The following is a 72089-nucleotide window of genomic DNA, read 5'->3' on the forward strand; positions in this document are numbered from 1 at the left end:
TCTCAAGTGTTAGGCTAAATACTCATCAGAGCGTGTGTTGTGAGGAAACTTGGGGCCAAGGAAAGAACCACACAAACAAACCAAGGGATCAACCCTAGGGCTCATACCGGGCTGAAAGGAAAACTTCATAATTCATGGGGCATTGGGTAGAATACTCAGGAGGATATTATCTCAACTGTGGGGCAAATTTAGCCCCACATTAAACACTTCTCTGGTCCCATCTAACAAAAGCAAGCCTCAAAAGGACCAAACTGTTTCCAAGTAACTTAATTGCACCCCAGAACAGAACTCAAGCATATTTATAGGAATACAGAAATATCCAGCACCCAACAATGTAAAATTTACAATGTCTGGCATCCAATAAAAAATTATCAGGCATGCAAAGAGGCAGGAAAATGCAACCCAAAATGAGAAGAAAAATAAATCAATAGAAACAACAGACGGAATAGCATATTGGAACCTTAAAACCACATTTCATATGTTCAAGATGATGGAGGAAGGCATTAATATGTTAAAGAGAGACATGAAAGATATAAAAAAAAGGACACAAATCAAACTTCAAGGTATGAAAAATACACTGAATTAGGATTGACAGGAGATTGGACACTGAAGAAGAAAAGATCAGTGAACTTGATGACATAGCAATAGAAACTATCCAAAATGATAGCCAGAGAGAAAAAAAAGATTGGAAAAAAAATGAAAAGAATATCAGTAAGCTATGGCCTAACTTCAAGCAACCAAATATATGTGTATTTGGAAAGAAAGGGAAGGAAAGAAAAAATATTTGAAGAAATAATGGTAAATAATTTTCCAAACTTGACGAAAATTATAAACACACACAGATCCAAGAAACTCAACAAACCCCATTTCCTTCAGCTGAAGAGAGACACACATTTCCAAATGGAAAGGGCCCACTGAATGATGTCAAGCAATCCAGGGTCCAGCTAGTCCATCAGGACAAGTACCAAACTAAAACTAACAAGCAAGCCTTCATCCATTTACTGCCACAGGGCAAGCAAAGGAGGCACCAGACCCCCAGGGCTCCCTGTTCCCCACAGAACTGCTCAGGAGAGTCAGGTAGATGCAGCATGGATGGAGAAAAATGTCTCACTGCCAAGGATTCCTGAATAAAAGGCACCTGAACAAAAGGAGGGTGAGGGAGAAGGACTAGAAGTGGAAAGGGATTGAATCAAAGTAGAGAAAAGTGTCTCCACTGAGGCCTCTGAATGGCGGTTCCTGGAACACAGACGTGCATCTTAGCATGGCTAGCCTGGGGGAGCCTGAGTCCTTGCCTACAACTCCCTTTGGAAAACTGTGGTGGCCTGCTGTGCACCACGTCTGGTGTGGGGAGGGAAGCTTTCCCCGCAGGAGGCCTGCCAGGCGAAGCTCTGTCATTGCCTGTGGTCTGGACTGGAAGATCACACGTAGTATTTTGGCCTGGAACTGGACTCCTCAAATAGGATAATTGGGGACTATTTCTAACATGCTGATGGGTTTTAAATCTGGATGTCTGGAGAGAGATCTAGGCTGAAGACAATTTTGGAAGCCACTAGCATAAATGACAGCCAGTGTAGTCATAGAGGGGAAGTGACCATGAGGGGAGATCACTTAAAATGAGAAGAAGGGGAGACTAGGACAAAGCAGTGAGGGACACCAATATTTAAGTGAGCAGCAGTGGAGTGGTTCGGAGTGGAGACTGAGAAGAATGGCCAGAGAGACAGAAGCTACAGCAAATCAGTGTGAAATCATGAGACCTTGAGAAGAAGGGAACAGAGAAAGATAGATACCAAATGCTATCGAGAATTCAAGTAAGATAAAGGCTGTAAAGAACTCAAGAAACCAGCTGGTGATCCTGGTAAGAACAGGGTAAGCACCATGGTAGGGACAGAAAGCCAGACTTAGTGGGCTGAGGAATATATAAGAAGTGAGAAAACAAAGATAGATATGGATAAATGTAGCTGAATTTGGCTATGAATAGTAGGAGAAAGGACAGATTCTGGATGAGTAAAGGATATGCCTTCTTGAGATGGGAGAGACTTGAGAATGTTTAATTATTGATGAGAAGGAGCCAAAGAGAGAAAATGAAGTCATGAGGGAAGGAAAAAATAATCAATGGAAAGCCATCTCTACAGAGGGTTTGCTCACAGAACCAGAGGAGAGATTATGGTTCAAGTGAAGAAAGGAAGTCTTTCCCAATAATGGAAGGAAAGAAAGAATGGCCGCAGGTTCAGGTGCATTTGAGGTTTTGTTTTGAGGTTCAGGTGCGCTGAGGTCTGATCTGTCGATTGCCTGAATTTTCCAAGAAAGTAAGAGTGGGGCAGGACAGCATCTGTTGAAAATGAGAAGTGGTGGGACAGAGATTTGCAGTGAGTGCAGAAGGTTTTAGATTTCAGCCCAGCTGAGTTTGGAGAATGAAGTTTTGATCTTTGGGCCACATGACCCTTTGGGTTTTCTCTAGCAGAACTAGATCTTCCCACTGAGCCTTTGAAGTAGAAAAAACAATAACCACAATGGTTGGGGGAAAAATAGCCAATATTTATTCAACACCACATGCCAGGTACTGGACTAAATTCTTTACATGCATTAATTAATTTAACCCTCATCACACTGAGACACGTAGCTAGGTAGACATGAGCGGGGGATCATAGCTGGAGACCTTGCTACACCAAAGACGCATCTTGCTGGCATAGCACCAGAGTCTGAGACCTTCAATCACGACGATAAAAACAGCGAGCGCGCAAACAGCACATGCAAAGCCTTCTGCTCTACACCTCTAGAGGACATTGACCTTTCTTTAATTTACATACAAATTCCATATGCATTAGCCTCCCTTCCGTGGGGGATGACTGCCATGACAGTTAGGGATATTCCCCTAGAAGGTCAAGAACTCCCCCTTCTGATGTGTGGGTGGAGGAAAAACCATTATTGGCGGATAACCAGATAATGCAAATTCCCTCTAAACAGCCCAAATAAAAATAAAACTAATCCAAGACACGGGCAGATGCGTTCTCTGGCACTGCCCACTCCTCACTTGGAGTGTATCTGACCTTTCCTCTAATAAATCTGTGCTTGCTTGCTGTTGCCGTCGTGTCGGTGTCTGAACTCCTCTCTTACACTGACCAAGAACCTGGGTGATTGGACTCTTCAGTCTGGTTACAACACCACTATGACATGGATACTCTGATAGCCTCATAAGGAAATAAGATTAAATAACTTGCCCAACGTCCCAGAGTGATGGACCTGGGATACCAGCCCAGGTCAAGTCAATTTCAGAACTCATACTCTTAACTGGCAGGCCCAGTATTCTGTTTCAGAGACACTTAGTTACCAGTTGGGAAGGGACGTGGCTGTCCTCCGTGGTGTCACATAAAACCAGGCATCTTTCTCTCCCCGAGTGCCTGTCTCACTCTTTCCTCCAGCTACACGGAACGAAGGCCTTCAAATATGACATTCTCTTTGCTTGGGACACTGTTCCCCCCTTCTTTTCCCGGCTATGTCCTACTTAGATTCTCTGTCTCCACTTAAACACCTTTTTCTCCAGGTTGCCTGCTGAAATCCAAACCTCTTGCCACCAAACTAGTTGAGTGTTCATACTATTTGCTTTATTGCCATTTTTTTACTTAATTATCTGCCTGCTGGGACCAGGAAAGGAGTAAGATGATAAAGCCTCAAGGAGAAAGGCAATTCCGAGATTCCAGAGCAGAGTTGCTCAGATTCCTCCCTGAGCATCCTGATCTGGTGTTTGTACACCCTAAAAGCTTGCTCCACTGGGCTGCTGCTCAGCTAGTGACTCTGAGCTTTCCTCTACCAACCTCTCTGCCACAAAAGAAGTAAATTAATTTTTCTGGAAAGTTCGAAAGCATGGTTTCTAAACTGGGTACATCTACTCTGGGGTTTGTGTTGAAATAAAGGTTCCATTAGGGTGCAATGAAATTCTATTTGCATGGTTAAATAAGAAATAAATTAAGCTTTACTAATATTTGATATATGGTCTAGCCTCAGAAGATCACATGTCACATTCAGTGATGTGCCACAGGGTGGAAATGTGCAAGGATCCTTCCACTTGCTCACTTTTGGAGTTTGTGACTATGTCTAGCTGTTTTCTTGGTCCGATTAAGTATATTTACAGATTATATAGCTGTCCTGAACTAAAATAATGCTCAGGAAATGGATGTAACAAGGTTCCTGCAAATAAACTGGGAATTAAAGATAATACTATGCACACAGAAGTGAATAAGACAATGTCAGAACGGACCCCGCTCCTGTTGCTGGTATGAACTCCACATTATGATATAAAAACAATGACAATCTGATTAGACACTTCAAGAAGTCAGTAAAAAGAGAAAATCACAAAGACTATTTGCAAAATGTTTTTACACTCATTAACCATTCGTCTTCCCCTAAATTATACTAAGCCTTGAGATATCAGCTAATGACAATATGAAGCCACCACCTTAAGAAGACCATAAAAACAAACCTTTACAAGAGTATTTCAAGAGTGTTTCAGTCGTGTGATACTTACTCCAGTTCTTTACAAAATTTCGCTACAATTGATGACAGTGTTTAGAAGCTGCTTTTGATGCTCTTAAACTTAATAGTAAAAAATAAAAAGCCACATGTCATGGGGAAACACTTCTTCTTCTTGCCACCATACGATGATAAACTAGAGCATATTCCTCTGCCAGCAAATAATAGCGGAAGATGTATATTGGCTGAAGATTTGAAGAAACAAGAGTTAAATTTCACAGTGTGGGAAGTCTGACATGTAACTACACAGCAACATGCCATAAAGGCAGCTGTCACTAACAAGTCCTTTCCAAAAGTGAAATACACACAGAACTTTGTTAGCCACCAAGGAACAGGCAAGATATACACACAACAGGGATTTATTCCTTAATTAAAAAGGTTTAGTGCCCAGGGCTGGCCCCGTGGCTTAGCAGTTAAGTGCGCGTGCTCCACTGCTGGCGGCCCGGGTTCGGATCCCGGGTGGGCACCGACGCACCGCTTCTGCGGCCACGATGAGGCCACGTCCCACATACAGCAACTAGAAGGCTGTGCAACTATGACATACAACTATCTACTGGGGCTTTGGGGGAAAAAAATAAAATAAATAAAAATTAAAAAAAAAAAAAAGTTTTAGTGCCCAGATCTTGGTTTCTAAATACCATTCCCCACTAAAAGAAACCAGAGCTGCTGGGAGAAATGGCCAATTTCAGAGCTGGGGCAGGAAAAGTATAAAATGAGCCTGGAACATCTTATGCCAGAAGGTAAAAGAAGAACTCAAAAAAAAAAAAATGATATAACATATCAAAAGGAACAGGAGCCAGCTTGAAATGGCTTCCACTGGCCAAAACTGGAACAAATTGGAGCATTAAAACAAATGAAGAGGATGAATAGGTGGATGTCTTGACATGAGTACAGCCATGTTTGGCCGCTCCATTGACCTACAGCCACCAGCACAAAAAGAAATATAAAAGCTGCTTTCTGCGTGGTGGGAACTGGCCTTTTCCCGGGAACTGGCCCTTCTCCCACCGAGAGAGTTGCAAGTTGTAACATTTCAAGGCTCTTGGAGCGTTGTAGCATGGGATGGACTGGCCATCTGTGCCGGGCTAAGACAATAACCAAAGAGAACAATGCACGTACACAACCACTGGGCTGGGACGTTAGCCAAGGGGCTCAATGTACGTATGCCACTGATAACCATTGGTGCATGGGAACACTAGATGCTTGCGCTGCAGACTCTGTAACTGCTTATATAAACTGCTGGAGACTGAGACCCGGTGAGAGTTCCACCTGTGGAAGGGACGCCTTGCCCAGGACGTGTGATCCTTGCCCAGCCGTGTCGATTGACAGGACTCTCCCGGCAGTGGGGGATGGATGTTGTGAGTAATTGATTCACTGTGAAGTAATTGATCTGATGTGCTCTCTTTTCGGTCAACCTGGTGTTTCTCTTTCCGGTTGATTTGTGTCATTTCCCTTCAGTCGATCTGATGTTTCCCTTTCCGATCAATCTGATGTTTTTCCCTCTTATTATATGACCTGTTCGAATCTGCTGCTATCTCAGCCGATGTGGATGTTTTCCCTTTCCAGTCGAGCTGGTGTTTTTTCCCTCTTATTATTTGACCTATTCGGATCTGTTTGCGGACTATCGCCTTTACTATCCTCTATATAATAAAATATACCTTCAGTCCATTTGTTTGGAGTGGAAAGTTTCTTTTACGTCTCCGATCGAATCCCCGAACCTCTCATAACAGTGGAGTACAGGGGATTTTTAGGACAGTAAAACTATTCTGTATGATATTTGTAATGGTAGATACATGACATTATGCTTTCAGCAAAACCCATAGAACGTAGAACACAAGGAGTGGTCCCTAATGTAAACTATGGACTTTAGTTAATAGTAATGTATCAATATGGGCCAGCCCCGTGGCTTAGCAGTTAAGTACACGTGCTCCGCTGCTGGCGCCCGGGTTCGGATCCCGGGCATGCACCAACGCACCGCTTCTCCGGCCATGCTGAGGCCACGTCCCACATACAGCAACTAGAAGGATGTGCCGCTATGACATGCAACTATCTACTGGGGCTTTGGGGGGAAAAAATAAATAAAATCTTAAAAAATAATAATAATAATAATGTATCAATAGAGGGTCATTAATTGTAATGAGTGTACCATACCAAGGCAAGATGTTAACAATGGGGGGAACTGGTGGGGAGGGTAAAGGGGGTATATGGGACTCTCTGTACTTTCTGCTCACTATTTCTGTACACCTGAAACTGCTCGTAAAAATAAAGTCTATCAACAAAAAAATCTTAATAAGTAAATAAGGATAGTAACGAACTATAACCAGTTGAATGAAATACAAATCTATGAGTCCATACTGATAATAAATAACGGAAAGAAGAGAAAGCTCTTTCCTACAACACGTTGACTAATATTTGTGGTGGGAGAGGCAGGGTTAAAAAATTACCATTTCAGGGGCCGGCCCAGTGGTGTAGCGGTTAAGTACGCGAGCTCCGCTGCCAGCGGCCTGGGTTCCGATCCCCGTTGTGCACCCAGGCACCGCTTGTCAGGCCATGCTGTGGCGGCGTCCCACATAAAGTGGAGGAAGATGAGCACGGATGTTAGCTCAGGGTCGGTCTTCCTCAGCAAAAAGAGGAGGACTGGCATGGATGTTAGCTCAGGGCTGATCTTCCTCACAAAATAGACTTATTTAAGTTACCATTTCACAACCATCAGAGTAGACTGGCTCAGACAGGCATCGTTAATGGATGTTAATTCTAGACAGAAACGTTTGATGAAGAGCAGGGTATTGCAAGATCTCAGGATATCTCTCCACAGATTAGTTGCAAGGGGAAAAACAGTAACTATACAGTGGAGAAACGGGGTAACACTTTGACCACATGATCAAAATTAACATCACCAAAGAGGGGCTAACGAACATAGCGTGCCTGCAGATGGGCTATCTGAGGACACCATGCAATTTATGCAGTATTGCAGCCAGGAATACATAATCTGAATCTAATCATGAGAAAATATTAGATAAACCCAAACTGAGAAGCATTCTATAAAATAATCAGCTTATATTAAAAAAAAAAGTCAGTGTTGTGAAAGACCAAAGCCAGGTAACTGCTCCAGATTAAAGAAAGCTAAACAAGTTGAGGGAAACTATATATATATGTGAGTTTGTATGTATATTTGTGTGTGTATATACACAGAGAGAGACAGAGCACAAATGTGGCAAAACATTAACAGTTTGGTGAATCTGGGCAAAGGATATGCAGGAGTTCCCTTCCTATTTTCGCAACTTTTCTGTAAATTGAAATTATTTAGAAATAAAAAGTTAAAAAGATGTTTTATGGAAAAACTGCAAGTGTAACCTCTGATGGATCATTTTGACTTGAATAAAGGGGGCGACAGTGGGGGGAGGTCTGGGGTAAGTTTACAGAGCTAGCACCACACAGGAAATTAATTCATGCTTCATCCACAGACAAACTATTACAGCAAATAAGTTGCAACTGAGGTGCATAAAATGTTGCCAGGTGTCACATCTACAGTAAATTTTACTACAACACAATCAAATTTTATTAAAATACAATCCAATCTTGGGGCCGGCCTGGTGGCACAAGTGATTAAGCGTGTGCGCTCCGCTGCCGTGGCCAGGGATTCGCCGTTTCAGATCCCCGGCCCGCACCGATGCACTGCTTGTCAAGCCATGCTGTGGCGGCGTCCCATATAAAGTGGAGGCAGAGGGCCGGCCCCCTGACTTAGCGGTTAAGTGCACGCCCTCCGCTGCTGGCGGCCCGGGTTCGGATCCCGGGCGCGCACCGACGCACCGCTTGTCCGGCCATGCTGAGGCCGCGTCCCACATACAGCAACTAGAAGGCCGTGCAACTATGACGTACAACTATCTACTGGGGCTTTGGGGAAAAAAAGGAGGTGGACTGGCAATAGACGTTAGCTCAGAGCCGGTCTTCCTCAGCGAAAAGAGGAGGATTAGCATGGATGTTAGCTCAGGGCTGATCTTCCTCACAAAAAAAATAAATAAAATAAAGTGGAGGCAGATGGGCATGGATGTTAGCCCAGGCCAGTCTTCTTCAGCAAAAAGAGGAGGATTGGCAGATGCTGGCTCAGGCCCTATCTTCCTCACACACACACAAAAAATACAATCCAATCTTTACAATATATTGTATTAAGATGGAGAAACACCATGAAAATCTTACAGGTATACACTGTATATAGCTTTTGCGTTGTGTGTGTGTGTGTGTGTGTGTGTGCGCGCGCGCAAGGAGGATCAGCCCTGAGCTAACATCCGTTGCCAATCCTCCTCTTTTTTTGCTGAAGATTGGCCCTGAGCTAACATCCGTACCTATCTTCCTCCACTTTATATGGGACGCCGCCACAGCATGGCCTGACAAGCGGTGCGTCAGTGTGTGCCCGGATCTGGGACTGTGAACTCCAGGCCACCAAAGCAAAGCACGTGCACTTAACCGCTTGTGCCACGGGGCCAGCCCCATAACTCTTGCATTTTTAAATATATTTGGGAATATACTCATTTGGATCTGATTTTTGTTGCCCAAAACGCTGTGCACATCTATAAAAACTCTAGTTGGCCACTAAAGAAAGTGGGGGAAAAATTGCCAACATACTAAAAAGTCTTTTAAATGAAACGTTTTAGTCGGTTTGGGGCCCATTGTTCCAAATATAAAAATGCAACCTATTCCAAGTAGTTTGCAAGAACAACTTTTAGACAGAAGGAAATGAAATTTTAATAAAAACTTTGAATCAATCATTGGAAAGGCTTTTTTTTTTTTTTTGTGAGGAAGATCAGCCCTGACCTAACATCCACGCTAATCCTCCTCTTTTTGCTGAGGAAGACCGGCTCTGAGCTAACATCTATTGCCAATCCTCCTCCTTTTTTTTGTCCCCCCTCAAAGCCCCAGTAGATAGTTGTATGTCATAGTTGCACATCCTTCTAGCTGCTGTATGTGGGACACTGCCGGAGAAGCGGTGCTGCGGGACCCTGAGCCAGCAGTAGCAGAGCGCACGCACATAACCGCTAAGCCAGGGGCCGGCCCGGAAAGCTTTTAACATGATTGCCACCAGGAATTTCCTTCTTCCATTTGGATCCACATACTCTCATCGGGTATTTTTCCATCTAACACGTCGTTAAAACAAAACACTGACAGAATCAAACCTAAAAATCGTCGCAAGGTGATAATCCAAGGTTTTTAAAAATGAGGCCTAACACAACAGATATTAGCTTACAGCAAATCTTCCTCAGCCAAAAAAAAAAAAGAGGCCTAACAACTGGATGGATTTACTGAAAATCACTGTTCACTTAAAATGGGTGAATTTCATAATATGTAAACTACACCTCAAAGTTGTTTATAAGGCATATCTAATCGCCTTGTTCTCTACAAATATTCATTTTACCATATAATTGATAACACTACCCTGTTTAGTTGTAATTAACAGCTAAGCATTTCATGGCTTATTCCTTCTCTCATCCGTCATATTTTTCACTTCGCTTATTTTCATAATGTACATAATCCATTATTAAGGTACTTAACCATTTGGATGGTGGGCTCAAGTTGTTTACTGATAAAGGCCGCCGATCAAAACTGCTTAAAGACTGCTGTTCTGGAGACCACCCCAAGCCCGGAGACCTAACGATTCTCTCCAAAGGGCCCGTGCGCCCCTGGGCCAGTCGCCCCGAAAACGAGCGCTCGACGTGTCTTGGTTTGACTCTGGACATTCCTGCCCTTCGCTCTCAGCCCTCTGCACGCACTACACGGCCTGGCCCGCTCGGCAGCTTCCTCATTCCAGCTCCCTTACTCCCCCCGCCGCCCCAACACCGCTGTCCCAGGCCTCCGTGGCCGCGACCCGGGCGGGAGAGGGCGAGGCCAAGAGCGCCAGACAGCGCCCAAGGCTGCAATCAGCAGCAAGGGTAAAGGGGCTCCAGGGCCGCGCGGCCTGCGCAGGCGCACTACCAATGCGCCGCGTTCCTGCAAGGGTCAAGGCCTCCACTAAGGCGCGGTCTTACGGGAACGAGAGGCTGGACCGCGAGCGGGCAGTCACAGGCCGGAAGGAGGGGGAACGAGGAGCAGGCGGGGCGGCCCACGGCTTGCCCAGGCACCCGCGACTGCGCCGCAGCGCCCACGCCGCGGGGCCCGCCCTCGCGCCAGACTCGCGGGGCGGTGCGTGCGCACACGAGGGGCGGGCGCGGAGGAGGAGGAGGGGCGGGCGCGGAGGAGGAGGAGGGGCGGGCGCGGAGGAGGAGGAGGGGCGGGCGCGGAGGAGGAGGAGGGGGAGGGCGGGCGCGGAGGAGGAGGAGGGGCGGGCGCGGAGGAGGAGGAGGAGGGGGAGGGCGGGCGCGGAGGCGGGGGTGAGGGGCGGAGGAGGAGGAGGGGGGCGGGCGCGGAGGCGGGGGTGAGGGGCGGAGGAGGAGGAGGAGGGGCGGGCGCGGAGGAGGAGGGGGGGGGGGCGGGCACGGAGGCGGGGGTGAGAGGAGGAGGAGGAGGAGGGGCGGGCGCGGAGGCGTGGGTGAGGGGCGGAGGAGGAGGAGGAGGAGGGGCGGGCGCGGAGGCGGGGGTGAGAGGCGGCGCTTGAGCCGAGCTGTCCTTAGCGCAGCGCTACTCGTGGCGGCCGAGGATGTGAGTGGCAGGGCCGGCGGCGGCCCGCGGACGATGCTCGCCTTCCTGGGCGCGATGGCCCTGGTGCTGGTCGCCGGGGCGCCGTGGGTGTTGCCCGCAGCCGCAGGTGAGAGACGAGGGATGCCGGCGCAGGCTGGGGGGCGCAGGCTGGGGGGCGGCGGCGGCGGACGCCCCGGCGCTGGGACGTGGGTGGGAGGGACAGGCGTCCTCTGTGGGAGACCGCTAGTCGTCCGTGGTCGCAGCGCTCAAGTTGAAACTCACCGGCTCGAAAATCAAACAAGAGGAGGGTGGTGTTCCAGATCCTCGTACGCCGCTTGCTCGGGGGCCACTGTAGCGGTCCCCGGGCGGGGGACGCCCTCCTCGCCGTCCCTCCCGCCCGCTGGCCGCGCCCCGGGCTCCCACCCCCGCGCTGGTGGGTGTGCGAAGGCCTTGGTGTGGAGTTTCTCGGCGAATAATCCGGCGTCTCGGCTGGGCACGATTGATAATGAACAAGGCTTGAGCCACGAACTATGCTGCTGTTTCTGAAACGCATTTCGTTAATTTAGTAAACAGCCCCCCGTGGGAAAGGGATGAGGATTGCAAGAATTGCTCCGCCTTGAGGGTTCCTACAGTCTAATAAAAAGTAATAATGAAAGAAAAATACACTGGCAAAATACAAAGGCTGGGAGCCATCAGGCTACTTTGCTGCCTTTTTTAATGCCTAGCCGGGATGCCTCGGGGGAATGGCAACTATTATAAGGCTGACTTTGTAGTGAGAAGGGGTACCCAAAGAGAAACGGGGCCTAGCAACCGAGGGCAGGAATCCGGGAGATCGCTGAGACCTCCTAGTGGGTTCAAAATACTTAACTGTTTGCTTAGAAGACCGTACCCCGATGTGGTACAATGTATCCTATTTCTCAAACGCGTCCGCAGATGTAGTGTAGTGTACGGTATGTGGGTTCTAGGGCCCTGGTGGAACCCGGGGTAATTTCTTTGAAGTCTTTTGTTCATGAAGATTCCGCATTAAACTCATGTTTGCTTTAATATAAAAAGAATTTCCCCAGGAGGAAAATTCCATTCCGCGAGGATGTACATTAACATCCCAATTTTAATCTAGATTAGAGGAGAGCAGCTAAAATAAAGTTTATGTGCAGCTAGCATTTATTGCTCTCATAGCTTTGTGCCAGGTACTACTCTAAGTGTTTTGACGGTATAAACTTATTTAACTTTCAGAACAAAGCTAATTATCCTCATAATACAGAGGAGCCAACTGAGGCCCCGTGAGGTTGAAGGCGGTACAGCTAGCCAGTGGCTGAGTGGGAAATCAAACCCTGGGAATCGGCCTCAGAGCTGTGGGGCTTTAGCCGTGGAGCTTGTCTTCCTAAAGGCCAAACAGTTTAAGTTCTTGATTATCCACTTTTATGTTAAGGGCCTAGTTATCTTCCAATTATCTAATTCACTTTTTTCTCAAAGGAATAGTAATGTTCAAAACTAAATGAAATGATAACCCCTAACTTGAGATCATAATGTTGTTCTGTCTTTCAAATTCATAAAAAATATTCATACTTTTAAACCTAATAAATGCACCTCTGGGACCCTTGCCTAAGAAAACTAGCCAAAGTATGTGAGGAAATTTATGTTCATATGGATGTAGGTGTTTGAATTTTTGTCAGACTTAAAAAGAGAGTAAACCATTTCTGGTCATCAATAGAAATGTGAAAGATTGAAAGCAACCAATTGTACAAATAGAAGGATTGGATTAAGTGCCCATTTGTATATTTTACATGCAAAATGGTGAAATGCACTATTATCAAAAGGATATTGCTAATAATACTGTAACCAAACTCAGTGGGTCCATCTCTTGGTAAGTGCGGAGCTGAAAAGCACAACCAAGGCTGAAGTGGGTGAAGAAAAAAGGTTTATTGCTTGCACAAGCAATGGAGAACACTGGGGATAGCTCCCAAAGCAGTGCGCCATACACAACCTCCCTCCCCCTAGCTTAGTGCAGTTGGAGATTTTATGCACCAGAGTGCAGAGGATATGTTACAACTGTGTAACAACTGGGTCTAATCAGGGCACATGTGCAGGCCATTACACATGTGGCCTCTGATTCCAGGATCTCCTTCCTTGAGCAGCAGGAGGATTGCATCCCCTAGCTCCACTCCATCAGATTTCCTCTTCCTAAATCAAGGCCCAGAATTACTAGAATTAGAATATTCTGGACTGGAGAGTACAGATGCCATCAGATCTTCTGTTAACCCCTATACACCCAATCACTGACCTTCAGCTGCATAGAATCTTATAAAATTCCAACAAATAGGATGAGAGTTAAGTTTAGAGGAGTGGGATAAGGGGAAGTATTCTATTCAGTGATGAAGTCTCAGAGAATATGAGTGTAGAACAGAAAATTGAGGGTGGGGAGACTCGATGAGTACCTCCCCAAATTAAAAAACAAATTTCGGGAAATGTTTTCTCCAGTGTCTCCCCTTTTGACTCCATACCATAATATCTCTAACTGGAAAGTAGAGGAAGCAGTCCCAATAAAAAAAGTTCTACACAAGGACCCTTGTGGTAGAAAGTCCACATGCTTGCCCTGAGGCAGAGTAAAGGCTAGAAATATTGTAGGAACAAGAAATAAATTGATAAGCTGGTCTTTTAAAAACTGTAGCTTATCATAGTGAACGATCAGCCGTTTATGATATTGAAGAAGTTACTGTGAACCCAACATTATGCTGAATACTCTGAAAAACGCAGATTAAGTATGAACCTGTTTAGACCCTGCCCTTCAGGAACTTGCAATCTGGTTGGAAATTTGCATTTAACACAAAGAAGCAATTTTTCAAAGCATCTTCATTCAGCAAGTTTTGAGAGCGTAGTAGATGTTAGTACGTGATGTTAGTCCTGAGGACGTCTGCTTGAGTGTGAAATTGAGCAATATAGATTCATGTGGCAACACGTGAAGAGCAAGGCCAGCAGTATTTGAGGAAGGTTTTCTATAAGGGATTGAACTTGAACTGGGTCTTGGAGGTTTCGGGTGGTCAGAGAAGAAGAGAAACGCAGATTGAAGCGACTACAAAGGAAAAATGAGAAGACACCTAAAGGGTGGAAGATTTTACTAGAAGTATAAGAGATAGAGTAGGTCTCTAGATGGAAGTCCTTAAAAATAAACAGAAGGGTTCAAAGACTTGGTATGTTTAGCAGTCAAGACCTTTTCAGGTTCCTGTAGGGCTTGGCTGACATGATAAACATTCATACTTTTACCTCTCTCTGAATGTAGAATGTAAAACCAAATTGAGGCTGTTAAACCATTGAACCGTGTATTCTTTGTGTCAGTATCACTTCCAAGACCAGAGAAAAATTCTGTTTTTATATAGACTTTTTTTTTCAGTTAAAAGACAATGCTTACCTTTTTTCTTTATTTTTTCCAGCTTTACTGAGATATATTTGACATATAACACTTGCTTTTTATAGATTAAAAAAACTCAGCCCTTTCCCAGCTCTCTCAAATGCAGAGATATAGTTAGCAGCCTCCTTGTGCTGAGAGCAATCATTAGGTATTTGGTTTTTGTTTGTTTGTTTTGCTGAGGAAGAATCACCCTGAGCTAACAGCTGTTGCCAATGTTCCTCTTTTTTTTTGCTTGATGAAGATTAGCCCTGAGATAACATCCGTGCCAGTCTTCCTCTATTTTGTATGTGTGTCACCGCCCTAGCATGGTTGATAGGTGTAGGTCCATGCCTGGGAACTGAACCCCGGGCCGCTGAAGCAGAGTGCACCGAACTTAACCACTAGGCCACAGGGCCGGCCCCAATCGTTAGGTTTTTTAAGATTTTTTTATATACTTAATTTTGTTATATTTAAATATCCATTCTTTGATCAGTGACGTGAAGGGACAAATATCATTTTTAAAAGTATCTGTAGTGTGTGTATAACTGTCTTCTTTCTTGTTGCCTACACAGGGGGAACAAATCTGGAATCTCCTCGGGATGTAGAGGTCTATATCGTGGATGACAGCTTTATCCTGAAGTGGAACAGGGGCAGTGAGTCTCTCAGCAATGTGACTTTTTCAGTAGATTATCAAATGTACGTTACTCTACTCATTGATTTGCCAGAATCATCTGAAAAATTTTTATAATTTTAACACCATAATTTTTTTTGACTTGTGAAACATTTGTTTTGTTTTTTAAAGAAATTTTATGTCTACTTTAAGTACTATTTATAACTTCATTTGTACAAATAGAGACTTAGTCAAATTCATCTTTGGGCATTGAAGCAAAAGAGATTTTGGGGATGAGGATGGCAGACAGCTTCTGTAGTCCACAGCCATGCCTTCTCTGTTCTGGATGCTCCAGCTTCTTTCAATATAAATTAGGGTCTGAACTAGAGCATATCTTGAGGATATGGGAGAGTGCCCCAAAAGGCCCGTCCATCTTGGAATAGGCCACCAGGTCTCCCATGGTGAGACTTTCCTATTATCTCCATCATACACAGTGTTTTAATTTAATTTTATTTTATTCTTTATTTATTTTTTTGTGTGTGAGGAAGGTTGGCCCTGAGCTAACATCTGCCAATCCTCGTCATTTTTGCTGAGGAAGACTGGCCCTGGGCTAATATCCGTGCCCATCTTCCTCTCCTTTATATGGGATGCCACCATAGCGTGGCTTAACAAGCGGTGCGTTGGTGCGCGCCCGGGATTAGAACTGGCGAACCCTGGGCCGCCGCAGCAGAGCGTGCACACTTAACCGCTTGTGCCACCAGGCCGGCCCCCACGGTGTTTTACTTTTAGATACAGTTTATAAACATCAATATGGTAGACTTTGCACTCCCACAGACTCAATATTCCTGGAGTTTCTACTTCATAGTTGCCAAGAGGATAGGCAGGCAGGGAATTGCAGAAGAAAGGATAACAGAAGGAAACACAGCTCAGGAAGTACAGTCCTTGGCTTTCGGTGTTGGGGCCCCGTCTGCTAACCGTGAGCAGGCAGGTAATCGGGCAGCAAAGAAACAGGCTGTAGCGCCTGCAGGACCAGGCTCCCACCCCTTCAACCACAGCCCCAGCGCTATTGTTCTGCAGGTGATTGCTAATAACACTATGGGATTAATCTAATCTCACAGCTTTAGTAATTTGAGTCTACACTAAACCATACATATATGGTTTTTCTCAGAATTGATCATTTAATAATTTTTATCTCCAGAGATTTTCTTTAAACTGAACTTTGAATTTTGTTACCAATTTTGTTCTCTGCCTTAGTTCAGAATTTTCTTATTAAACAACTGTTTTAGGTATAATGAAGATGATTTCAGATACCCTTATTGAAAGGTACCCTTCTAGTAAAGAGCAGAGTCATGGACAGCGCTCTCGTATTTTTGTTCCTTCACATGTTATGTTGCTTGCACTAAATTCTCCAGTCCGTAATAATCTGTCTTGTAACCCTTCCATTCTGACTTGAGCATCAAATGCATTGTTTCCATGTGTTCTTACTCTATCCTGTTCCGCTAGCTTTATAAACAATTGCCTTCTAAAAATAGGCCAGACTACAAGTTTGTGGAGACAATATGGTGTTAGTGTGGTATGAACTTGAGCCAGACTGCTTAGATTTAAATCCATCCTCAGCTACTTATTCTCTCTGTCACAGTTTCTTTATCTGTAAAGTAGAGATAAACACTGATGTGACCATATATAATTTATCATCCAAACCAGGATCCTTTTGAGAGTGAAAAGAGGCACTTAATTTTATTTTATTTTAATTTTTTTTTAATTTTTATTTATTTATTTTCCCCCCAAAGCCCCAGTAGATAGTTGTATGTCACAGCTGCACATCCTTCTAGTTGCTGTATGTGGGACGCGGCCTCAGCATGGCCGGAGAAGCGGTGCGTCGGTGCGCGCCCAGGATCCGAACCCGGGCCGCCGGCAGCGGAGCGCGCGCACTTAACCGCTAAGCCACGGGGCCGGCCCAAGAGGCACTTAATTTTAGATAAGCTGGAACAAGCTTAAACCAGGACTGCCACAAGAAAACTGGACTAGGACAGCCCAATAATAAAGTATCTAATTCAGAAGCTTGTTAGGAGTATGGAACAGTTGTATATAAAGTGCTCAGAATGGTGGCACAGAGTAAGTGATCAATTGCAGTGTAATTAGCAGCAGCAGACACTTATTTTTTAATATAGTGTTTCTCAGAATGTAGGACATATACCACTGGTGATAAATGATACACAGACACATAAATAAGCTATTAGGATTCCAGTGCCTGTAGAACGCAGGCTAAGACATCAATGTTTGTGACTTATATCTAAAATTTATTATGCTGTATGTAGTGTGTGGTATTCATTCTTTTGTTCAATAAATATTGAGTGCTTTTTATGCCAAACATTCTCCTGGGTGCTAAGAATCTATCAGTGAATAGGAGAGACAAAGATGGCATGTAGTTATATTATGAAACTGGTTTTATGAAATGAATTTTATGTTGGTTACATATTGGTTACATGTTCATTTTCAAGTTATACTCTGTTCTGATCTAAATATTCTATATGATAAAGTAGTTTTTTTTTTTTTCCTAAGAAAATATAAAAGTAGCCACCACTGCGGTAGCTCTTTTAGATGCAAAAGCAGTTGAAATATTGTGTGCAGCTGCATCTCCTGGAACAGGAAAGACAGATGTAAAGAGTGAGGGTGGGCTGAAACCATATCAAGGCTTAGTTTTAAATTTTTTATAAGGTTTTCTGTTTATAAGAGCCTCTGGATTTTTAAAAATAGATTCTCATGTGGAGAAGTTTTTCAGGAATGGTATCATTAAGTGCCAGCTTTAATCTCAGAGCTCAGATAGGTGTCAACTTAAAAAGCAAATTTGCCTGTTATCTCAAAATGAGTTTATTCGGGAATAGCCAAAAGAATTGCAATTCGGGATGTGTATGCTATGGCAGACCATAGACAAATCTGGAAAACAAAGGAGGGGAGCTGCTTCTATGGAGAAAAAGGGTAGGGAGGAGCTGTTCTAAAGGAGAGTCGATTGGGGGAAGGTAGCAGTTCAAGGTGGAAATGGTTTCTCATTGGCTGAGCTGCAGCGTTTCTCGTTGGCTGGCTGTTGCCGAATGGGAAAAGAAATCTCCCTTCAGAAGTAAAGTAGTTTCACTCTCTGTCCAAGATGCAAGAGTAGGTCTCTTTCTGTTTGGCGTAACTGACATGTATGATAGGGCATGAGAGCTCCCCCTACAGGCCTTCCCAACTCCAATTTAGTTAAGATTTCTTTTATTAATTTCCACATAGGTGATTTTATTAATTTCCATGTGGAAAGGGAAATTGGCCAGGAATGAAGTGTTCCATATGCTAGTGTACATTGATAATTTTTTTTAAATGTTTCCTTTTTGAAAAATAAGGTAGACTTGTATTTGGGTCAGCACAAAAATTATTTAGATATCCTCCCTGGTTTCTTTTATCTTAAAGCATCTTTAAAATGAAGTCTACAATATTACCAAAAAAAAAAAAAAAATGGTTAATGCTAGAACTATGAATCAGGCTTGACAAAAATGCCTTCTCAGAGAACAGTTTCTCTGCCTGGTTTCAGGGAGACGGGGCTTAACACAGGCAGAAGTTTTGAAACCTAATGTTTGTTTTCTGCCGCTCACCTTCACTTTAGCCTTCCCTTCCCCTTTGTAGTAACGCGTCTTTTCTGTTTCAGGCACTCGGTGCCAGCTGCATTTCTTTATATGTTTGAAGAATCTAACATCAATCACTTCACCTTTTTGATGGACTAAATTCACTCTGAGGAATTTGGTTTATGTTAACATTTTAAGTTCTTTGTTTCTAGTGATGTAATAGAAGGGATAATGGAGATCAGCAAGCAGAAGGGATGTTTGGTTTTGAGGAGGGCAGAGGAAATTGTCAAACCATACTGATTCTGAGGTCTTTCTTAGGGCTAGTGAATCTATTCATAGGAGGAGGTCAGAAATGAATCATCAAATCCAGTTCTCAAATTTTTAGTGAGGAAGAGAAGATCCAGAAATACAAAGTAGTTGGCCAGAAGTCACACAACTTTTTTTTTTTTTTTTTTTTGGTGAGGAAGATTGACCCTGAGCTAACCTCCGTTGTCAATCTTCCTCTTTTTTGATTGAGGAAGATTAGCCCTGAGCTAACATCTGTGCCAGTCTTCCTCTATTTTGTATGTGGGTCACCACCACAGCATGGCCGCCGAGGAGTGGTGTATGTCCATGCCTGGGATCCGAACCTGTGAACCCCGGCCACCAAAGCAGAGCACATGGAACTTAACTGCCTAACCACGGTGCCAGCCCCTCACACAACTATTTTTAAAGCTGACACTAAGTCCACTTTTACCTTATGGGTCATTTCTTTCTCAGCTTCTTTGAAATCCTAATGCAACCACCCACAAAATTCTAGAACTGTATTAAATTAACTGTCAGAATTATTCCATTTATAAACAGTAAATTTATGCATTGAAAAAGAGTGGAATGTTACTAAAATGTTAACAGGACATTAACTCAAATGGAAGAAATAGCTCCTTAAACTAGCTTTATAATGTTAGTAAACAGAAAGTGTGTTTGACGCTCTTTTGTATGTATACATTTGCTCATTCATTCATTTGCTTTTTAATTTTAAAGACCTGAGATGGATGACTGGACCGAATTGCCTGGGTGTCAATATATTACTAGTACCCAATGCGACTTTTCTTCACTCCAGCTAAATGTTTATGATGAACTTAAATTGCGTATAAGAGCAGAAAAAGGAAACAACACTTCTCCATGGTATGAGGTTGACTCATTTATACCATTTCATAAAGGTAAGAAAAAGTTGCGAGCTGAATTACGTTACATTCTTTATCAAATATTAGTCAGAACAGCTCAATTAACAAGCCTGTTCATTTGCATGATGTAAAATCTCCCATCTTAAAAAAGAAAAAAAAAAACACAGATTCTCTTAAACCTATATCTTCTTCCTGCTATGGCCTCATTTTTCTGCTTTCCCTACATTAGTTGTTCTCAAAGTGTGGTCCCAAAGACTCTTTCAGGAGGTCTGCAAAGTCAAAGCTATTTTTATAATAATTCTATGATTTGTTTGCCTTTTTCATTTTCATTCCCTCTCGGGTGTACAGTGGAGTTTTCCAGAGGCCGTTTGGTGTGTGATATGGTAACTGACTGAGTGCAGAGTAGGTGTGACATACATCTGTCTTCTTTATTAAGCCAGACATTAAAGAGATTTGAACAAAATGTGAAGCAGCACCCCTCTTCCCACTAAGTTTTTTTGTTTGTTTGTTTTGGGAAATATAATTATTTATTTATAACAAATATTTGTTACTATGTAAAGGGTTTGTCATTATTATTTTTTAATGAATTAATATTTTAAACTTTTTATCAGTTTTAATGTTTAATATGCTAAATATCAAAAGACATAATTCATATAAACAAAAGCTCTTTGTTACTCTCACTTTCTTTAAGAGTGTAAAGGGTTCCTGAGACCAAAAAGTTAGAGAACCACTGCCCTATACCAAAACTCAAAGAAGAATTATGCGTACCTCCCCTCTGTACTTCTTTTCTTCCCACTCTCTCTTCAGCACTCTCCATTCGGCCGTCGTTCCTCATCACTACACTAAAACTACTCTTGTCAAGGTCACAGTGACCCCCACAATGCCGGGTGAATTCCCAGGCCTCTTCTGGCTCAGTTCCTTTGTCGCATCGACATGAGTATCACTCTTTTTCTAGGAACCCTTCCGTCAAGGATCTCTAGGACAACGCCCTTTCCTGGCTCTTCTCCCGCTCATTGGCTTCTCCTTTGCCAGTTTGTCCTCGTCTCCTAAACCTTAAATGTGGGACCGCCGGGGGCTCGGTCGTTGAACTTCTCTCTCTCTTCCCTCACTTCACTGGTAATCTTATGGCTTCCAATGCCGTCCATATGCTCTTGGCTCCCCAAATTATATCTCCAGCCCCATTCCTTCCCCTTACCTTCAGTCTTGAATCACCAGCTCTCTGTTCAATGTCTCTACTTAGACGTCTCAAAGTCATCTCAGATTTAACATGGCCAAACAAAGCTCTTGATTTTCCCCCTCAAAACCTGCTTTTCTTGGGCCGGCCTGGTGGCGCAAGTGGTTAAGTGTGCGCGCTCCGCTGCGCTGGCCTGGGGTTCGCCGGTTCGGATCCCGGGCATGCACTGACTCACAGCTTGTCGAGCCATGCTGTGGCGGCGTCCCATATAAAGTGGAGGAAGATGGGCATGGATGTTAGCCCAGGGCCAGTCTTCCTCAGCAAAAAGAGGAGGATTGGCAGATGTTAGCTCAGGGCCGATCTTCCTCACAAAACAAAAAAAAACAACCCTGCTTTTCTTGTGATTTTTTCCATTTCTGTTAGTGACATTAACTGTTTATTTGCTCAGGCCAAGAGCCTTGGAGTCATCTTTGACATCTCTTTCCTCATATCCTTCATCTCATCCATCTACAGATTCTGAATGATCCACCTTCAGACTATATCCTGAATCCTATCCCCTCTTCCTTCCACCCCTGCTGCCCGCTTCCACCAAGCCACTTTCATTTGTCACTCCAACTGCTGCAGTAGCTTCTTACTGGTCTCCCTGCTTCCTCGTGCATTAACCAGGATGATCTTTCCAGGATGTAAATCAGATCAGGGCATCCTCTAATCTCAGCCCTCCTGTGACTTCACAGACTAGTTGACTACAAAGTTCTTCCTTTATTATGTGGCCGCTGGCTACCTCTCTGATCCCATTTTCAATCACTCAGCCGTTCAGACCCCCTTACGGTCTCTTGAAAATGTTAAGCACATTCCCATCTTAGGGGCTCTGCTCTTTTTTTGTGTGTGTGAGGAAGATCAGCCCTGAGCTAACATCCATGCTAATCCTCCTCTTTTTGCGGAGGAAGACCAGCTCTGAGCTAACATCTATTGCCAATCCTCCTCCTTTCCCCCCTTCAAAGCCGCAGTAGACAGTTGTACGTCATAGTTGCACATCCTTCTAGTTGCTGTATGTGGGACGCGGCCTCAGCGTGGCGAGAGAAGTGGTGTGTCGGTGCGCGCCCGGGATCCAAACCCGGGCTGCCAGTAGCGGAGTGCACGCACTTAACTGCTAAGCCACCGGGCTGGCCCCAGGGGCTCTGCTCTTGATGGACGCTCAGCCTGGAATACATTTCCCCTTGATATTCACATGACTCATTCCCTCACTTTATTCAGGTCTCAGCTCAAAGGTCTCAGACAGGCTTTTCCTGACCAGCTGATCTAAAACAGCTCTTCCTACCATTCTCTGTCCTTTTAGATTACTTCATTTTTCCTTAAAGCACACGGGACATTATATGTATTTGTTTATTTGGGGTTTTTTGCCATATCCCCCACTGGAGTGTAGGCTCCATGAGGAACTTTCTCTGTTGTACTCTGCCAGGCACATACTCAGTGCTCAGAATTACTTGTTGGATGAATGTTTTGGCATTGTGTTAATGAAGTTATATAGTAAATGTTTTTATTTTGACAGCTCAAATTGGTCCTCCAGAAGTGCATTTAGAAGCTGAAGATAAGGCAATAATAATCAACATCTCTCCTCCTGGAACAAAAGATGGTGTCATGTGGGCTATGGATAGTTCCAGCTTTATATATAACTTAGTTATCTGGAAAAACTCTTCACCTGCAGAAGTAAGCATTATTTTTACTTTTGTTGGAGGTGAGAGGAAAATGATGTGAAATTAGTTCTAAAATTTGACATACTTTTTTAAAGAACAGACTTCTATTTTTTTTTTATTCTAGGAAAGGACTGAAACTGTTTATCCCACAGATAAAATTTATAAACTCTCCCCAGAGACTACTTATTGTTTAAAAGTTAAAGCAAGACTACGTATGCAGAGAAAGGTTGGTTTGTATAGTCCGGTGTACTGTATAAATACCACAGGTAAGGACGAAGTTTTGCTTTGTATTCAGTAGCTATGTATACAGATTGGCCATCTGTTAATTTTGACATTTTCCCCATAGTTGCTGAAATTTATTTAATACATATTAAAAGAAAAGCATTATAACAGCATTTACATCAGCAAAAAAATGTTATTTACGGAGGCGGGCCCGGTGGCGCAGCGGTTAAGTGCGCGCGCCCCAGGTTCGCAGGTTCGGATCCCCGGCGCGCACCAACGCACAGCTTGTCAAGCCATGCTATGGCAGCGTCCCATACAAAGTGGCGGAAGATGTTAGCCCAGGGCCAATCTTCCTCAGCACAAAGAGGAGGATTGGCATTGGATATTATTAGCTCAGGGCTGGTCTTCCTCACACACACAAAAAATGTTATTTGGGTTTTCTTGTCTCAAGTAAATAGTAATGAAAATTAATTCTGCTTAAAAGTCAAAATATTTTCTAATGACAAAAACTGTTATTATTTGTTTAGAATCCACCTAAAAAGGGGGAGGTAGTTGCTAGAAGAACAGTTAGTCTTCAAAAGTATACCTTGATAAGTGAGATGTTAAAATAAGAAAGCCTCCTGATGTATTTAATCAGTGACGTTTTACCAACAATTAAAGTCAAGGGTAGGAAAATTTATAATTTTCATTATAAATTTAATATGCTTTGTTTTTAAAATCGAACAATACAGAAGGGTTTAAAGTTTACCTCACCTACCTCCTTACCCCCAAGTCCATTTAGCAGAGATACGCAGTGCTAGGAGTTTGTGTATACCCTTTCATACTTTTTCAGGGCTTACATAAGCATATACAAAGACATACAGTTTTTTGTTTTTTTTAATTAAAAAATAGGATTCTGCTAGATATATTTTACAACTTGCTTGTTTAATGTAATATTTTGAGGACCTCTTATATGTCAGTACATATAGATCAGTCACATTCTTTTATATGGCTGCATAGTATTACATTGTGTGAATGTTCACCATAACTTACATATCTCATAATGTTAAAATATAAGCCTTTTATCTTCCTGCCCATGCTGTTAAGAATTCTTACCATATGCTGTGTCCCTGGAGTTAAAATGTTTGCATTTTTGTGTATTCTTTGTCTTCTAGTTGAAAATAAGCTGCCTCCACCAGAAAACATACAAATCGATGGTAATAATCAGAACTATATTCTTAAATGGGATTACAAATATGAAAACCTGACTTTTCAAGCTCAATGGCTCCAGTAAGTTCTATTCCATAAATTTCCTTTTGCCCAATTTATTTTGCCCAGTTTATTATGCTTCTTTTCCCTCTAGTTCAGACACTTGCCACTCCTTCCACGTGTGCTGACCAATGAAGAGGTGGTTATGATAATATTGGAAACGCAATATTTAATTCTAGTCCCAGCTCTGCCAGTAACTAACTAGATGACATTGAGCTAATTACTTAACCTCTTTTGCCTCAGTTTCTTCATTTTTTGTAAAATGAGTGTATTCTAATAATATCTAGTGTGTTCTTACCTGCTCTTTTTTAAAACAGTGTGACTTAGTTGGATGGGTTTTTTCCCTAGTCTGGAATACTTGACGTGTGCCCCTGATCTTTCCTTCAGACTTCACTTCTTCCATGCGTTGTTGAGATGATCTCAGTCCAGTCGCTCTGACTTGTTCAATTCAAGTTACCCTTCTCATTTTCTTGATTATTTTAGTGCATTTGACAGATTTTTTAGTGATTGCTTTAGTGGGAAATTAAGAAAGTTGGAGAGAACTGTGTTGTATGTGATGGAGTAGAGACTAGCCAAATATGGATGGAGTCCGAGCACCAAGTACATGGAAGAGAACTGCAAATAGTTCATATTGATTGGAAATAAATAGAGATAAATTGTAGGGGATAAATAGAGAGGGAGCAGAGAAGAGGAAAATCAAGTGGAAGGAGAAGTGGATTATGGGGAGAAAAAGGATGGGAAAGACAGATCTATCAAGGGCAGAGGAATAGAGGGGCCAAAGACAAGTACAGCTAAGGCAGGAAAGGAAGAGTGAGAAGACAGAGACGAGAAAGAAACAGAAAAAGAAGGGAGAAGGGACGTCAGTACTGTTGTGATCCATTTCTCTCCATCCTTTAGTGTTAGTTTTGAACCAAGAACAGTTTGTACAGTGGAAACGCATTCATGTGCATGCATGCCCCTCAATATATGTATACAAACTCACAGACTGATCAGGAAACTGAGCAGTAATCTGTTGTGTATACTTCACTTTCCGGAGTCTGTTAAATAGGGCCAAAGGCTGGAGAGGGTTAGGGGTTTCTAATGGCTGGTCTGTAAGTTTCTTTCTTTCTTTCTTTCTTTTTTTTTTTTTTGCTGAGGAGGATTAGCACTGAGCTAACATCTGTTGCCAGTCTTCTCTTTTTTTGCTTGAGGAAGATTAGCCCTGAGCTAACATCTGTGCCAGTCTTCCTCTATTTTGTATGTGGGTTGCCCCCTAAGCATGGCTGCCAATAAGTGGCATAGGTCCACTCATGGGAACCAAACCTGGACCGCCAAAGCAGAGCGTGCTAAACTTAACCACTAGGCCACGGGGCCGGCCCCCTCTGAGTTTCTTTTGGGTACTTGGCACACTGTACAAAGCACTGAAGTAATTGTAAAGGTGCAGTAGAATAAAACCCGTGATTCTAGAAATCCGAAGCAGTTAGCTGACACTGCATAGCAAAGGGTGTTTTAGGGCTGAGGAGTGGTGTACAGGTTATAAGGGTTATGAAAGTCGAGAGCCCAGCCCGGTGGCGCAAGCAGTTAAGTGCACGTGCTCTGCTGAGGCGGCCCGGGGTTCACTGGTTCGGATCCCGGGCACTCACCGACGCACTACTTGGCAAGCCATGCTGTGGCAGCGTCCCATATAAAGTGGAGGAAGATGGACATGTATGTTAGCCCAGGGCCAGCCTTCCTCAGAAAAAAAAAAAAAGAGGAGGATTGGCAGATGTTAGCACAGGGCTGATCTCCTCACAAAAAAAAAAAATGGTTATAGAAGTCAAAAATGTAAAGGTAGATGGGGCTAGAGAGACCAGAGAAGCCATTTGGAAGGAGATGAGGTGTGAACAAGGCCTTAATTATTGAATCATATTTCAGGGTGGACAAGAGACGGCATCCTGGGCAGAGGCTTCAGCACAGGGCAAAACTCAGAATATGAAGAGACTTAACATTAGTTTGGGGCAAGGGGGAAGAATTCATTTTCTCTTGCCCTGGAACAAATTACCACAAACTTAGTGGCTTAAAAAACACCGTTATTATCTCTGAGTGAATTCTGGTCAAGAGTCCAGGCATGGCTTAGCGGGGTCTTCTGCTCAGGGTCTCACAAGTCTGCCATCAAGGTGTCAGGCGGGGCTGCAGCCTCACACAAGGCTCAGGGTCCTCTCCTAAGCTCCTGTGATTGTTGGCAGAGTTCATTTCTTGCAGCTGTAGTGCTTGTGGGGGCCTGCTTCATGGAGGCATCGAGAGACGGAATCTCTGACCTCTAGACTGTCTTTCAAAGGGCTCATCTGATTAGGTCAGGCCCACCCAGCATAGTCTCTCATTTGATTAACTCATAGTCAACTGACCTGGGACCCTAATTTCATTTGTAAAATCCCTTCACCTTTACCATACAATGTAACCTAGTCAAGAGTTCACGGGTCCTGCTCACGGTCAAGGGGAGGGGATTCTACAGGACGTGTGCACCAGAGGGTGGGAATCTTGGGGCTGTCTTGGAATTTTGCCTGCCACAGTCAGGAAGACCTGCTTTGAGAACAGCAGACATTTGGGCGTGGGAGAGCAATGAGGGAGAAAGTTGAATAAGTAGTATGGGATAAGATTAGGCTGAGTCTCGGACTATCCTATAGGCATTGGGGTGCCATTGGGAATCTTGTGTTGAGGGATGGGTAACATGAGGTCTGTATTTGAAGAGGGTGAAGATGGCCACGTTGTACGTGGTACAATGGACTAAGGAGACACTAAAGACAAGGGAGCCAGTTAGGAGACTGTTGTAGTCCCAGGCTTGAACTCTGTCCTTTGAGCTGTTGGTTTCTGAGCAATTGACTTAACCTCTCCAGGCTCAGTTGGCTGCCCATACTCTGTTTGGCTTGGTCTTACAACACTCTGGTATGTATCTCTGTTACAGCACTTACCCATTGGTGTGCTGGTACATGTTTAGCAACCGGCTTTCCAGAAGGGAAAAGCCTTATTTGTAGTATTTGCCAGTTCTCATGATACAAATACACCCACCATGGCCACTTTCAAGCTACCAACATGATGTCACTGAAGATGGAGTTGGGAGGAGAGGCACAGTAGCATCTCCATTATGTAGTATTTCCACCATAGAGATACAATAGACATAAGTAGCTTTGAGCGTAGATAATAAAATGTAGTCGAACAATTAGGGCAAGAGGAGTTTTGAGTATTTATTAGTTTTTAATACAATTTATTTATTTGTAAGTGTATATAATTTAATTTTTAATAATAGCTGTGTTTAACGACTGGGTCACAGCATTCCTGAAAATTTAACAGTTGTTTTTGTGCACGGGTACAAGCCAACTCTAGGACACCACTCCTTTATCACACTCTGGAACAAGATCTGTGGGGTTTTTTTGTGTTGTACATGTGTGTCTTCCACTGTATTGTGAGTTTCCTGAGGGTGGGGACTGTTTTTCTCTGTAGCCTTAGCCCCTAACAGCGTGTCTAATGTATTATAGGTACTCAATAAATATTTATTGAATTAATGTGTTTGGAATAAAAAAAATTTTTTTTGTCTTAAAAGTGCCTATTTAAAAAAGATTCCTGGGAAACATGCAGATAAATGGAAACAAATACCAAACTGTGAAAATGTCAAGACTACCCAGTGTGTCTTTCCTCAAAGTGTTTTCTCAAGAGGAATTTACTTTATCCGTGTGCAAGCATCTAATGGAAACAGCACATCTCTTTGGTCTGAAGAGAAAAAATTTGATACTGAAATACAAAGTAAGCCAGTAGTTTTTTCTTTAGATTGTAATTCTCTGATTTGGTGCAGACTCTTAAAATTGTTTTTCCTGTCCAAATTGAACATTGCATCTTTACAATTTTTTTTTAGCTATCATACTTCCTCCAGTTATTAACCTGAAACCTGTTAATGATTCACTGCGTGTCTATATCGGTGCTCCAAAAGAGTCTGAAAACAAGTCTGTGGACGAGGATTACCCGCTAATTTATGAAATTATCTTTTGGGAAAACACTTCCAATATTACGGTAAAAAGACTATGTAGTATAAGTTTGCAATTTAGAGTTATAGCTGTGATTTGGGTAAACTAAGCTTGAAGTTAAAATTTTAGGGAAATTTTTAAACTTTAAGACTATGTGATTAACTCACATATTTAAACTAGGAAGAATATTAGCATTTTCCCATGTTTTGCGTGGTAGAGTTATCACCTGCATCTGGCCCCAGTTGGTTTTTAAAATTCAGATCCCTGGGCCGGCCCCATGGCTTAACGGTTAAGTGCGCACACTCCGCTGCTGGCGGCCCGGGTTCGGATCCCGGGCGCTCACCGACGCACCGCTTCTCCGGCCATGCTGAGGCCGCGTCCCACATACAGCAACTAGAAGGACGTGCAGCTATGACATACAACTATCTACTGGGGCTTTGGGGGGAAAATAAATAAATAAATAAATAAATAAATTCAGATCCCTGAGCCCATTCCTGCCCAGTCAGAATCGCTGGGGGTACAACTTAGGAATTTGTGTTTTTAATGTGATTCCCAGGTATTCATCTAAGCCAGGGTTTCTCAACACTGTTGACATTTGGATTGGATAATTCGTCATTGTGGGAGCCGTCTTGCGCATTATAGAATGCTTAGCAACATCTCTGGCCTCTGCCCACTGGATGCCAATAGCACTCCCTCCCAGCTGTGACAACCAGAAGTACCTCCACACATTGCCAACTATCTGCTGGGGCAAAGCACCTCCAATGGGGCAGAAATTGGTTCTTAGGGGGCAAAAGAATCTTAGATATTACAGTGGCTTGTGGCCCCCCAGGAGGAAAGCATGCCTCCAAAGTTCAACTTTGCCCAACAAAATCTTGTTCCTTAGTATTCAACTTCTTAGTGAGGGAGAGATTAGAAAAAAATCATCTTAAAAGGCTCCTTAGGGAGTTAGATGTGAAGAAAGGGTTGAGAAACACTAAAAATCAAAAACCACTGACAAAGATGAGACACAACATCAGATAATCCATATTATTCCTATTTCCCTGTGGAATTGCAATCAAGAAATCAACCTTTAAAAATCTTGTGCAGTTGAGTTGGTAAATTCCTTCACTTTACTTCATTTTCTGTTGGAAATGTAAGGAAATTCCAATGACTTGGCTACTTTCATTTAACTATCGGAACACGCTGTAACCATAGCATAATTGAGCCCATTGAGAATTATGGTCAGTTATAAGTTGTCTCTAGATCAGGAAAACCTAAATTTGTGTCTCAAGCTACCATATTGTGTAACCTTGGGTAAGGTACTTTACCTCTTGGAGACTTTGTTCCTCTTCTCTAAAGTGGTGGTTGTCATAGTAACTAAGTGTTTTTGAAAGGATGTTTATAAGGTTTAAAATGAGTTAAGATATATGAAAATACCTAGCACATTGCTTGACAAATAGTAGAGATTCAGTAACTTTTATTGCCATCCTATCCTATGCTGGATAATACGTAAATAATTATAATGATAATAGCAACTCATATTTATTGAATATTTATTACTTATCAGGTACTGTGCTAAGTATTTTACATGCATTGTCTCAGTCATTCTTCAAAACAATCTTGCCAGACAGTATGACCGATTAAATTACCGTTCAGCAAATACTTGGGATACTTAAATGTGCCTGCATGGTTCGGCTGGGCTCTTGTGCTGTTTCTGTTTTGCCAGAAGGAAAGCATGCTCCACGTGGTCTCTGTTCAAGGAGGATGAGAGACTTGCGGAGCAGACCTAAACTTGATCCACAGCCGAAAAAATAAATATGTTTCGAGCCACGGAATGTTTTATTACACAACGTTCTTTTGTTGTAATAATTTATGATGTTGTGTTATATAACATTATTGTGGCAGTAGCTGACTAATACAGATAGAGCAGTAATTGTCCTCATTTTACAGATCTGGAAGTAGGGCCCAGAGAAATTAAATAACTTCCCGGGGGCCACAGAGCTGTAAGTGATACCTTAATACAGGCGGTTTGAGGCCAGAACCCCTGCTCTGAACCGTTCTGCTACTAAGCAGACGTAATACAATGGCAATTGAATGAAATCAGCATGTACTTATTATAAATTAGAGTTGTCTTAGGAATATATCAGATTCTTTTCGGGCAGCAGCGTTTTTCACTTTCTGATTGGGTTATGATGTGTTGTCCAAAACAAACTTATATTTCTTAAACATAATACCAACTAAGTGTTTGGGTGAGCCCAATCTTAGATTGAATATTTAAAGAATTCAGAAAATAGGTATTTGCTATCTGATTTTGTGAGGAGACTAAATTTTGTTAATGATTTACCTTTTATTTTTTAACAGAATAAAATTGTAGAGAAAAAAACTGATTTTACTTTTCGTAACTTGAAACCGCTGACTGTTTATTGTGTCAGAGCCAGAGCACTCATTCATTATGAAAAGTGGAATAAAAGCAGTGGTTTTAGTGACACTGTGTGCGAGAAAACAAAACCAGGTCAGAATCTTTCATTATGTCTTTTTAAAAAAATGTAACTAGACAGTAAAAATAACTCAATTCATTGAAAATTATAAAATATTTCCTTTTTACTGAAAAAATAGAGAATATTTTCTTCATGAACTACATGAATCAAAAGTAGACCTTCAGGGCCGGCCCCGTGGCTTAGTGGTTAAGTGTGTGTGATCTGCTACTGGCGGCCTGGGTTCGGATCCCAGGCGCGCACCGACACACTGCTTCTCCGGCCATGCTGAGGCCGCGCCCCACATACAGCAACTAGAAAGATGTGCAACTGTGACATACAACTATCTACTGGGGCTTTGGGGAAGAAGAAAAAAGAAAGTAGACCTTCAAGCTGTCTTCCAGTTTTAGAAAATACTGTTAATACTCAATTCAGTGTTTTTTGAATGCTTTATATTTTATCCAATATCTACGTCATTAATTTCCTTCAGTTATTTTTCTTTAGCATTTAATAAGACTTTGTAATTTTTTTACGTAATCCTTAGTAGAATTATCATGTGGAAATCACTTAATTAGTTCAATTGTGAATTTTTTTATGTGGGATTGGTTTAGTTCCATCTTGTATGTTACAGTCTGTAGTGCTGACTTGTACGTGCTTAGTCACAGGGTGTGTTTAATTGTGCTAGCTGTACAAGAAGGAGGGCTGGAGAAGACTTAGCATGTCTGGAGTTTTATGTCAATATTGTGTCCTTCACTAAGGATCTCTTGTTTCACTGCCTGGGCCTCTCCTTAAACATAAATGCCATTGCCTACACCTGTTGTGTGCACAGTGCTACCAGCAGTATTCCTTAAGGGTATTATTTAATAGATTTTATATTTCCTTTCACATGGCTAGTCTTTCACACAAACTGTCTGCGCTATTAACATATTTGTATGTCAAAACACGTATTAATGCTAAACAGCATTTATTTTGTTTTTAGGAAATACTTCCAAAACCTTACTTATTATAGCTGTGATTTGCGCTGTATTACTTAGTATCCCAGTGGTCGTTTATGTTGTGAAAGTCGTCTTGAGATGCGTCAAATATGTGTTCTTTCCATCAAGTAAACCTCCTTCCGCTGTAGATGAGGTACGTTCCTTTTCTTTGTCAACAGCTGGATTTTTCTTAAAATGGAAAATATATTTGATTTCAACAGAATATATATGTTTTCTTGATTTTCAGAAAATAATACAGACTGATTTGGGTATTTTCTTCCAAGTTTCAGTAAATGAACTTTAGAAACAGTCATTTAATAGAATATAGCGCAGAATAGTGAGATTTGTCCTTAATCTCGTATTTTTCTGGCACTTTGGCTACCATGGCGTCTGTTTTACCATTGAAAGTTTTTGTATTCACCAAAAGGCTAAAACATTAGCATCAGTGCGGAAACTGTATTCAGTGGAAGAAGTCACAGAAAATGAAATAACACGACATGAATTTTCTTCCATGACACTTCATGGTTTTTGTGTGACGCTCCTGTGAGATCAGCATATTTAGCGAAAGCACTGAATGATGAAGACCTAGGCAAAGAATCTGCCCTGGGGGTGTGTGTTCCTCGAGGGGTGTTGCAGGTTGCCTGCCTTGAGAGTGTGCTCAGGAGCTCAGGCGCTGGAGCTGGAGAGACCCGAAGGTGAATTGTTGATAAGCTGTGATATCTTTGCACTTGAGCTCTGTGAACTTGAGCAAATCACTTAAGTGTACTTGAGCAAGTACCCTTAGGCTGTGCAGTGGCACCAGTAATACTACCCCATGGAGTTTTGAGGAATGAAGGAAGTCAGCCAGAAAGGCTTAGCACTATAAAAATGCTCCGTGAATATTAACTATTTTACTCTCATATCCCTGAGTTTTTAAATATCATTCCTATATACTCTAATAGTCAGCTGTCATTTAAAGAACTGAAAACTAGCTGGTTACAACATCTGATTAATCTTAGTTGAACAGGGAAAAATTAATTTATCACTTTTGCTTCTTCTGGATATTTGTGGATTCGATACAAAAATTTTTATTCTTTCATAATAAAATTTCCACAATCCCAGTGCTCTCACCTCTCCTTCCTCTTCCGTGCTCTTCCCCGCCCTGCCCCTTTCTTGGGTCCTCTTCATATACTCACCAAAAATGACATTAAGATGTAAGTCACCTCACTAATGATGGTTTTATTCTAAATATTATAATGCAATTGATGTGCTCTTAGCTGACTTTTTAATATGCGTGCCAAAGGATAGGTTTTCTAGATAATAGACTTAAGAAACTAAAGCTGTAAGAACTAGAAAACTAATTTTTATCATTTTAAATAATCCGTTTCTATTTTTTGCCTTTTTTAAATTAGTGTTTCTCTGAACATTTACTAAAGAATCTACTCCTTTCCACTTCTGCGGAGCAAATTGAAAGATGTTTTATAATCGAAAATACAAACGCGATTGCTGCAGTAGAAGAAACTAATGATGTTGATGAAGATTACAAAAAATATAATTCCCAAACTAGTCAAGATTCAGGAAACTATTCTAATGAAGAGGATAATAGTGGAAGTGGCATAAGTGAAGAACTTCTGCTACAGGAAACTCTGTGACCAGAAATGAACACGCACACATTGGGGCATTTTGTGGGAGTTATACTCGGAGTCTGAGCTGCTTGTTTCTCTCAGTAACTATCAAGAGGATATGTGCTTTTTGGGGAAGAAAAAACATCTTCAGATCGTAGATCCTAAAAATACAGGCAAGAACTGTTTACAAATGGAATTACAGGAATTTGGAGAAAAGTGTTCTATATTCTTTTCCATGTGTAAAGTCTTGAAAGACATGTCACTGGACCTGTCTTGGATGAGATGAGTTAAATCCAGAAGATGCCGTTTGTCTTTCTAATGATATCTCAAGAACCACCGTGCCAACTGTTTTGTGGCTAGGGGCAGTATTTGTGTTCCAATCAGTTAATACTGTCGTGGTGCTGCTGGTTGCTGCGTATATCGTAGATTTGTTCTCCATTCCCAGTATTATAGTTCATTATTTTTCAAGAGATATTTAGAACATTTGGTCTTTCCATTTGACACCAAAGGAGGCCCTTTGGAAATTTCTGTAGAAAAGCTGAATACCACTACCGCTGGTTTTCTAAAAAATAGCTTACTTCAGAAAACATCCGCAGATGCCAGAAACATGATCCTTAAAATTTTTCAGCAGAATTCTGTCCACTAATCCCAAGAACATTGGCTCCTACATCTCAGTTACCTATCCCTTCCATGGTTTAGGATTAAAACCAGATAATCTTTTACTATACGTTAAGAGTTCCTGATTCATAACTTATTAGAACAATAGCTTCTGATTAGAATTTGCAATCACAAAAGTTACAGAGAAATGGAAAACTATCTAACTAGAGAAGTTATTATTGTTTTTTAAGATATGGGAGTATGTAGAGGTTAATCATGGTGCATGCAAGAAGCCTTGGGAATCAATCAATCAATCAATCAGTAGCAGATGCTACTGATGTAATAGACAGAGTAGGAAGTAGAATAATTAAGTAGGAAAGAAGCAGACGACTTTAGTGACGAATAGGAATAATGTGTATAATCAACTTTTAGTTATTAACATAGCATGGGGCTGTATAGCTCACCCTGGTGGTCTGCTGGTTAACATTCAGTGCTCTCACCGTCGTGGCCCGGGTTCATTTCCTGGACAGAGAACCAAACCACATGTCTGTTGGTTGTCATACTGTGGCAGCTGCGTGTTGCTGAAAGCTATGCTACTGGTATTTCAGATACCAGCAGGGTTACCCATGGTGGGTGGATTTCAGTGGAGCTTCTAGACTAGACAGACTAGGAAGAAGGACCTGCCACCCACTTCTGAAAAAATTGAAAACCCAATGAATAGCAGCAGCAAGTGGGGTGTTTGGGTTTATGGCTTCTCTGTGTCGTTTTTAACACCAGGCCAGCTTCTCTACACTGTCGGGCAGTATTCAGGCATCCCTTCTGCTCAGCCCGCGTGTAGTCAAGGAAATGCAAATTATTTATTATCCAAGCGAAGGAGAAAATGTAACTGGAAAGAAAACCTAATTTTAAAAATTGTATAATGCTTTTCAAAGGCACCTATAGCTTACTTTTAAATAATTTGATATTTGGGGTTCTTCATGGAGATCCTTTGTAGGAAAGGAGTCTAGGAATTCTGGTGGCTTCTGAGGAAGAATTCTCAACGTCAGTTTTGCAGCAGGAACCAGGGAGGGGAAAAGAGAGGAAGCCACACAGCGCCTGCTGGGAAGGGTCCATACTGTAGGCAGTCTTATTTACTTAGTAGTCTCTGCCGAGACAATAGCTTCATCTGGGTGGAAGGAAAGGTTGAGGCAGCCGCCCTGGGAGGGGCTGTGACACTCAGCAGCCCTCGGCACATCACAGCTCTGCAGAGCACACCGTGCGCTTTCCTGGGCCTGTAGTCCAAGCTTGGAGCAGAGTATAGCAGGGATCAGGGAGGCCCAGGAACCCCTCTGAGACAGGGCTCTGCTGGAGAATCCCTCAGGTGACCCGAACACACTCACCTTTTCATCCTTCTGACCAGGGACATTTGGTTTAGAGCAGGTCATCTGGGTTGGCCTCCATTTGTAAAGGCCCTGTCTGTGGAAATTTGCCTCTTTAAAGAGGAGGTTAGGAGCCTGTGGGGCCAGCTTGCCACCACTGGCTTTCATACTGTGCCAATCCAAGGGTCCCTTCCAGCACCCAGGCCCCAGATTTCCTAGGGGGCTGCTTCAGACCGGATGTGCTGAAAAGGAACAATGGCTTTGTGGGACATGGAGGAGGGAAAACTCAAGACACTAAAATGAGAAGACACGATGAAATGGTTAGGGCCCTAAGATGGGGGGAGTGCACGTCTTCATGTTTCAAGACCCTCTGTGGTTCTCAATGAACAAACATCTGAGAGGCAGCAGCAGCGAACGGGAACCCCCTCGTTTTTGCCTTGTCTTCTAGACCCAGAGGTGCACTTCCATTCCATCTCCATCGTGGTCCGTGTGTAGCTTAATCAGGCTGTGCGCACTTGTGAGGTGGTATCTTTTCTGAAGAATAGTTGACTTGGAAATACCGTGTACTTGGGAGCACCAGTAAACTGGCTCAAAATTGCAATATTGATAGTTCTTGGAGAGGCTGGATATAATCTAAGGATTTGTGCAAAAGATTTGTGTCATTACAGCCAGAAATAATAGTACATTAATATATATGTAGATAGTGACATGGGTCTGTTAACACGTACATGCATACTTACACCAGTACATGCCTACATGTATGATGCGGGCGCATTCCATTAGTAGGGCCATAAAGTACTTAGTGTAGATTCTAACTAGAAAATTAGAAATGCTACTCAGAACTAGAAACTTTTAGGGTCTGACCAGAAATGTGCAACCTATAAAAAAAGTTATTTTAAAAATACAATTTAGGGTTTGTATCTTTTCCCCAAGCTGTGACCTCTAAAGCAGCCTCAGATTGCTCTTCAGCATTTGGAGTTGGCAGGAACATTCCTACCTCCCCCCTCCTCCCTGTAACCCTGTGACTCCTTGACATGTTCTATTTTTGTTTCGTCTGGTGTGTGTCTGCCCCTAGGAGACCGGAACGTCTATGAGAATGGGGACTGACTTTTATGCATTACTGTATCCTCAGCATCTACAGCACTGCAGTGCTTTGCACATAGAGGATGCACAGAAAATACCTATCAAATGAATGAAATCTAAAATCTGAACCAAGTGGGTGTTTGTGACAATGTTTATATGTTTTATTGAGTTATGGAAGGATATAACCATGTTTTCAATATTTTTATACAGTAAGCTTTTGTGTCTTTTATTTCACGTATGTTTTTGTGTCAAAGCCTATTGCTGTAAATAATTGTATATAATAAACACTGAGGCCAAGTCTTTGATTTTATTGTTGTGCTTGAACTTAAACTTTTATGCACCAAAGGTGCTGCAAAAGATGCCTTCACAAGGTGTTCATAATCGAGGGGCTGATGCCCACACCGAATGTTCTGGTGTCCGGCGCTGGGTGTCCTGAAGGAGCCAGCACTACCGTCACTGTCCCACGGTGCTCCTGGACAGGTAGCTCATTTGCTTGCTCCCTTCTTTTCCACGATCTCAACTCAAGACGTGGCTGGAGCGCCTGATTAAATGAGTGCGTTGGTGTTCCCTGCTCTGCTTTCTTGAACTAAACTGTTTTCCTTTTACAAATATTTCTTCTCAGAATAAGTTCTTCCTAAGGAGACTCCCCTGTCCCACATGTAAATTGGCCTCTCCTGCCGTCTAGACACATTTGAATCCGAAGTTGAACACAATTGACATTCAAACTGGAAAATTCTATGTTTGTGTTTTTAATGCACTTCCTCAAATTTTTTTTCAAAATGGACGGGGAAGCAAAGATTAGTAGATTCGTCTCTGATGCCCAAGAGATGCCCTGTTACTCAACAGTAGTGACAAATACCGGTAACATCCGGTTTTTTCTCACTACCTTTTCTCTTGGGGTTCGGTCATCACAGAATTATAGGTCTTCTGGGCCGCATATATATGTGTGTTTGTGGTGGGATGTTGATGTTGCTGGAGGGAAAATAGGAGTATCATCTACCTCACCTGAGGGGAAAAAGGCAAGAAGAGAGAATTTGTATGTCTTTCCTGCTAAACATATAGCACTTTCCTATATTTCCTGTGATCTGTCCCCACTTGGAACTCATGTTACAGCAGAGGATGTCTTGTGGATGAAAAAGTCCTTGATGAGGATGAAGAAAAGAAAAAGTTGGCCAAGTAGACATTCTGGCTTGGGGAAAATAAAAGGTCTTGGGAAGAGGGAGGAGATAGAAAAATTACACCACTCAATCGCTGATTGAAATTAAACATTTCTTCTCCCAGTGACTCTCACCACCCTACTCCACCCCCAATCCTCCTTCCCAAGATTTCGTAGATCCATCAGAGAGGAAGGAGCTGACAGGAAAGTGAATGAATGAATAAGAAGGAAGACATTTTCCTATCTCTCTAGTAAAAAGATGGTTCATTTTTTCAAAAGATTGGAATTAGGCCTTAAATATATAGCAAATACCATAGTGTCTTTTTGTATACTCGACTCTATTGTTTATTCTCAAATTTTATAATGCTTTAATACTCTGGAATTTTACTTATAAAAAGAGATGATTAGGCCTGCCCTGTAGCATAGCGATTAAGTTGGCGTGCTCCGCTTCGGTGGCCCAGGGTTCGCACGTTCGGATCCTGGGCGTGGACCGACACACAGCTTATCAAGCCATGCTGTGGCAGCGTCCCATATAAAGTAGAGGAAGATGGGCACGGATGTTAGCCCAGGGCCAGTCTTCCTCAGCAGAAAAAAGAATGGAGGATTGGCAACAGATGTTAGCTCAGGGCCAATCTTCCTCAGGAAAAAAAAAAAAAGATGATTATGAATTTTATAGAATAAAGGTACCTCATCCACTCTGAAATCTTTGTAAAAGACCTCCCACCGTGCATACATGGAGGAGTCATCTTCGTGCCCATCTGTACCTGCACATTTGTCTCCCATGCTTCCTAGGAGAGATTTTACAGCATTTGCCAACGTATATCCCTTTCTGTTACATGGCAAGTCCCATGAAAGCAAGGACTATCTGCTTTTTTAACTTTGTATCTGACACTTGATAAGTGTTTAACAAGCCGTTACGTGGGGCCTTGAAGGCACATGCATTCACCGGATTCACCACTAGGGGCAGACAAGTCACCCTGTTCAGGTTCACAACTAGCTGGTCTTTTAGAAACAGATTCCTAAATGGCTGCATGGTAAGGAAGCGTGGAGAAGGCAGTGTGTAGCTGAAGACTGTGTATATCGTTTAGAGTTGCTAGATTTAGCAAACAAAAATACCAGACGCAGTTAAATTTGAGTTTCAGGTAAATAATAGTTTTTTTAGTATATGTGCCTTTAATATTGCATGGCACATATACTAAAATTTTTTTTATTGTATAGTGCTTTGGATACTCTGACATTTTACTTATAGAAAGAGATGATTATGAAATTTTTAGTATAAAAGTATATCATTTCCTCTTTGAAATCTTCTAAATGACCTCTACCACATACACATGAAGTCATCTTTGTGCCCCACCTGTAATTTCAGATGAACAACAAATAACCTTTTAATTTACATCCTATGCAATATTTGGGACATAGTTATATTAAAACATTCTTCATATGTTCATCTGAAATTCACATGTAACTGGATGTCCTGTATGTTAATCTGGCAACTCTAGTAATGTTAAGTTTCAAAAGTACTATTAGGCCCTCCCAAACCTCCAAACCAATGCAAATATGCTTTATACAGAAGTTTATACTAGCCACATTACATGTAACATATTTTATTTACCATTTAAAACAGTGGTTAAGAGAGTTAATATCGCAAACATTATATAGCCAGAAAAATAAATTCTAATCTAATTCTGCCCCAAAGAGAAAGCGTCGAGGGAGGCATCCCCATGCTCTGGGTGTGCAGGCGTTTGTGAGGGAGCTGACCTGCTCTCCACCTCTCATTTCTTACGTGGCTCTGATCACATGTTGTTTCATATCACAGTTACTTTTATGCTTGTTTTATCTTTTCCAATGAACTGTGAGCAACTTGAGGCTGGGGGCTGTGTTCATTCGTCTTGGATTCCTCAGGCCCAGTGGTGCCTGGCATACTGTGAGTAGTTGCTCCATCAAGGGTGTGTTGCACTGAAATAGATTCACTGTTTTCTTCAGAGTTATTTCCTTCAGCTCACTCTCCAGGAGTTGGATTACTTGGTCAAAAAGCAGGAGTATTTTTGACAGGTGAATCTACTGGATTGCATTTATTTGTGGACATTTCCTTTTGCCTACTAGACTGCCTGCCTCGGGGCAGGGACAGCCTTTTACTCATCCCTTAACTCTCCTCAGCACCTCTGCTTATTGATCTCTTACTAAGAAATCAATTAATGTAGATGAATAAATGAACCTCCAAACTCCCCTCCACTCCGCTCTCTGCCATCTCAGGAAGTGCATCCTTTTGCTCAGACCAGAAACCTACGTGGTGTCTTTGACCCTCCCTTCTTCCTCACTGCTTATCCAATCCTTCACCGAGTCCTGTTCATTCCACCTTCTAAATAACTCTTGAATCCTTCCATTTATCCCCATGGCCTCCACCCTAGTCTACTCCACCATGTGGTCTGCCGCACACCAGCCTCCTAACTGGCAGCCCTGCTCCTCGCTTGTCCCTCTCCAAGCCATTCTTGCAGGGTAGAGGCGCCCCTTAAAGGCAACATTCAGGACACATCAGATGCTTTTCCACTGCCCTCCGGTTAAGAACCCAAATCCTGGGTTCTTTCTCCAGCCCAGCTGTCCTGGCCTTGCTTCTGTTCCTTGAGTGTTTCATGCTCTTTCCCACCTCAGATCCGTGGCAAATTCTTTCTGCCTGGAAGACTCCCCCTCCCCAGCCCACCCCTGACCCCTTTCTGCCAGCTAAGTTCTTAGCCTAAATACTTTTCAGAGAAGCCTGTCTGACTCTTGTGATACCCTCTCCTCCCTCTGACTAGGCAGGGTCCTTCTGTTGTTCCCACAGAACTCCATACTTCCACATCACCCTCCAAACTACTCGTCTAATACCTTTCCCCGACTAGACTGTCAGCTCCAAGAAGGCAAGGATGGTGACAGTGACAGTCTTGCTCACCACAGTGATCCCAGTGCTCAGCATCGTGCCTGGCACATGTTTTTTTGTTTGTTTGTTTGTTTGTTTTGGTGAGGAAGATCAGCCCTGAGCTAACATCCGTGCCAATCCTTCTCTTTTTTTGCTGAGGAAGACTGGTTATGAGCTAACATCTATTGCCAATCCTCCTCCTTCTTTTTCCCCCCGAAGCCCCAGTAGATAGTTGTATGTCATAGTTGCACAGCCTTCTAGTTGCTGTATGTGGGACGCGGCCTCAGCATGGCTGGAGAAGCGGTGCGTCGGTGCGCACCCGGGATCTGAACCCAGGCCGCCAGTAGCAGAGCACGCACGCCCAATCACTAAGCCACAGGACCAGCCCTGGTACATGTTTTTAAATGAATGCATGAATTGCGTGCCTTACTTGTACCCATGAATTCACCCTGGCAAATGGCTCGGGGCCTGGAATGTGAGAAATTGGAAAATCAGGGACAAAGAGGTCTGGGCAAGAGGCAAGTTTTTGTGTCTTCTACCAGTGCTCACCAGAAAGCACCCACCACGGGGGAGGCGCTGGACCGCCAGGTGTACAGGCCCACTCATCTCATGGAGGTCAGCCAGCATCCATCTTCAGCTGCCTTGGTGTTTGCACAGTGGACCTGTGACCGGAGTAGCCATGAAGGAACCTATGTATGGACCCAACAGCATGGGTTCCCTGTCACTCAGGCTGACTGTCCAACACCACAGCAGCCTACACTGGTGCTGAGCCTGACACAGTAACATCCTTCACCCACCCTGAAACAAAATTCTTTTTGTATTTGTCTTGTATCCTGCAAATTTACTGAACTTGTTTATTAGCTCTTATAGGGTTGGTCGTGTGTATGTGTGGATTCCTTAGGGTTTTCTATATACAAGATTATATCATTTGTAAATAGAGAGAGTTTTACTTTTTCCTTTCCAATGTGGATGCCTTTTACTTGCTTTTCTTACCAAATTGCCCCAACTAGAATCTCCAATACAGTGTTGAGTAGAAGTGATTAGAGTGTCTTGTTCCCGATCTTAGGGAGAAAGCTTGCTGTCTTTCACCGTTAGCTCTGATGTTAGCTGTGGGGGTTTTTGTAGATGTCCTTTATCAGATTAAAAAAGTTCCCTTCTATTCCTAGTTTTAGTGGGTTTTTTTTTTCATGAAAGGATGTTGGATTTTTGTCAAATACTTTTTCTGTGTCTACTGAGATGATCTTTTTTTTTTTCTGTCTTTCATTCTGCTAAAATAGTGCATCGCAGTGACTGGTTTTTGTATGTTGAACCAACTTGCATTCCTGGGATAAATCTCACTTAATCGTGGTATGTAATCCTTTTTAAATGTTGCTGGATTCAGTTTGCTAGTATTTATTGAGGATTTTTGCATTTATATTCATAAAGGATATATGAGTTGGGAAAAGTTTCCTTCTCCTCTATTTTTTGGAAGAGTTTGTGAAGAATTAGTGTTAATTTTTCTTTAAATGTTTAGTAAAATTCACCAGTGAATTCATGCTGATTTGGGCTTTTCTTTGCGGGAAGTTGGATTGTAATTGGATTGGATTACTAGTTCAATCTCTTTACTTGCTATAAGTCTATTTAGATTTTCTATGTCTTTTTGAATCAATTTTTGTAGTTTGTGTCTTGCTAGAAATTTATGCATTTCATATAGATTATCTAATTTTTTTGGCATACAATTGTTTATAGCATTCCTTTATAGTCCTTTTATGTCTGTAAGGTTGATAGTAAGGTCTCCTCTTTCATTCCTGATTTTAGTAATTTCAGTCTTTCTTTTTTCTTGGCCAGTCTAGCTAAAGGTTTGTCAATTCTATTGATCGTTTCAAAGAACCCACTTTTAGTTTTGTTGAATTTCTCTATTATTGTTCTAATTTCTATTTCATTTATTTTTCACTCTAATATTTATTATTTACTTCTTTCTGCTTCTTTGGGTTTAGTTTGCTTTCCTTGTGCTAGTTTCTGAAGATAGAAGTTTGGGTTATTGATTTGAGATCTTTCTTCTTTCTTAATATAGGCATTTACACTATAAATTTCCCTCTGAGCACTGCTTTAGCTGCATCCCATAATTTTGGTATGTTGTGTTTTCCTTTTTATTCATCTCTAAGTAGTTCTAATTTCCCTTGTGATTTCTTCTTTGATCCATTGGTTGTTTATGAGTGTGTTGTGTAATTTCCACATATTTGTGAATGTCCCAATTTCCTTCTGTTATTGACTTCTAATTTCATTCCATTATGGTCAGAGACCATACTTTGCATCATTTCAACTCTTTAAAAATTATTGAGGGGCCAGCCTCGTGGCATAGTGGTTAAGCGCATGTGGTCTGCTGCTGGCGGCCTGGGTTCGGATCCTGGGCACGCACCCATGCGCCACATGTCAGGCCATGCTGTGGCGGCATCCCATATAAAGTGGAGGAGGATGGGCACAGATGTTGGCCTACGGCCAGTCTTCCTCAGCAAAAGAGAGGAGGATTGGCATGGATGTTAGCTCAGGGCTGATCTTCCTCACCAAAAAAAAAAAAAAAAAAATTATTGAGACTTTTTGCATGGCCTAACATATGATCTATCCTGGAAAATGTTCCATGTGCACTTGAGAAGAATGTGTATTCTGTTATTATTAGATGGAGTGTTCTATAAATGCCTGATAGGTCTAGTTGGTTTATAGCATTTTTCAAGTCTTCTGTTTCCTTGTTGATTTTCTACCTGATTGTTCTATCCATCATTGAAAGTGGGATATTGAAGTCTTCAACTAGTATTGTTGAATTGTCTATTTCTCCCTTCAATTCTGTCCATCTTGCTTCATGTATTTTGAGGTTCTGTTGGTACATGCATATATGTTTATAATTTTTATTTTTCCTGATGGATTCACCCTCTTATCATTATAATGTCATTCTTTGTCTGTAGTAACAATTTTTGTCTTAAAAATCTATTTGTTTGATATTAGCACAGCTACTCCAGGTCTCTTTTAGTTGCTCTTTGCATGGTCTATCTTTTCCCATCCTCTTAGGGTGAGTATTTTTTTTTTTTTTTGTGAGGAGATCAGCCCTGAGCTAACATCCGCCAATCCTCCTCTTTTTTTGCTGAGGAAGACGGCCCTGGGCTAACATCGGTGCCCATCTTCCTCCACTTTATATGGGACGCCGCCACAGCATGGCTTACCAAGCAGTACTTCGGTGCGCGCCCGGGATCCGAACCAGCGAACTAGGGTGAGTATTTTTTAAAACTCCTCAGTTGATACTGAAGTGTGGTCAGAGTTGTGAACCCCAAGAACAAATACCTTAGGCTGGGAGAGCAAGAGAGACAATCTTTCATCATCAGATCTGTTTATTTAGCAGACTGTTTCTCAAACTTGAGAAATGTTTGGAGTCCTTTAAAGGAAAAAGCTCTTTTGGCATGCCCCAATGTTGACAAATTTTTTTATTATAACATTCCCTAAATATATGTGAATTTAAAACTAAATATGATCTTCAGTTTTGTACCTCTCATAAAACCACAAAACCAAATCCAAATCATAAATGAATTATAATTGAAGCTACAAAATAAAATTAAAGCAAAAAACATTAATTCAATATTTAGAATAATGTTATTTTGTTGAAATTAAATTGCCACTGGCAAAATGAACCCAGTCAGAGTGAAGGTTCTTTTGAGTTCAGCATGGCTTGTCTACCATGCACCCTGCAATGAACCAATTTAGCCATTATGTTTTTTTGTTTTTCGTTTAGGTGAGGAAGATTGGCTCTGAGCTAACATCTGTGCCAATATTTCTCTATTTTGTATATGACATGCTGCCACACCGTGGTTTGATGGGTGGTATGCAGGTCCACACCCAGGATCCGGACCCGCGAACCTCGGGCCACCAAAGTGGAGCTTGCGAGCTTAACCACTACACCACTGGGCCAACCCCTAGCCATTACATTTTTTAATCAAACCATGATGAATTGCTGATTGTGCAGTACATGGTTAATATCATTTGATCACATTTGGCTGGAATAGATCATATGAAGTCTGTCTCTGTTTGTGTCCCATTACCTGGAAATGATCAAAATAGTGCTACCATGCCCCAAAGAGACCCTAAACACAAACACACAAAAGGTTCATTCTGATGATCCCAGAATGTGCTTATATTAGTTTTTTAAAGATTACCATCAAAGTGAAAGCAAATTTTTAAATTTTTGGAAGAGAGTTAGTGTACCCCACAAAATAAATCTGCAATTTGAAAAACACTGGCTTGGAATTTTTCTTTAATAGTGTGCCCCAATCCTTTCCAAAAGGCTCCGCATGAATCCTTAGGCATTGTTACCCTCAGAAGATACTTACTCAAAGTATGGTTACACAGGGAGTTTTTGGAAGTTCTATTTGTGACTATCTCATCTTGAGCAGTGAAGAAAGGAAAGCAAAAGTAAGAAGCCTGTGCTGGTCACCATGACCTGACCTAGAAATGGTTTGGTTGTTGGTTTTACTAAGCAAGATAAAGCAGTGGAGCAAACACTTATCCACCACCTCCTCTACTACAACCGCCTTTGTCTTTTAATGAGCACAGCTTTGTAGTAAATGAGCGTTGAGAAGGAAGCCCCACGTCCGTAGTAATAGGCTCGGAGAGGATGGGAAGAAGTAGACCCTGTTTCAGAGCCGAGTTTGACCTGAAAGGAGATAGCCCTGGGCTTGGGGAAGGCTCACAGCACTGCACACCCTGCTGGCTGAGATAACTCATTAACTCACCCCCTTACTCTCACCTGTTGAACAAGCAACTGAAAATGCAGGTACAGAACAGTCAGAGCCACAATCCAAGAAAGATAATGAACACTGTAGTGTGTCCTGACCCATCCTCCCCCAGGGAGAGGCCAAACCATTCGGGGTACCACCTTGAAGTTATGGCTACAGTGGAGTGGGAGGAGAGTGTTTGGTATCACTTCTTCCTTCTTTGTCCACTGAACCCAATAAATAGCCTATAAATGGCCTACGAGGTCGCCTCTTTCTACACAGCGTGGTGAGATGTGTTTAGTTGAATTGACATGTGGGGAAGCTTTGCAAGAACTTGAATAGAATGCTTTCCTTTCATCTTAATTCAACCAGTTAACTCAGCAGCTATGTGGAGCAATAGTTAAGCCCTTTTAGAAGATGAAAAAGAAAGTAACTTTTCCCAAAATAATAGACAAATTAGTGTGTTAGGTACACTCTAAAATTTTCTTAAAGATTTCTTCTCAACAAACCAAGGAACTGAGGATCTCCATACATTTTACTTGGAGGGTTCCTTTTAGGTCCAGTTTTTATGTTACTGTAAATTACTCTGCTTGTATCTCCTTGATAATCTGTTCAGAGTTATGTTAGGATTTTTTGCAGTGTTTACTGAAATTTCTGACTGCATGGCATGGTAAGAGGAACATGGAATTGTTTCCTAATAGAGGCACATGAGGGCCAGCCTCGTGGCTTAAGAGGTTAAGTGCGCGCGCTCCGCTGCTGGCGGCCCGGGTTCTGATCCCGGGCGCACACCGACGCACCTCTTCTCTGGCCACGCTGAGGCCGTGTCCCACATGCAGCAACTAGAAGGATGTGCGGCTGTGACATACAACTATCTACTGGGGCTTTGGGGGAAAAAATAAATAAATAAAATTAAAAAAAAAATAGAGGAACATGAGTCAGGTCCTTAATTTTCACCATCTGGCATCTCTTTCCTCTCAATCACACTGAACCTCTGCAGTTCAGGGTCTCCCAGAGAGCTCAACCTGAGAAGAATTGCTCCTACGTTGTCTAAGCATGGTTGAGAGCATGGCAAAGTATTGGAGACAGCTCATCTAACTATCCACTTTTCTGAACATAGACGGCAGTAGAGGGACTTCAAAAGACCCTGTGAATGTTCCTTTGCTAAACTACAATTCAACATGATCCCTTGGGCTTTTCAAGGGGCATGACCTCTTCCACATTCACCTCCTGCCTTTTTTCTCCTCACCTGCTACACTCAAGCTATATTGGCCTCGTTTTTGTTTCTCGAAGCTCTTTCCCTCCTCAGAGGCTTTACAAACAAGGTCCTCTCCCTCAATGGTGGGCCCACCATTCCTCCCCATCTATCCTCAGTGGTGGCCTCCTTCTCCCAGGTCTCAGCCTTCACGTCACCTCTCCAGAGACACCTCTCTGCAGTCCCTGACCTGACTCCTGGACCATTTTCTTCACAGTTCTTATCACAATTTGTCGTTGTTTTTATTTGTTTGGTTACTAGAATCTAGACTCAATGAGGCAAAGACCAATCCGTCAATATATACCCAGATCCATGTATGGTGCCTGGAATATTTAGGCACGCGATTCATATCTGGCAATGAAAGAGTATATAAAAGAAACGACTATAAAAATGCTTCTTTATTTTCTGCAGAATAATGGCTGAGGATGTCATCCATTATATTACCCAATAATGTTCCAGCAAAGATTAGTGAAATAAAATTCTCCATGAAAACGTTTGTATTTCCAGAGCACTAAATTTAGGGCAGACAAACAAATTCAGCAAAGTTGCAGGATACAAAATCAACACATGAAAATCGGTTGCATTTCTATATACTAACAACGAAATATCCCAAAAGTAATTTAAAGAAACTATCCCCATTGAGGATAGCATCAAAAGAATTAAATACTTAGGAATAAATTTAACCAAAGAGGTGAAAGATTTGTACAATGCAAACTACAAAACATTGCTGAAAGAAATTAAAGACATAAGTAAATGGAAAGATATCCCTTGTTCATGGATTGGAAGACTTAATATGTGGTTAAAATATCTCATACTACCCAAAGCAATCTATAGATTCAATGCAATCTCTATCAAAATCCCAATGGCATTTTTGCAGAAATAGGAAAAAAATCCTAAAATTCATATGGAATCTCATGGGACCCTGAATAGCCACAACAATCTTGAAAAAGAATAAAGTTGGAAGCCTCACATTTCCTGATTTCAAAACACGTTACAAAACTATGGTAATCAAAACAGTGTGGTATTGGCATAAAAACAGATACATAGATCAATGGAATGGAATAGAGAGCCCAGAAATAAATCTTCGAGTATATGGTCAAATGATCTTCCTCAAGGGTGCCAAGACGACACAATGGGGAAAGGACAGCCTCTTCAACAAATGGTGTTGGGAAAATTGAGTATCCACATGCAAAAAAATGAAGTTGAACACTTAATTTATACCATATACTAACTCAAAATGAACTAAAGACCTAATTGTAAGACCTAAAACCATAAAACTCCTAGGAGAAGACATAGGGGAAAAGCCACATGACATTGGATTTGGCAATGATTTTTTGGATATGACACCAAAAGCACAAGCAACAGAAACAAAAATAGACAACTTGGACTATATCAAACTTAAAAACATCTGCACATCAAAGGAAAAAGTCAACAGAGTGAAAAGGCAACCTACAGAAAGGAGAAAATGTTTGCAAATCATATAACTGTTAAAGGGTTAATTCCAGAACACATGAGAAACTCCTATAGCTCAACAACAGAAAACAAATAACCCAATTAAAAAATACACAAAGGACTTGAATATACATTTCTCCAATGAGTATATAGAAATGACCAACAAGCATATGAAAAGATGCACAACGCCACTAATCATTAGAGAAATACAAATCAAAACCGCAATGAGACATCACCTCACATCCATTAGGATGGCCATCATTGAAAAAACAGAAAATAACAAGTGTTGGTGAGAATGTAGAGAAATTGGAACCCTGTGCACTGTTGATGGGAATGTAAAATGGTGCAGCGGCTATGGAAAACAGTACGGAGTTTCCTTGAAAAATTAAAAATAGAACTACCAAATGATCCACTAATCCCATGTTGGCTATATATCCAAAAGAATTGAAAGCAGGATCTTGGAGAGAGATTAGCACATCCATGCTCATTGCAGCATTATTCACAATAGCTAAGAGATGGAAGAAACCCAAATGTCCATTGATGGGTGAATGGATAAAGAAAATGTACATACATGCAGTGGAATATTATTTAGCCTTAAAAAAGAAAGAAATCCTGTGACATGCTACAGCATGGATGAACCTTGAGAACATTACGCTAAGTGAAATAAGCCAGTCACAAAAAGACAAATACTCTATGATTCCACTCATATGAGGAATCTAAAGTAGTCCAACTCATAAAAACAAAAAGAATGGTGATTGCCAGTGGCTGGGGGGGAGGGGGAAATAGGGAGTTGTTCAATAGATATAGAGTTTCAGTTTTACAAGATGATAAAGTTCTAGAGATCTGTTGCACAACAATGTGAATATAGTTAACACTACTGAACTGTACACTTAAAAATGATTAAGATGGTAAATTTTATGCTGTGTGTTTTTTACAATATTTAAAAAAGGAAGTATCTATTTATGTTTTTAAGTCTGTAACTCATTGTTTTGGAAAACAAAATAATAATTTAGAATTTTGATTTGTGTGTTTATTTTTTATTTAAAAGATTTCAATCACAGTTTAGCAGTTCTGCAAGTCTGGATTTCTATATTTTGGCTTTTGCTGATGAAGAGCAAACCTTCATGTTATTACATGTTTTCCATGGGAGGTTCTTTGTATTTTATTTCTTTCTGACAATGAGATTGAAGAATCAGGTTTGGGTGTTTTTGATGATGTTATTGAAAAAACTGGGGAAAACATCTGAGTCATACACAAAGTGAAGTGAAATAGATTGAGAGGAAACAAACCTAGATAGTTCAAGTTTAAAGGCTAATAAATGAAAAAAATAGGTCATGATTTTAGTAAGAGAAGAAATTTAGGGCAGACTTAGAGTAACTGCTTTATCCTTGGTTCTGGAGGCATTATTTCCTCCTTTTTCTAAAAAGTGTCTGCTCTTTTACTTCCCATTATTTTAACTGCCAAGACTACAAGTAGAGAAATGTTTTGTTACCCGAGCAAGGGCTCTCTCCACCCATGCGCACAGAAGCCGATACCGCGGTACACTGGTCTTTGAGAGAAGAAGCAGTTTATTGTACAATCGATTGGTAAGGAGACAGAAGGAAAGGCTCTCCACTCTGTCTCTCCGATCCAGGGTATGGTGTAACGTTTAAGAGATCAGGGAGGACAGGCTGGTATGTGGAAGTGCTGGCAGGGTGAATTTTCATTGGCAAATCAAAATCTTCTCTTCTGCACATGCTCCTGGCTGGCTCACTGCCCCTGAAAAATAGTCCCTAACATTTTGTTGTTAAGATGAGGTCAGCATAGTAAAACAAGGGTAAAGTTGTTAGGTAGATTTAAGTCATTGCCTTCTCTGTTGATAAGAGTTTCTAGAGATTTAGTCGTCCTCTCCTTCTTGGCACAGATAGGAAGGCACCTTTACAAATGCAGATTTCTCTCATAAATGTAAATTTCCCCTACAAATGGGTAACTTCTACTAGGTTTTCAGAGCTTTTCCCCGTGTCTGCTGTTTCTTAAAAAGAATCAGCCTAAAATAATTCTTATGCCAAAGAGGCATATTTTGGGGTGACAAATTCTGTTCCTGGTCCTGTGGTTACAAATCCCCCCTTTTGTTGTTCATTCCTCAATCTTCAGGAATATGGGGTGGCCATTCTAGCTGCTTTCTGCTGGTAAGAGGTGTAGGCCTAACAAGGGATTGAGGAGTGAAATTCTTTAGCACTCATTTGGAAATATTCCCTTGTTCCTGGTTTGGGGTTGACATTTTACATTATCAGAATTTTTGCACCTTGTTACCCAGTCTCCATGACAAAGACAGTGCAGAGAAACAACTGACAGTGTCTAGTTCCTTAACTTGTGTTCCCACCAGGTCTCCTGGGTCAACAGGAAGGGTCTCCCAAAGTTAGATCTATACTGTATAAGCAAGTAACCAGATATTTAATAAAAAGCATTTCTAGAGAAACAAAAAGAAAAACAAGGTTGATGGGGCAAATTATAAACTGGTTTCTGAGCCCAGGGAGCAGCCAGTCAAGAAGATTTCTAGATGTCAGGGTCAATGCATCTTTTGCAGTTTGAAATGCCTCTGATGATGTCATTGGGTATTCATGTATCTTTCTGAGTGGCTTACACAGCAACAGACATGAATTTCTTTTAAGTTTCTGCCAAGTTGTCCACTGCCAGTTTGCAGGGCTTCAGGAAAAAGGGTGGTTTGAGTTCTCAACGATTCCAAATGAAAATGATGGAAAAAAAATTGAAAATGTTAGTTTGGAGATTTGTAGCCAGATACAAGGAAACTAGAAGAATTCAGGATCCAGTTCAGTTTATAGGTAGAAAACAAAAACCTCAAAGACAATTAACAGAACTATAATCTAGTATCCACAAATGTGTATTATAGTTTCCTACTGAAACATAATTTTTCTCTCTAAAATCACCCTCATTTTTACCAAAGGTAGCCAAATCAAGACTAATTGGTTGGTAAAGTAAGTCTAATTTCAATAAACTTGGCCCAATTATTTACATAAGTATGGCAAGAATAGTAATTGATCATATAGGTTCTATTAAATCTGCTTTGCTGGAACTTTCTATAAGGAATATCAAATTGAACTTTAAAGGCCTCTCAAGGACAGGCCGAGCTAAGGACTTGTCATCAGACTCCACCTGCAATACCTATAGATTTGAGTGAATTCCTCTCTTCTCTTGAAGTTCACCAAAATGTCCTAAGGTTCTTTGCACCCGCCAGGGAAGTGACCTTCTTTATTCACCTGGTAACATTGCTGGGAACCCTGTAAGCAAGATACCAGGCCAATATCCAAGTGATTTTATTTCATAAAGTCAGTCTTTGTTTCTTAGCTGTCTGGTCATATCTGAGTCTGCATGTTTCTCTCAAATATGACATTCCAGTCAAAGCTTTGGCAATATAACCAATGTTTCCAATTGTGTCCTGTTATAAAGAGATAAGACTCTTATTGAACTTATGTAAATAACTACACTGCCATGAAAATAAGAATATTTACTCACCAAGAGTTTCCAAATTCTGGAGGGATCAGGTAGGTAGAAAAAGATAAATGTTTCAATTCTGCTTACAAAAGAATAATTTACCAAATTGCTATAAGTCACAGTTAGCTTAAGAGAAGAGAGAAAAGGTTTCCTTAAATCTGAAAAAACAAAGCATTAAAAAATCAGCAATATTTCAAATGAAAAGTCATAAAAATTATAATCATCCTCATAAGTTCATTCAGTCCTGTGTAATCAATTCTTGATCTTAATCTTCTGTTAGCAGTTTTATGAGGCCATCAGTTTCTCGATTAGAGCTGTATAATTTCTTACCCAGCTCAGTTTTATAATCTGAAAGCTTATCAGAAACTTGTATTCTAGAGTAAGTGTCAGAGTCCTTTCCGTGAATCTCTCTGAAGATTAAATATTTGCAAAAGCATTAGAGTAAAACAATAACTATCTGTAAATGACAGAAGACTTAAAAATGGCAATTGACAAAGAAACTTGGATATTTTTGTGATATACAACACTTTAAGATACTAACTAGAATTATGATTGATAACCAGGACAGATCGGAATTTTAGAAATGTTATATAATTTTTAAAACACTTATATCAATAACATTCACCCACACAATATAACCTAAGAAGGTTTACCATCATTTATTTGACAATATTTCCCATGTAATTTTAGGAAACTGTTTTGACAAAACATAGAATTTCTGTCTTTTAAGTTGACTTACTTAAAGGTAAGTCTACTTATAATCTTTTTATCAAGAGTAGACTAAAAGCTTAAGAAAATTATCCTTTTAAGAGACAGAGGGAGCGAAGACCAAATTCTAACTTTGTACCAGCTTACATTTGATATTAAAACTTATTCACTTAATTAAATTCATTTTAATCTTAGGCAACTTGACTATGCACAAAACTTTTTTTTCAGGATTCTTCTTCCACAAACTTTCTATAACTTTCTTTTTACATTGAGAATTTGTCCCATGCCTCCTTCTTCCCTAGTACTTTAGGACAAATTTATCTTTCTTAACAAAACAAACAAATAAAAATTTCCATTTTTCATACCTTGTTTACTAAAAACATACATCTTACTTTCCCTGAATACAAAGATGTTTCCCTTATTAATTTTAGTAGCTTTAATAATATATATTAATTAGAATTTTAACTCTTACAGACTCCTTAATTTTTAGTGAAAACTAATAAGTAAGCAATTATGAACTGTCTTTTACATCAGGATTCTGTGGCTTGGCAAATTTATAAATACTTTTCATAATATCTAGAAACATGGTACTTCATAGTATAATTTTTAAATACAATAATATTTATAATAGACCCAAACATCTTTTTGTCTCTCTGTAATAAGAAGCCAAAAGTAGATAAACCTATATTTAGTAGTTAATGTCTAATATTTTGTCTTGTTTAGAAATGATCTAGATATTCAATGAATTTTCCATCATTTAACTTAACTTTGCAAAACTTCAAAGTTTCAAGTTACCAAGAGATTTGGAAGTTATTTTAAACACACATGCTATAATACATAATTACTGTTTTAAAAAGTTTACCCAAAAACTTTTACCTTACTTACATCTATTTTAGTTTACTTGTTTCCAATAATTACGCTTAGATTTCCTACAAGAACTTCATGAGACATTAGACAACATCAGCTATCATTCTAAGATATTATTTTGTTAATAAAGATAACATGAGCTTCTTTGACTAGTAAATCCAGGCTGCGTGTCTGCATCATATCCAACGTTGATAACTCTGAGCACATGCCTATTTCAACCAAAACAACAAACTTAGCTAAGCTCTTATTTACCAAAGATTAATTTATATCGTGTTAGCTTGAAAAACATTTGAGTTAGTTTCTATTACATTTAGGAATAATTTACATAAGTGCCTACTTTAAGCCAATTAAATAGAGCTCTTAATTTTGGTCATACCATCCAGAGGTAGAAAAATTTCTCACATTGATAACATATACATGTAGACACACATGAGCACACAGGTAGACACAGACAGAGACCTTATAGCTTCTGTTAAATTTTCGCTATGAATCAGGTGCAACACAAAACTCACTAGTATATGAGAAACATTTGCATTTCAAAGAATGGCTCTCAGGTCCTAGAGAAGATGGGAGCAGAAAATCTACATGACAAAGGCACAGAGAAAACATTCAAGTTTTCTCTAAGATGGAGTTTCTGGGGCATATTTGCCTTATCAGTTTCTAATGTCCCAATATCTAGGAGTATTTTGAGAGGAATAGGCGAGTCTTTGGGATTGGCAAAAGAGTAAGTGAACTTTGAACCACGTTCTAGAGCCACACCTCTGGCCTTGCAGGGATTTGCAAGATATAGATGGTTGTTTCCAGTTCCCCAAAGAACTGGATGACAGTCTGAATGATAAAAGAAGTTGACCCACCCTTTCGGCTACATTTTTCCAATTGCTCCTTCATATCAGGGAGATTTCTAACTTAAAAGGTTGCAACTGAGCAAGAAGAGGTTAAAAAATCTTCCCTGGGCTAGAAGAAGAGAGCAAAAACTTTGAGATAAGCTTTGCTAACTGCAGCTGTGCATATCCAGCATAATCAACTGTTGTTTAAAACTAACCAGGTCTTCCTGTCCCTCCTTAGTATATGAGTGAGCTATCTTTCCCAGGAAATCAAGGTCCAGACATCAAGATTCAGCCTCACAAGGCCAAATGTAGGCTGAAGATGAAAACTAACCAGAAAAATCCAGCAGTCAAGGGAAAGAAATTCGGTCTTCGAGGCCCAGTGCAAGCTGGTGGGAAGGTGCTAGCCAGCACGTCCACATGCTCCCCCTCCCCTACCCAAAACCCCAACACACGCTCTTCCTCACAACCTTTAAAACCCCTTGCCTCCCATCTTTCGGGGAGACAGGACAAATTTGAGAGCTTTCGTCTCCCGGCTGACGTCACCCAAAATAAGAACTCTTTCCTTGCCATAAGCCTGGCGTTCTAGTTTTATTTGGCCCCTCTTGTGTGGCGGGTCAAGAACCTGGGTATGTATCCGGTAACAAGGTGAATCAAAAGATTTTTCTGTTCTAAAACTTAAGGACAATGTATCACACCTTTTAAAAAGTGCACAAAGTGTTTAATAAAGGCCCTCTTTCTAAGCACGCAATTCAACTCTAGACCAATTTACCCTGGGGAGGAGGGGGAGTGGAGCTTTCATTAGCATCTGTAAGACCATGAGAGGCAGCTGAGACCCCAAATCTGATTAAGTTCTTAAAACTAGTCATTACAAGAGCTCTCTAAAAATTTTTCCAGTTTAGAAGTTTTTCCAATTTAAGGATCCATCATCTGGCCATTTTCTCCAGCGTCTAAAGAATACTGTGGCCATGTGGTGTTATAAAAGAATATCATCTTTTTCCTTTTTCATGGAAAAAAAAAAGTCGCCCAGTTTTGGAGAATGTAGCCCAGGGGGCTATAGGTGAGGATTGAATTAGCATTTCCCATTGTTACAGAATTTAGATACAGCCTGTCAAAAGTATATTTGTGCTGCAGCTAGAACCAGATCTCAAAAATATTGGGTGTCCCTGAAACCAAGACCCTTACAATGAAGGCCAAACCAAGGCTTCCTTCTAATGGCCAATGTAACTCCCCTGAGGCTGACAGCAGTTTAGTATGATCCTTAGCTGCAAAAGAGATTGCAACCTGCACGTCTGCCCAGCCATATCTGACCACAAAATGGGGTGTAACCGCATTTTTGTCCAACCATATTTTTGGGACTTCCAACCTGGCGATTATTAAGCCAAGCCCTCAGGACACAAAACCAGCTTAGTAAAATCTTACACTTCTTTGTAAATATTTACTGCTTCTGGAAGCTTCAGGTTTTAAGCAATTGTGGTGCACTCAGTATTAAAGATTTTCCTTGTTCCTCAGTTTGGAGGTTCAAAAGGAGCCCAAAGTGGCCACTGAAATTTAAAATTATCCCAGGTTATCTTGCAAGGTGTTTACAATTATTCCCATTTTAGAGGGCTTTTTCCAAGATGGCTGCAACAAACAAGGTCTTTCCAGGGGATAGTGTTTAAAATCTGACAGTGTGCTTGCAGGAACAACTTCCTCAAGAATAACCAAGGGGTCGGCGTTTTCCCTTATGTATTTTGAAACCCACAGAGTTCAGGCGATTTGAGCCCTGGATGAGCTGCCACTGCCGATTGCCTCACCTCAAACAATGAGGGCTCAACAAGATATGTTCTTCAGGTGGGGTCCCTATGAGGCCGTTGCATGTCATGGGCAGACGCCCCAACACCTCCATAAAGTCCCCAGTCACCTGGGAACGTCCCAAAGGACGGGAGGGAACAGTGCTTCTTTTCCTCAGAGTCAGAAGACCCTAGTAAGGTTAATTTCTAAAGGGAGAAATTGTTACAGTCACTGAGAAACTCAGTTCCCAAACAGCTAATTCAATTCAGACGAAGCATTAACCTACAATACAATTCTACACATAACATAGACCAGAATTCTAGCTAGTTTGCCAGGAGTAGCTCAGAACTAGTGCCAGGAGCTACCTGAAACCAGATTGCCAAGGGCAGGTCAGAACCAGTGCTGAGAGTTGCCCACGTCCAGAAGCAACTTCACGAGTGAATCTTTTATCCTGCCTCTAATCACCTTGGGTGCTTCAGGCCCAAGGTTCGGGACCCAGCTCGCCAGGATTCCCCAGAATACAAGCTAAACCTATATTTCCAGGAAATCAAGACAGAGAGACGAGGTAAGGACAGCCGCTTTCTTAAAGTTACTCATCCAGAACCCAAAAACATCTAGATCGAGAAACTGTTTCTTCTCTCAAACTGAAAAATCACCATGGGGCATGGAGGGCCACAGCGTGGAAATGGGAATCCAGTTAGCTGAGCCTCTAGACAAAATTGTCTAGCCAGCCGCTTAGGGTCAACAAAAAGGCCCCATGTCTCGCCAGGGGCTCCAGAGCCTTGAGCGGGCAGTCACAGGACCTAGCGCCTTTGTGGTCACCAGACGTGTTACCCAGCAAGGGCTCTTCTGTGCACACAGAAGCTGATACTGTGGTACACTGGTCTTGTTACCGAACCAAGTGGGCTCGCCTCCTGCTGAGTTAAGTAAGACTCTACACCAGTGGAAGTTGTCTCACAAAGTAAAGTGTATTTGCAGCAAATAGGAGGCCATGAGGAATCATTTCCAAAGTCATGGCGTCCCAGATCAAAGGGAAGCAGGAACTTTTATTTGGTTGGGGAATGAATATTCAAAAGGGAGAGGCCAGTATTTGCTTGCACAGGCTCAGTTGGAGAACATGCTTCCACATAATGAGGCCTAAGCTCCTCCTGGAGAGATCTTTGCATTAAAAATAAGGCAAAGGTCATGGGTGTAGCTCTCATGGTGAGGCTTGGTCAGTTTCAGGATGACTGGTGGTTCCATCTCCTTAATAGACAAAAGGAAAAGAAACAACTTGGAAAAACAGTTAATTGCTTCCAAACCCACCTTTGAGTTTCTTGAGGTATCTAGTCGGTGACAGTCTTTAAGGGAAGTGTCGTCGCAAAATAACCAATAACCGTTCTGTAGATAGGAGAAATAAGGTGAGTTTACTTGAGCCAGAGTGAAGATTATAACCCGGGAAGGCCTTAGAAAGCGTTCTGGGGGCCGGCCCAGTGGCGAAAGCAGTTGGGTGCGCGCACTCCTCTTCAGCGGCCCGGGGTTCACCAGTTCGGATCCTGGGTGCACACCAACACACTGCTTGTTGAGCCACGCTGTGGCGGCGTCCCACATAAAGTAGAGGAAGATGGGCACGGATGTTAGCCCAGGGCCAGTCTTCCTCAGCAAAAAAAAAAAAAAAAAAAAAGCATTCCAGAGAAGCATGGTTTACAGCCCAGTCTTATATCTTTTTAGAACAAAGAATATACATTAAACACACCCAGGATACATTTTCATCACAGTTTCAAAGAGGTATTCAATCGCAAATTAACAGGTCAATATGACCGTGAGGTCAGGAAAGGGACTAATTCAGGCGTTACCAATAGGGCATTGGGTGTTACCAACAGGGCATAGGAGAGGAAGTATGCATTCTTATCTTAAGAGAGTGTATTCTTTACTTTAACGGGTAAGCAGATGTACAATGTACAATGTATGTTTGATAGGCCCTAAGTCAGGCTTTTTAGTTCAAGCCAAATCAGTTTTGAACCCGGATAGTAACCCCATATACCTCAATATGTGAAAATCTCGTCAGAAGAAAGTTTATTACGAAATCAATTGGTAAGGAGACAGAAGGAAAGGCTCTCCCCTCTGTCTCCCTGACCCAGGGTATGTGGTAAGGTTTAAGGGATCAGTGATGGCAGGTTGGTATGTGGGAGTGCTGGCAGAATGAGTTTCCATTGGCAGATCAAAATTTTCTCTTCTGCACACACTCCTGGCTGGCTCACTGCCCCTGGAAAACAGCCTTAACATTCTGTTGTTAGGATGAGGTAAATTTGTTACATAGATTTAAGTCATTGCTTCTCTAGTGATAAGAGTTTCTAGAGACTTAGTCATCCTCTTCTTCCTGGCACAGAGAGGAAGGCACCCTTACCAGTGGAGATTTCTCTTGTAAATGTAAATTTCCCTTACAAATGTGTAACAACTTCTACTAGGTTTTCAGAGCTTCTCCCTGTGTCTGCTCTTTCTTAAAAAGAATCAGCCTAAAATAATTCTTATGCCAAAGAGGTGTATTTCGAGGTGACAAATTCTGTTCCTGGTCCTGCGGTTACAGGTTTATTATAAACTTTTATCACATGCAAATCTCTTTTGAAAGCCAGCGTGCAGTTAGTCACGCAGGCTTTTGTTGATGTTAATGTAAAGCAAGTACTTCCTCATTGCTCTTACATAGTGAAAAAACGTGAATGCCAATGTCGAGACTGAGAAGGAGGGCAGATAAATTGGATCCTGGAAGATGGTGGTTTTTAAACATTTTGCGTATGTACCAACTAAAAGAATTTTGTAAGTCCGTATATTAGCACCACCAAATTAGCTGAGATAGGCGTAGTCAAAAGTTAGCATACGGGAAGCCATGTTGGAACTAGAAGTGACCCTGACTCACCAGACCCCCCTCTCCACCTTATTCTCCCAGTGTGCTTTGGAGAAACACTTAGAACTGCAGGACGGCAAGCTAATTAGTCAGTAACTAGTAGAGAGAATGACTTGTGAGCAAAAGATTTAAGTCCTCTGCCCAAAGTACTCCTTCTCTCCTTGATATGAAAATAAGTAATGTTTTCTTAGATTCCTCAGGAATATTGTGTTCAGCAGATCCAAAACTTCTGTCTGTGGAGAGGCGGCCAAGGGTCTGCAGTCTTCTGACACCTGGCACTCCTGAGCCCCATCCCTTTTCCTGCTTCTTTGGTTACATTCATAGGTAAATATACATTTCTTTAACCTTTAGCTTCACATGTGCGTGAAGCTAATGTTGAGATTATGGCACTAACCTCCCTCCCACCTCCCCCACCCCCAACAAGGCAAATAGAAGGTGCAAATTGTTAAAAGCCCAAGTGGCCTCGTGCTGGGCTCTCGCTGGAGTCCTGGCTAATTACGGGTCCTTAAAGTTTTGTTACAGGGAAACTGATGTCCAGAGGATATCAAGAGGCTGAAGCTTCCCAGACCCCAACTCCTGGGCTTCCTGGTGCCAGAATCCACCCTCCAGCACAGAGGCAGGCAACCGAGGACACCCACCTACCGATTCCCTTATCTTGCCACCCCTCTCCCTGCAAGCAGCCTCACAAGGCCAAACACAGGCTGGTGGGAAGGCACCAACCTGCAAGGCCACATACTCCTCCTCCCCTACCTAACACCTCAAATAAAAACCCCTACCTTTTTTCCTTCCAGGAGGTGGATCTGAGTTCTAACTCCTGTCTCCTCAACTGGCTGACTTTCAATAGTAAATCTCTTTCCTTGCCACAAGCCTGACGTTTCAGTTATTGGTCCTACCGTGCAGCAGGTAAAAGAACCTGTGTTTGCATTTGGTAACATATATGCTCCCTTACACATTGTAATTGACATCTAAAATATTTCCTGATAGGTTTAAATGGTTGCAAAGGATGTACTTTCCAGTAGGTTGTAAATATTAACATCTAAAAATCAACTTGCTTTATCACTCTTATAAATGTATCCAATGGAATCTAATGCCAAAGCAATTGATCCCCACCATCACCTACTTTGAAATTAGCAAAACTCTTCTTTATTGGTTCTGAAATTTTGCATCATTCCTTTTTCTCCTTGAACTTGTATTCTTCTTCCCAGGGATGTTTATCTTAATGTAATATATATATTGATCAGCCAACATACATCTTTGCAACAAAAAAGTATATAAATTGGTATAACTGTTTTTAGATTTTCTAGGACCATGGTCTCTAAATGTTACAAAAAACAAAAAAAATTTCTTCTGGATTGAATTATCATTGTGATTATTAGTAGCATATACTTGATCCAAACATAAATATTATTTATAAATAAATATTATCTAAATTTATACATAAATATTATTTAAACAAATATTTTATGACTTTTGATAAATAATTTTTAAGCATAAGAAGTAAAATTTCATTAAAAATGCATCTCTTAATGAAATGAATGGAGTCTCTTCCTCCAATTAGTGCAGATATCTGCAAATAAATTTTACTTTTTGCTGGATTGTGACAAGGTCCAACACCTCCACTGGTCCTGTTTTCTGTATTTTGGGGTGAAACTTTATAATGGGCCGGGAAGGAATTTTGATGTGTCACTGCCACTTGAGTCTTTGAATTCTTTCTGAGATGTAGGTCAAAAGCTACTTAGTGAACTTGCATCAAAAATTATTTCTGTTTAGGGGCCGGCCCTGTGGCTTAGCGGTTAAGTGCTTGCGCTCCGCTGCTGGCAGCCTGGGTTTGGATCCCGGGCACGCACCGACGCACCGCTTCTCCGGCCACGCTAAGGCCAAGTCCCACATACAGCAACTAGAAGGATGTGCAACTATGACATACAACTATCTACTGGGGCTTTGGGGGAAATAAATAAATAAATAAAATTATAAAAAAGCAATTTAAAAAAAAAATTATTTCTGTTTAGATGTTAAGCGTCAACGGATCCTAACAACACAAAAAGAGACACTGCCCAATGTTATGCACCTCCTGATGGAGGAGCACGTCACCATCTGTGGAGTAATCTTGACAAAAAATCAATCCTGGTGTGGTCAAGCCTTAGATCCAATTACCAACTTATAGGAAATACAGGGGACAAAGAAATATGCTACATGACACTGTACAGACACAATTAACCAACTCCAGACTGTGAGCAGTCTCCAAGACAGATAATCTTGTTTCATTAACAAATCAAATGCAAGGAAAAAGAGACAGAATTCATCTATCTTCAATTTTGATTTAAACAAGCAAACCTCAGAGAAATAGAGAGAAAGTTACGACGTTTGTGAGACAATTAAAAATTTTAGCACTAATTGCATTTTCATTTTTTTTCAATTTCAGGTGTACATCATATTTTGATTTCTGTGCAGACCACATCATGTTCACCACCCAAAATCGAATTGCCATCTGTAACTGCATTTTTATAATATGAATTATTGATTTAATTTGGGTGAGATAATGATACCACAGTTCTTTGTATTTTGAAGGCACATACTGAAATGTTTATAGATGAAGTAATATGATATCTGAGATTTAATTCAAACTATCACTGGATGAGTGGAAGTGAGAGACGTGTAGAAATGCAGTGCAATGCAATCACTGTCATGCACCCATTAGAAACAAAAAGTTTATTCCCTCACCTGCTGAAGTGTGGCCAAGAGACACCCTGTCTCTGTCAGGATCTTCAGAGAGTGCCTCGCCCTCAGTGAACCCCTGCTGGGGCAGCCCACATCCAGGGTCTTGTCGGTGCAGGGTTTCCCCACCTTGGGACACCTTTGAAGGACCATCACAGCTTCAGAGCTCCCTCTTCCCAGTCCTACTTCCTTCTCTTCCCTTGCCCAAAGTTGATTCTGAGGGCACTCCCACTAAACTTCCTGCAAGCTAACCTTCACCTCGGAGCCTGTTTCCCAGGGAACCCATTCTGCAACAAGATGAAACGAGATTGGCCATGAATTCATAATCCTTTTTTTTTTTTTTTTCGCTGAGGAAGATTTGCCCTGGGCTAACATCTTGCCAATCTTCCTCTATTTTGTGTGTGGATCATGGCCACAGCATGGCCACTGATAGACAAGTGGTATAGGTCTGAGCTCAGGAACCAAACCCAGGCCGCTGAAATGGAGCACACCAAACTTAACCACTAGGCCATGGGGCCGGCCCCATGGATTGATAATTCTTGAAGCTGAGTGTGGTAGGCAGAATTCAAAGATGTTCCCCAAGATCCCTATGACTAACATAAACCCCCTGTATAATCCCCAGGACTGTGAATATGATGGATTGTACTCCCATGATTTGGTTATATTATATAGCATAGTTGACCTTCAGATAAGGAGATTATCCTGGTGGGCCTGACCTAATCATCTGAGCCCTTTAAAAGCAGAGAGTTTTCTCTGGCTCATCAAAGAAGAGGAAGTCAGAAATTTGAAGCATGAAGATTCAACACACTGTTGCTGGAAGTTGGAGGGAGCCACATGGCAAGGAATTTGGGTGGCCTGTAGCCACTGGCTGACAGCCTGTAAAGAAGGTTCATGTCCTCAGTCCTACAGCTTCAAGGAACTGAATTCTGCCAACAATAACAACAAGCTTCAAGGAGGATTTTTTTCCCCAGAGCCTCCAGATGAGAACTCAGTTGAGCCAACACCTTGATTTCAACCTTGTGATGTACTAAGAATAACCTAGCCATGCCTACATGCTGTGCAAAACAAATCTGTAGGCTTAGAAATTGAAATAATTTATCCTAAATGACCAATTACTTATGGGTTTCAAGTACATATTTACTCTGAGCAACAAGTTCTCATTTGATTTCATTAAAATAATAACTGCATGGAAAATAATAAACAAGTTTTGATTTTTTTTAAAGAGAGAAATTGGTCAAATAAAGCCTTTGTCTGTGGAATTTGTTTTCCTCTAAAATTAAACTAGAGTTGTACCCTAAAGCTTCCTTCTGTAACTGGCCCTATACCAGCTGTAACTGGTGTCCACTTCCTGTAACTCACATCTTTATGACGATAATCATCAAAAATAAATATGTGAACTGAAGCCTCGGTCTTCCTAGTTCTGTTGCTGTTTGTCATTTCAGGGGAAGGAAGTTGAAAATGAAGAAGAAGGCTGAGAACAAGTCATTTATCCTACAAACCTTGCAGATGTTCTGTGTGCCCCAGACCACACAGGTCTCTTCATTACCACGTTCAAGGATCATCAACTTAGACGATACAAACTTAGGATATGTACTGCTTTTGTATTGTTCCTTTGGTTTTAAACAATTATTATGGAGAAGTGTAAAATTTCTCTGATTCCTTGTTGGCCTGATGGCCCACTGGCCTGTTAACCCACTTCCTCAAATGTATACTGTCTTTTGTTTTGAAAATTTCCCCTTAACTAAGCATGTAGTATCTAGTTATACTTCCTCTGACGCAGCGAAACTGATTTTTTCATATGTGGAACTTAAAAAGCAAAAATTCAACTGCCAGAAGAACAAATAAATTAGTGAGTTCGCCCTTTTAGAGCGTGGGAATGGATAATTCAGAATTATTATCAACATTCTGATGTGGCACAACATTTAACTTCACAATTAGGCACCAAACAGTATGTCAAGAGATTAGGGCTTCAGGGTGCAGCAAACTGGTTCAGATCCCAGCTCTTCTACTACTGGCTGTGTGAGCTTGAGCATACACCTTCACTTCTCTGCCTAAAGGCTAAGAAGTATTGTCTACCCTTAATTACACTGTAGGTGTAATACAATACATCACATAGCAATAAATATAAAATCGGCATGCTCACACCATGTCACAAGGATGTTGCTAAGATAAGCAGTGATGGACCTACTGTTTCTAGAACAAGTCTTGGTTGCAAGATTATCTAGAAGATTCTAGAATTGTGTGCTTCAGACACATTATCTTAAAAAAAAATGTCTTCCGGGGCAGGCCCAGTGGTGTAGTGGTTAAGTTCACGCACTCTGCTTTGGTAGCCCAGGGTTCCCAGGTTCAGATCCCGGGCTCGGATCTACACACCGCTCAACAAGCCATGCTGTGGCGGTGTCTCACATATAAAATAGAGGAAGACGGGCACAGATGTTAGCCCAGGGCCAATCTTCCTCAGCAAAAAGAGGAGGATTGGCAATGGATGATAGCTCAGAGCTGATCTTCCTCACAAAAAAAAAAAAAAGAGTCTTCCATTACAAAGTGAGAGATGCTGATGCTGATTTGAAACCAAATCAACATTTCCCACCCTCAGTCTCCCCATCACAATAAGTAGCAACTCCTTTCTTCCGGTTGTGGAGGCCAAAACCCTTGTGCCACTCTGACTCTTCCTTCTCTCTCATGTCTCACATTCTATCTGTTGGGAAGTCCCGTCGGTGCCACCACTAAAATATCTCAAATCTGACTTTTACCACCCCCATGGCTACTGCCCTGGTCCAAGCCACCATCGTCTCTTGGCAGATGATTGCAATCACTTGGTAGCTGATCTTCCTCCCTCCTTCAGCCCTTTCCCCTCTTCAGTTGTTTTAGATGATCCTTCAGCAATGTAAGCCAGAATATGCTACTGTTTGACCCCAAACACTGCCATGGCTCTCTTCTCAAAGTAAAATCCCAAATCCTTCCAGTGATCTATGAGGAGCCTCATCACCTCTCTGACTTCATCTCCCCCTTGCTCCCTCCTTTCCAGCCTCATTGGCCTCCTTGCTGTTCCTCAAGCACACCAGACATGTTCCTGCCTCAGGGCCTTTGCACTTGCCAATTTCTCTGCCTAGAATGCACTTCTCCCATGCTTGTCCTCACAGCTCACACATTCACTTCCTTCAGGTTTTTACTCAAATTTTATCTTCTCTGGGAGGCCTGTCCTGCTCACTCTGTCTTAAATTGCACCCCCCCCCCCACTTACACACATTTCCTACCACTCTTCCCTGATTTATTTTTCTCTTTAGAAAAAAATTTTTCTTCACTTTTGAACCTTGTATATTTTCTGTCTCCCCCATTAGAACATAAGTCCTACAAGCACAGGAATTTTTTCTTTTTCTTTTAATCTCTTTCAGTCACTGCAGTATCCCCAGTGCTTAGCAAGTACCTGGCACAGAGTAGGTGCCCAATAACAATTTATGGTTAAATGAATGAATGAATGAACAAATGAATGATTTATTCACTAAATTACAAAGTGTTAAGAAAAGCTGAAAGTATTAAGCCCTGTTTGCTGACTTGGCGTGATTTGACGTGCAGTGACATCTCGGAGGAGGATATGTCAGATTGGGAAAGCTAAACCTTCGTTACAGAGATTTCGATTTATAACATGCTCTAGAACGCTTGAGCAAATGTTGGCAGCCATGGCCACTGTCACTCTCCAGACACCGTCACTTAGACAAGGATGTTAAGTTAAACCCTTAATAAGATACATTATTAAAAATTAAATCTTGAGCTTCCAATCTGGATGTTGTGGTCTGAATGTTTCTGTCTCCCCAAAATTCATATGTTGAAACCCTACCCGCCATGTGATGGTTTTAGGACATGGGATTTGTAGGAGGTCATTAGGGTTAGATGAGGTCATGAGGGGTGGAGCTCTCGTAAATGGGATTTGTGTCTTTCTCAGAGTCACCAGAGAGCTTGCTTTCCCGCATTGCTCTCTGCCACATGAGGATACGATAAGTTGTCAGTCTGCGAGCCAGAAGAAGGCCTTCACCAGAACTCCACAGTGCTGACGCCCTGATCTGGGACTTCCAGCCTCCAGAACTGTGAGAAATAAATTCTGTCATTTATAAGCCACCCAGTATTTTTGCTGTATCAGCTCAAACTGACTAAGACACTAAGGGAAAGTTTTTCTTTTTTTTCCCCAATGAATGTCTTAAGAGGAAAAAGAAAAGAAAAAGTTAAAGGAGGCCATCCAAGTAGACTAGCTTTCCTCCTGTTATGGGCTGAATTGTGTCTCTCCCCTCCCCGCTAAAAATTTAGATGTTGAAACCCTAGCCCCCAGGATCTCAGAATGTGACTGTATTTGGGGATAGAGCCTTTAAAGAGGTAATTAAGGTAAAATGAGGTCATTAGAGTAGGCCCTAATCCAGCATGACTGGTGTCTTTATGAGAAGAGATTAGGACACATCTAAAAAATACCTTCACAGAAACATCTGGGACAATGTTTGACCAGATATCTGGGTACCATGGCCTAGCCAAGTTGGCACATAAAATTAACCATCACATGATGCTTGATAAATGATTGAATAGTTGACCAATTCATTAAAATAAGAGAGCAATTGACTTAGTTTAAGCTATCACTGAAAGAAAAAAGTACAGTACTTTTAACCTTTAAAAAACAAATTTCAGGTTGGTTGGTTGTTTTTTTGTTTTTTTGGGGTTTTTTTTGGTGAGCAAGATTGTCCCTGAGCTAACATCTGTGCCAATCTTCCTCTACTTTGTATATGGGACGCCGCCAAAGCATGGCTTGATGAGCAGTGTGTAGGTCCATGCCTGGGATCCGAACTGGTAAACCCCGGGCTGCAGAAGTGGAACACGTGAACTTAACCACTACGTCACTGGGCCAGCCCTGCAGGTTGTTTTTTTTAATAGACATATATATTTTCTCTAACTCTAATTATACTTAAGGTGTTTTTATGAGTTAAAAGAAAATGGGCAAACGTTCTGGATGGTGGTAATGGTTGCACAACTCTATAAAGTTATTAAGAATTGTTGAATTCCACACTTAGGATGGATGAGATTTGTGGTATATAAATTATACCTCAATAAAGCTTTTTTTTTTTTTTTTTTTGGTGAGGAAGGTTGGCCCTGAGCTAACATCTGTTGCCAATCTTCCTCTTTTTGCTTGAGGAACATCGTCCCTGAGCTAATATCTGTGTCAATCTTCGTCTATTTTGTATGTGGGATGCTGCCACAGTGCAGCTTGATGAGCTGTGTGTAGGTCCGTACCTGGGATCCAGACCTGCAAACCCTGGGCCGCAGAAGTGGAGCGTGCAAACTTAACTACTATGCTACCAGGCCAGCCCCAAGCTATTTTTTTTTTTAAATGACTTGGGCAATAAATGAGCTGTTAATCATGTAAAAACATTTCTACTTCATGAAAAACATCCAAACAAGAGAGAATTCTAGGGCTGAGATAAAACTGTTCTCCACAGTATTTCAACATAAGTAGAATAAAGTCTGGGGACACTTGAAAAATAATACTACTGACAAAATCCTGATAGCCACAGAAAATAATCTTTAAAAAAATAACTTTGTTTCTGTTTACAAAGGTAACAAGTTTTTTCTTATAAATTTGGATGACACTGAAAATGTTGACAGCTTTGGGAAGAAAGTGGCTGAAAAGCCTTCTTTGAATTTAGCCACGATGCCACTTGTCGCCTGGAAAGGACTGGGTCTCCCTTCATACTCAGAAGGACATCCACACTGAGCTTCTAGAGGCGTCTAGAGGAAGGAGCTTCCTTCCTGCCCCCTCTGACAAAACCTAGAAGACGCAGACAGGCAGCATCTGCTCACCTCTGGGCCCCTGGTTTCCTCCCAACAATCACGTCATTCTCAGCCTGCCATTTCCTTGTTTATTCTCCTCCTTTCCTCCCAGCACTGCTGTCTTCTCTACTTTGTTCAACTTTGCCAATGTTTCTTATTGTTTTTAGGATAAGCACAATCTTTCTTTTTTCCCTTCCTATGGGAAGTTTCCCACCCTCAGGGCATGACTGCACTCATCGCAATCTTTCAACAGGTGTGAAATGAGACTCAACAGGCTAAGGCCACCACCTGCTCAACCACCCCTCAACTGTCTTCCTGAAAGGCCGTGGACTGTGTGAGGATACAGACACAGATGTTCGGTCACACCTACTGATTCACACAAGGCCCAGGGACCCACCTGTGCAGACCCCACACTCAGCACTTGGAACAGAGCTCAACTGGAGGAAGAGAAAGCATTGTCCCTTTGAGAAATGCTCCTTGAACCCAGGGGTCTGGCTAGGGGGCCAGGCGACAGAGAAGGTGGCAGATCCTGGACATGCCCTCCCTGATCACCACTCGGGCCAAGCTCTATCAATCACCTGCTCCCTGCAGTGCCCAGGAGCCATGGGAAGATCAAGGCAGCACCCAGGAAACTGTGGGATCCTCTCTGAAAGGCCTGACCAGGGAGTCCAAGATGTCAGCACCAGGGAGAGGACTTGAAGGAAAGGCCAACAGCACACAGTAGGGCTGCTCGAAGCAGGCGCAGCTCTGATGATATGTGTGAGCCCTCCCTCTCTGCCTTTCCATCCTGCTGCCCGTCTTTCCCCATCCAGGAGCCCTAGAAGGAACGGCTAGGGAAAGGGAACCCTTGAAAAGCCTGGACTCCCAGCAACACAAGCCAAAAGGACATCTGGATTGTTGAGATTTCAGATTTGCCATAAGGGTGACACGGAGGACACGCACACACTGAGTGTAGCCTGGGACACTCCAGAGATGCTGGTATATGGATTCGTTTTCATATATTTCATAAGTGATTCATTTTCATATATTTATCATTTATCCAGCCGCTTTACAAAGCTGGTTAAAATCTTTAGCTGAGTCTCTTGAGTGTTCCAGAACAGCAGTGCTCAAAGTGTGGTCCCAGAAACCCTTTCAGAGAGGCTGTAAGGCCCAAACTATTTTCATAATAACACCAAAAGTTCATTTGCCTTTTTTACTCTCATTCTTTCACACATGTGCAGTGGAGTTTTCCAGCACCTGCTTTACGTGTGATGTTGCACCTGCTGGGTGCAGAGCCGACATAAGACTCCAGCTGCCTTCCAGCAGGCCAGAGATTAAAGAGATTTGCAAAGTCCCAAAAGAGTAGCACTTTTCTCACCAAATGCCGTTTTGTTTGGGAAAATCTAATTATTTTTCATAAAAAAATATGTTGCACTAACATAATTGATTTGTTACTTTTGAAGAATTAATGTGTTTTAAAAATTTTTATCAGTCAATTTCTAATATGGTAAATATCAATATATATATAACCCACATACACAAAAGTTGTTTGGGGTTCTCAGTAAATTTTAAGAAGGTAAAGATCAAAAGGTTTGAGAACTGCTGTTCTAGAAAAAGTATTATACTTATGCAAATAGTGGTTGTTTTGTATACTTAGTACCAATAATTATACCTCTTTTTCACTTCTTATTTTACTTTGTTAGCCAGAACTTCCAGAGTCATGTTAAATAATTGCTGTGAGAGAGTGGGGAGATAATTTAGTTCCTAGCTGAAATGGAAAGGCTTCTAATATTTCCCAAAGCCTCATCATATTTCCTCAGCTGTGTCCTGTTCTAGGATATGTGACAGGTGTTCTAAAAGAATCCCCATTTGTGATGCACTGCTCCGGTAAGTATTGCAGGGTAAGGATTTTTCTTTTGGTATTAAAAAATGTAGACTTTTTTTTTTAATGATTTTTTTTTAATTTTTATTTATTTATTGTTTTCCCCCAAAGCCCCAGTAGATAGTTGTATGTCACAGTTGCACAGCCTTCTAGTTGCTGTACGTGGGACGCGGCCTCAGCATGGCCGGAGAAGCGGTGCGTCAGTGCGCGCCCGGGATCCGAACCCCGGCCGCCAGCAGCGGAGCGCACGCACTTAACCGCTAAGCCACGGGGCCGGCCCAAAAAATGTAGACTTTTGAACCAGCCCTGATGGCCTAGGGGTTAAAGTTCAGCATGCTCCACTTCGGTGACCCAGGTTCAGTTCCCGGGCATGGAACCACACCACTCATCCGTCAGTAGCCATGCTGTGGCGGCGGCTCACGTAGAAGAACCAGAAGAACTTACAACCATACACAATTATGTGCTGGAGCTTTGGGGGGAAAAGGGAGGAAGATTGGCAACCGATATTAGCTTAAGGCAAATCTTCCCCTAAAAAAAAAGGGCGGCCTTTTATTGCTAGCAACTTTGAGCAAATCTTTTTACCTCCCTGAACGTCAGTATTTCTCATCTGGAAATGAGGCTATTGGACTGGATCAATGTTTCTGAACTGTTGTTGCTTGACGTTAAAATCCCCTGTGAAACTGATGAGGGAAAGCTTTCTTCACAGAAGAATTCCAGCCAATAAAGGCAAAATTAATGAAAGAATCATAAAATTAACTGTTTACAACTCCTAATGGAATAATTGATTCAGGAAAGTCTCATCAATGAATCTTAAAACCATCCAGTGAAAACTTGGGGAACTGAATAGTTGCCCAGTGACAACATGCTACTCCACTGATTGCTTACTAATTGCAATGGGAAAATGGACCTTTACCATGGACAGATCTGGCTGTCACCGCCTGAACTGAGTGGTCACTAAATGTGAGGCACTCGACATTATGGGAGTAGAGATATGATGTAAAACTATGAGGTATTCTTGCCAAAACGTTTAACTTGAACCTAAGTGAGCCTTTAGGTGAGGGGCAGATCCAAGTCTTGTGGGGCATAAAGCTTATCCAATGTTGGGGGTTCCTCTTTAAGAAAAAGAATCCAAAATTAGGAACAAAAGTGATTACGTAGAATGAGAAAACAAAATGCAAGCTACAAATCTCAAAAATGGGTCAAATATCGTGGACATCACAAAACCCAGGAAAATAACATAATATATGTGTATTAATTGACTGCCTGACACATCTTTACAATACTTTTCCCCTCCGTGTTTCCTTGCATGCTCTTTGATCTATTGTGTAATGTTATTTTCTATAGAAGGCAGGTTTTCACCCTGGCTGCACGGTCAAGGTGTGGGTGCCCATCACCCACTCAATTAACTCAGAGGCTCTGGGGACAAGCCTGGGCATCGCTAGTCTTTAACCAGACCCAGATATTTCTAAAGTACAGCGAGAACTGAGAACACTGGGCTGGGCCGTCTCTGGGCCTCCCACACCCCCAGCTATGATTTGCTCTAACTCACACAGCAGGATGGCAAACGGAAGCTTGGCAAGAGAGGAAACCAAAACCCCAGGGCAACAACCGGCTCTGTGCCCCAGAAAACCCACAGTGGGGCACTGAGAGCACGTGGGCTGTGTGGTCCTCCCTCTGGCTGTGTCGCCCAGTTCTTCTCTCCTCACCCTCCCTGCGCCTCGGAGAGTCCTTCACGAAGAGCTGGTCTCGAAGACTAAACAAAGCCCATGGATGATAGGCCCACAGGGGTTCAACAGCATGACACCAGGGGACACACTGGTGGAATGTGTGACCCCGAAAGTGATGTTCTGTACCCATTAGCAGCCACTCCCCATCTCCCAACCCCCGGCATCCATTAATCTATTTCTGTCTATGGATTTCCCTATTCCGGCCATTTCATGTAAAGGGACTCATAAAACACATGCCCTTCTGTGACTGGTTTCTTCATTTACACAATGTTTTCAAGGCTCCTCCACGTCGTAGCAGGTATCAGCACTTCATGTTTTTTTATTGCTGAATGATTTCTGTTATATGGATATACCACGGTTTGTTTATCCATCATAAGTTGATGGACTTTTGGGTTGTTTCCACTTTGGGCTGTGATGAAGAGTGCTTTGGCTGCCCACTTTTGACTCACATGAAGCCACTTCCTGAAGCCACCCCATAATGCATTGGTGGCCATGTCCCTCACAGGCTGACCCAGACTAACACTTCTCCCAGTGACTCAGGCGCTGGGCCCACAGTTCAGATCTGCCTGGTCTCCTAACCCCTTCAGACACCCAGCCCTTAGGGTGAATCAGGGCCCCTATTGTTCTTTCTTCCATCAGCCTCAGTCAGGCTCCCCTCTGCCCCTAATCCATCAGACATGCTCCAATAACACTGAAGGTCAAAGCAAAAGAGTAGAGAGCCCCAGTTGCTCTTTTTCAGAGTCTTCTTGCATCTCTGTAAATTAGTCAGTCTATTTGCATCTCCCAAATTGAGACATCTCCTAATTTCACCTGCCACAGCATGTGAACCCCAGGCCCTTCTCCAGCCAAAAGTGTTCTGCCATGATCCCACCACCACCATCAGCAGAATCCTTGGGAGGTTGTCTTGCGACTATGTAAGTGAAGGGGCCACTCATGAGGTTAGCCTTTGACCTCAAAGTAAGTTCCAATTTCCACTCCAAAAGGAGGAACTGCTACAGCCCCTAATTCAGTGCTGCTCGAGCTGCACCAGTCTTAAGACGCAGCCTCTTCCCCTGGTCTGCGTTACACATCCCTATAATGTGACTGTATTCAAGGGGAGACCGTCTCAGGGTAAGAGAGCCTGGGATTGTCCCCTAGGACTGGAGAGACCGTAGCCGTGACTTCTGCACGCCTATTTAACCACAGCACAAGATAAAACCAATGCATCCCAGTTTACTGGGACTTTCCCAGTTTCAGCACTGAAAGTCCCACATCTGAGGAAACCCCGAGCTCCCCAGCAAACTAGGACAGCGGGTCAGCCTACAGAGCACGTACACTTTAGCCACAACACTGGCTAAAGACTGAGGTGTGATGAGGCTATAGGAAGTGTCACATGGTCCAGGCTGTGAGGAGAACAGCGGGAGATCAACTGTGGCCGTGATGCGCTGGGTTATTCACCTGCCCCACAAATGTTAGGATCCCATTTCGGAGACCAGCAAACTGTGGATGGGGTGACTTTCCACGGTTGCAAAGCTAGTGAGTAACAGATCCTTGAAGGGAGGGATACAGAATCCAGCAATGGGCTGGACCCGGCACCATTTTGGGCTGGGTTTATTATTACTATTATTGAGATAAAATTCACATCATATAAAATTAACCATTTTAAGTGTTCAATTCAGCAGCATTTAATACATTCA

The 72089-nt window shown here is 41.9% G+C and overlaps 1 protein-coding gene across 1 annotated transcript; it reads left to right on the forward strand.

The window, feature by feature from the left end:
- The first annotated feature begins 11153 nt into the window (after window positions 1-11153).
- IFNAR1 (interferon alpha and beta receptor subunit 1) lies at window positions 11154-36565 on the forward strand. The gene is made up of 11 exons (XM_058523030.1): window positions 11154-11260; window positions 15091-15214; window positions 19745-19923; window positions 22611-22768; window positions 22880-23021; window positions 24132-24246; window positions 27782-27981; window positions 28091-28245; window positions 30540-30690; window positions 31632-31780; window positions 33018-36565. Exons 1-11 carry the CDS (start codon window positions 11188-11190, stop codon window positions 33255-33257), a joined length of 1686 nt encoding a protein of 561 aa, XP_058379013.1. The 5' UTR covers window positions 11154-11187; the 3' UTR covers window positions 33258-36565.
- Window positions 36566-72089: the final 35524 nt, after the last annotated feature.

This window comes from Diceros bicornis, chromosome 27 (genome assembly GCF_020826845.1).
Source record: "Diceros bicornis minor isolate mBicDic1 chromosome 27, mDicBic1.mat.cur, whole genome shotgun sequence".
Taxonomy (NCBI): Eukaryota; Metazoa; Chordata; class Mammalia; order Perissodactyla; family Rhinocerotidae; genus Diceros; species Diceros bicornis.

What these genes read in the sequence shown, in the direction of transcription:
- IFNAR1 (XM_058523030.1), top strand. Translation starts at nt 11,188, where the DNA reads ATGCTCGCCTTCCTGGGCGCGATGGCCCTGGTGCTGGTCGCCGGGGCG. An exon ending in TTTTCAGTAGATTATCAAAT is followed by an intron (nt 15,215 to 19,744) that starts GTACGTTACTCT and finishes TTAATTTTAAAG; the next exon opens with ACCTGAGATGGATGACTGGA. An exon ending in ATTTATACCATTTCATAAAG is followed by an intron (nt 19,924 to 22,610) that starts GTAAGAAAAAGT and finishes TTATTTTGACAG; the next exon opens with CTCAAATTGGTCCTCCAGAA.